Source organism: Chlorocebus sabaeus, chromosome X (genome assembly GCF_047675955.1).
Source record: "Chlorocebus sabaeus isolate Y175 chromosome X, mChlSab1.0.hap1, whole genome shotgun sequence".
Classification (NCBI taxonomy): domain Eukaryota; kingdom Metazoa; phylum Chordata; class Mammalia; order Primates; family Cercopithecidae; genus Chlorocebus; species Chlorocebus sabaeus.
Genome location: NC_132933.1, coordinates 73,819,185 through 73,891,273, shown reverse-complemented (window position 1 = coordinate 73,891,273; position 72,089 = coordinate 73,819,185). Strand labels below are relative to the sequence as shown.

Genomic DNA, 72,089 nt, shown 5'->3' with positions numbered 1-72,089 from the left:
TTTGGTAAACTTGACCACAAAGCTTGGTAGTTCTGAAAATGCTCTGTACTAGAGAGATTGAAAATTCAAAATCTATGTTTCTGAGGGTCAAAATTTTCCTCTCATCTTTCAATATGAGGATATGTTTCAATCCCAACATAAGCCCTTTGGTTGTATTGATAAATTGACTGGCTTCCCCAGCTGAAAAGAATTCCTCCTTTTGTCTTTCCAATTTGTATGTAGGATAGCACAGCCAACAGGCGTTAACACAGTCCCTTTAAAATATTTTAAACAACAACAACAGCCGATTTTATCACTATTGGTAAACATGTTGAACACACTTACTATATGCAAGGTATAGTATGAATACTTTGCAAATTGCATTTACATCATTCACTAAGGTGAGCACCCACAACAATTCTATGGGGTGAGTGAAGCAGGTCTTATCTCTATTTGACAGATGAACAAATATCCAGAGACTCTCATATATTTATTCAACTTAATAAATTAAATAAGTGGCATCTATGAGACCATTAACCATTAGGCTTAACTTTTTACACACTATCTTAAAGGAGATTTGCATTAGAACTAATTGTACCTAGCATTTCTACAGGAGCTGGAGAGACAAGACCCTAAAATACATGCTTTGCTTTAAAGGACTTGTGACTGCACAGTTTAAGGAGGAAGGTGTTGATCTGAAGGTATATATTAGGTTTTATGCCCCAGAATGTAAATCCTCAAGTGGAATGGGAGGGCCTATGAAGACTTGCAAAAGAAAAGAAAGGGAGAAGTTCACAGCTGTGGGAGAAATGCAGGGTAATGCATCAATGCTGGAATTTTGCAGCACTGAGGCCAAATTTGCTGAGTTTGTGGCCCAATGTGGGTGATGGGAGTGGAGCATGGGAAATATATACTTTAGGCTCTTTATACCACTGCAAAATTTTTTTCCCAGGTGGAACGCTCTTCTAAACAAAACCAACCCAGAGGAGCAGATGAAAAAACAATAAACAACAACAACAAAAATTTCAAAGATTTAATCTTAGACTTCAGAAATTTGTGGAGTTGGAAGTGACCTCAGAGGTCATCTAATCTAACACCTTCTTTTTATAGAGGAAGAAACAGGCCTAAATGAATGGAGGGAGGGGTAAATAGGTTCCACAATGAGTTAGTGAGAGAGCTGTTGTCCCAGCTTAGCACTCCTTTTCTGTAGTTATTTCTATTTCACCCTGTTTAAAGACAGTTATATCTTTGTAGCAAGAAAACAGCAGTCCGAGTAGAGGCACTGTACAGTTAAAGGGAAAAAGCAGTGAAAGATGCTACTGTAATTTCAGGTTTATAGGCAATCTAAAAAATATGCTTCTCCAGTTTCCCAGAAAGCCTGAAAAGTGAATGATATAGGTATGTCTGTGTGCACAGGAGATTTAACTATGGTCACAGTACAACTATGTAAGAGGAGGATAAGAGGGCTTTGGATAACAAGGGAAACAGCAAGGCATAGCTGTGGGATAATAGAAGAGTTATAAAACGTGATTGTTATTTCACAGCTTTGGGTCAAAATTTGCAAAAACTGTATTCATCCTGGGAACAGTGACCTGAGCATGGGAAACATACACCACTGTGGGTCTAGAGCTTCAAGGCAGAGAGGACTAGGGTCTTGGGTGGGGAATACCTTCTCAAAATCTAATAAACATCTGCTTCTGCAGTGTTTGCTATTTTACCAGTCAGATCCTTAAAAGCATTTATTTTTCTTGTGAATTGCTTCAAGGCAGGAAGCACAATGTTGACAATATGGAGGTCTGCAAGAAAGAGTGATTTAAAGTTTATCAAGGGATCCTGGGTGCAGGTATCTCTCAATGTCCTTTAGCGTTCCAGTGAACCCTCTCTTCCATCAATTCTTTGACACTCTATATCTTCATTTTGCCATGTCCCTAGTCACGATTTCCTTCATCAGTCATCTACTCAGGCCTGACTTCCTCTAAAAACCTCAAGATTCTGTATTTACTTCCCAGATAATAGCTATCAGCCCCCAAATGGAATTTATATTCTCTCAGAGCAGCTGATCATCCTAACTTATAACATGGTTTGGATCACTGGTCAACCCTACTATAACTGCATAGCCCTCTGAGATGTTTTTGCATCTTTAAACAATATTTATATTATTTTTGTCTCAAAATTATTAAAATTACATGAAATAAGTGTTCAAGAAGGCTTATTAAAACAAAGGAATGTCTATTTAAGGCAGGAGCAGACAAACTGTGTGTGAGGGGCCAAGGAGTAAATATTTTAAGTTTTGAATGCCTTATGATCACTGTTGCAGTTACTTGACTCTGTCATTTAGCACAAATAACACTATAGACAATACGCACATGAATGAGTATAGCTGTATTACAATAAAACTTTATTTATAAAAACAAGCAAGCAGTGTGAGGAGCTCAGCAGACCCTCTTTCCAAGAGTAACAATCATGTAGCTGATGAAAATTATTGAAAACAACCATTTAAATCCTCTGAAAATTGATCTCAGTTTCACACAGGAATCGGTGACACAATTATCACAAAGAGTCTACTGATTCTTGTCAATAAGGGTCAGTGGCATTTGAGGTATGCACTGCTCCCATTCCCTGCCTCCCTCAGCTTCATGTTACGGAAGATTTACTCTAGGTTCTCTACTTGAGCAAGTGTGTTAAGAGTTATTACCAGCACATGTGGCTGAGAGGACTGTGAGTTTTTCCTTTCACCCAACTCACACTCATAGAGCTAGGACTTTGCCTTGGCAGTGACAGATGATACTGGAGCCTGATTAGCCTTACCCCAGTTTTCTCTTGGGACAGATGTTCCATACTGGAAGAGGGAAACTGAGAAAACCTGGAGCTATCATATTTTGCCACCCCTAGCACCTACTAGTAGAGCAGTAATTTCACTTCACAAGAAACAGACTGTTGTCTCCACCCTCCCCTCAGCTCCTGCGAAATGACACAGAAGATCTGCCCATTGAAAGAGGCAGGTCATTAAAACAGCTCTGTCTAAGGAAACCCACATTTTTGGAACAGAGAGTTAAGAACTCCAGGCCTAATGACTTTGCCAAAAATGAGATTTGGTGAGCACAAATTAAGAGGCAACTGGTAGCTCTGATATAAGCAAAGCAACAGAACATCCAGGGGCTTAATATAAATAACTAGGGAAAGAGACATCCAAGGAGAGCCCTCTGAGATCACAGTAAACTATGGGAGTTGGAAACACCATGTACATGTGCTACTCATAAAGCATCTGTATTAGTCTGTTTTCACACTGGTATTAAAAACTTCCTTGAGGCTGGGTAATTTATAAAGGAAAGAGGTTTAATTGATTTATAGTTCCACATGGCTGGAGAGGCCTCTGGAAATTTACCATCATGGCAGAAAGGGAAGTGGAAGCAGAAGCAGGCACAAGGTGGCAGGTGAGAGAAAAGAGAAAGTGAATGGGGAAGATCCTCTTATAAAACCATCAGATCTCATGAAAACTAACACACTATCACAATAACAGCATGGGGGAAATGGCCCCTATGATCCAATCACCTCCCTCCCTCAACATATGGAGATTATATGTCCCTTCCTCAACAAATGGGGATTACAATTCAAGATGAGATTTGGGTGGGGACACAGAGACAAACCATTCCAACCCTGGCCCCTTCCAAATCTCATATCCTCACATTTATAAATCAATCATGCCTTCTCAACAGTCCCCCAAAGTCTTAACTCATTTCAGTATTAACTCAAAGTCCACAGTCCGAAGACTCTTCTGAGACCATAAAGTCCCATCTGCCTATAAGTCTGTAAAATCAAAAGCAAGCTGGTTACTTACAAGATACAATGGAGGTACAGACATTGGGTAAATGTTTCCATTCCAAATGGGAGAAATTGGCCAAAACTAAGGGGCCACAGCACAGGCCCAATGCAATTTGAAAACCCAGTGGGGCAGTCATTAACTCTTAAAGCTCTGACATGGTTTTCTTTGAGGCCATGTTTCACATCCAGGTCATGCTGATGCAAGAGGTGGGCTCCCATAGTCTTGGGCAGCTCGACTGCTATGGCTTTACAGGGTACAGCCCCCTGCTCCCAGCTGCCTTCACAAGCTAGCACTGTCTGGGTTTTCCAGGAGCACGGTGTAAGTTCTTGGTGTATCTAACATTCTGGGATCTGGAGGATGGTAGTCCTCATCTCACAGCTCCACTAGGCAGTTCCCCAGTAGGGAATCTGTGTGGAGGCTCCCCACATTTTCCTTCCACACTGCTCTATCAGAGGTTCTCCATGAGGACTTCACCCCTAAAGCAGATTTCTGCCTGGACATCCAGGCATTTCCATACATCCTCTGAAATCTCAGTAGAGTTTCCCAAACCTCAATTTTTGACTTCTGTGCACCCGCAGGCCCAACACCATTTGGAAGCCTCCAAGGCTTGGGGCTTGCACCCTTTGAAACTATAGCCCGAGCTGTACCTTGGCCCCTTTTAGCCATGGCTGGAACTGGAGTGGTTGAGACACAGGGCGCCAAGTGTTGAGGCTGCACCACTGAAGCAATGGCTTGAGATGTACATTAACCCCTTTTAGCCATGGCTGGTATGCAGGACACCAAGTCCCAAAACTGCATAAAGAAACAAGGCCCTGGGTCTGGTCCACCAAACCATTTCTGCCTCGAGTCTGTGATGGGAGGGGCTGCCGCCAAAATCTCTGACATGCCCTGGAGATATTTTCCCCTTTGTATTGAAGATTAATATTCGGCACTTCATTACTTCTGAACACTTCTGCAGTAGCCTTAAATTTCTCCCCAGAAAATGGGTTTTTCTTTTCTATTGCATAGTCAGGCTGCAAATTTTCCAGACTTTTATGTGTTGCTTTCCTTTCAAAAATAAGTTCCAATTTTTGTCAGACAAATGCACAAAAAGTAAAATGAATGCACTATTTTATGTTGCTTGTTAATACAGAGAAGTGAATTCATTGGAAAATATTCCAAATAATCAGAAACTAAAATGTAGAGGGGAAAAACTCAGCTACTTGTGGAATTGTGTATTTTCTCTCTCACTCATTATTTTTCCCTTTCGTTTTCAAATAGTTGTTGTCTTCTCAATGAATCTCATATTTTACTCCTGCTTTGAAAGTTAGCTTTAGACACATTCCAAAACAATTATGCACTTAGATAATCATTAAGAAATGCTACCCGAGTCTGACCTTTCTGGCCAGACAGCCACCAAAAGATAAATGTTTTATGAGGCTTCACCTTTAAAAGAGACTACATTCACCCTCAGGCACCTATACCTCTGGAACTTTTCTTTTTTGTACAAACCTGTGTCTTCCTTTGCATCTCAAAATGAAAGGATTTATGTTGATTTAAATATTTTCTAAACATTGGTGCAGCTATAGGCTTGATATAGTGATTCTCTTTTGCCCACCTCATATCTCCTAACCCTAAATCTAAAATGTTTATTTGAAATGTTTCTCCACACAGCATGATGGTGGAAAAGTACATATACTAGGAATTAGTGTTATTCGCACAAATTCCCTGGTCATGTTTTGTGATCCTCAATTATGCCAGAACTGCTTTCTTCTACTAAATTGAGCTCCTAGGGCACACAGGTCATGTTTCTTTTATTTTCTTCAGAGTATGAGTGTGTCTGCTTTGCACACATTAGATGCTCAAGAATATTTGGCTCTGATTGTCACTATAATGTATAGTGTATAATTGTAACTATAATGACATGTCAAATGTAGTACAGTTAGAAAGAAAAAGTTAAGTTTATAGTATTACTGTGACTTTATTTGGTATTTTATTATAATGTACTTTTCAAACAAATTTTGACAATATAAGGAGGGAATATGGAAAAGAAAACTTTGAGAATGCATGCATGGTTAAATCATTTCATACTAAAATCTGCATCTAATTCTTCCACAGCTACTGAGGCTAGACCATTTTCTAATGCCATTATTCTAATAATATGTAATAGAAATAAATCTTACAAGATATGTAAATAAGTATTAGTACATGACTTATTTATGGAAACTTGTATAGATTTTATATTGAACTGGCACTGCATATTTTTCATTTTAATTTCACTAACACTAGCTAAGTATTTTTAATAATCTAAACAAAACTTCTAAGCTGGGAGAGGCTGCAGTTCATTTTTTGATTCAATTCCAAAGTTCCTCTCAAAGTAATAAAAACATTTTCTAAGGAAAAAAAAGGTTACAATTTCAGATCATCTCTCTCAAGTTCAAAGTTACACAGATCTCTAGGGCAGGGGCAAAATGCCACCAGTCCCTTTACTAAAGCTTAGCAACAGTGACCTTTGCTTAAATTCCCAAGAAGTTCCTCACCCCCATCTAAGACTCCCTCAGTCTGGACTTCATTGTCCACATCATTATCAGCATTTTGGCCCAAACCATTCAACAGGTCTCCAGGAAGCTCCAAACTTTACCACGTCTCCCTGTTTTCTTCTGAACCCATCAAACTGTCCCAACCTCTACCTCTTACCGAGTTCCAAAGTTGCTTTCACATTTTCAGGTTGTCTTTATGCACTATCTCTATCTCCAAGGTACCAGTTTACTGTATTAATCCATTTTCACTTTACCGTATTAATCCATTTTCACACTGCTATAAAGAACTCCCTGAGACTGGGTAATTTATAATGAAAAGAAGTTTTATTAACTCACAGTTCCACATGGCTGGGGAGGTCTCAAGAAACTTACAATCGTGGTGGAAGGGAAAACAGAAGCAGGCACCTTCTTCACAAGGAGGCAGGATGGAGAGAAGAGAGAGCAAAGGGGGAAGAACTCCTTATAAAACCATCAGATCTCATGAGAATTAACTCACTATCATGAAAACAGCATGGGGTAAACTGCCCCTGTTATTCAATCATCTCCCTCTCTCAACACATTGGGATTACAATTTGAGATGAGATTTGGGTGGGGACACAGAGTCAAACCATATCAGCATCAGAGCAGGATATAGGCCAACTTGAAAACATTCCTCAAGCCCCACACTGAACAATCAGTAGAAAGTGAAAACTTACTGGCTCAAGGGGCTTAAGCACAACCTCTGGCCAATCACAGACTGAATAATAAACTATTCTGTGGTTACTACTGAGTCACTTCATGGTGGCTACTAAGAATCTAGGCATAAAAATAAGATCACAATAAACTCTGGTGGCCTGGAAGACTGTACATGCTCAAGATTGTAACAAGAGAGGGAATTTCTCTCAGGGGTGGTCATGGAAGTATTTTTGAAACCATTTATTCCAGAATGAAAATGAAGCAAATACAAGTCCCCTGAATAGTAGAACAATATCTAAGCCATGCATACACATTGGTATGGAGTGAAAATATAACTGGTTCAACAGGCTTAAGTCCAACCGTAAGTGGTTTCTTTTGAACCAGGGAGGAACTCAGTCTAAATGATGTAAAATGGGGAGGGCATCTGAAGAGGGACGCCAGACACCGCACAATGCAGGAAAAATAGACACCACAGAAACAGTGCAACCAAGTCACTAACAAAATAATGAGCAGCCAAACAAATAACAAAAGCAACCCACAGCAGAAATAAAAGGGCCTCGGTATCCAGAGTTACTACAAACTATTATTTTTTCTAGTTTTACACAGAAAAATCACAATACGTAGAGAAATAGGAAAATGTGATCTATACACAAGAAATAGAACAAATATTAGAAACAATCTTGGAGAGCTTCTTGGACAGCTCTTAGCCAAGATGTCAAAGCAGTTGTTATAAATATTTTAAAATATTATAAATATTTTTAAAAATTTTAAAGATGCCTGTAAACTTTACCAATGTGATAAAAACTCTAATCTTCAAATCCAAGAAATTCAGTGAATTCCAAGAATGATGAAAAGAAAGAAGTCCTCAACCAGCCACCTCATGGTCAAAATGTTGAAAGCCAAAGGTAAAAAGAAAATAATGAAAGCAGTAAGAGAAAAACAATTACTCATGTTCAAGAAGCCACAATGAAATTAAAAATGAGTTTCACATCAGGAACAATAGAAGCCATGAGGCAGTGAGATGACATACTTAAAATGCTGAAAGAGAAAAAAATGATCACTGAGAAATTATGTATCCAACAATAATATCCCTCAAATATGAAGAAAAAATTAAGAACATTGCCAGAAAAACTAAAACAGATATTTTCTTTCTGGAAGACATGTTTTGCAAAAAAAAACCAAATAAAGTTCTTCAGGCTGAAGGAAAGTAATACTAGATTATAATTCAAGTCCACATATAAAACCAAAGAACTTAAATAAAGCCAGTTTTATGGGTAAGCAAAAGTGACAGCATGATTACATATATATTTCCTTTCCTGAAATAATTTAAAAAGCAAGTGCATAAAACAATATGCATGTAATCGTATTGTAGAGATTATAAACATATATTTAACATATTGAGAATAACTGTATGACAGTAAGAAAATTATTTTACATAATAATTCAAATTACAAGAAGGATATTGATTCTTCCAATCCATGAGGATGGGCTGTTTTTCACTTGTTTGTGTCTTCTCTGGTATCTTCCATCAGGTGTTTTGTAGTTCTACTTATAGAGATCTTTCACCTCCTTGGTTAATTGTATTCCTAGGTATTTGTGTGTGTGTGTGTGTGTGTGTGTGTGTGTGTGTGTGTCTATAGTGAATGGGATTGAGTTCTTGATTTGATTATTAGCTTGAGTGCTATTGGTGTATAGAAATGCTACTGATTTTTGTATGTTAATTTTGTATTCCTGAAACTTTAATAAATGTGTTTATGAAGTCTAGGAGCATTTGGAGGTGTCTTTAGGATGTTCTATGTATATGATCATGTCATCAGGGAGCACAGATAATTTGATTCCCTCTTTTCAAATTTGGACTCCTTTTAGTTTTTTCTCTTTCCTGACTACTTTGGCTAGTACTTCCAGTACCATGTTTAACAGGAGTCTTGAGGCTGGACAACCTTGCCTTATTTCAGTTCTTAGGGAGAATGCTTGCAACTTGTCCCTATTCAGTATTGGTTTGTCATAGATGGCTCTTATTATTTTGAGATATGTTCTTTCATTGTTTAGTTTGATGAAAATTTTTGTCATGAAAAGATACTGGATTTTATTGACTGCCTCTGTATCTATTAAGATGATCACATTTTTTTTTATTTCCTTTTCAGTTCTGTTTATGAGATGAATCACATTTGTTGATTTGCAGATATTGTATCATCCTTGGATCTCTGGATTAAAACCCACTCAATTGTGATGAATTTTTTTTTTTGATGTGCTGTTGCATTCAGTTTGTATTATGTTGTATTCAGTTTGTATTATGTTGCATTCAGTGCTGTTGCATTCAGTTAGTATTATGTTGAAGATTTTTGCATTAATGTTTATCAGGGATATTGGCCCATAGTTTTCTTTTTTTGCTGTGTCCTTGTTTGATTTTGGTATCAAGGTGATACTGATTTCATAGAATGAGTTGGGCAGGAATCCTTCTCTCTTAAAAGTTTTTGGAATAGTTTCAATAGGATTGGTACTTGGCTTTCTTTGTACATCTGGTAACATTTGGCTGTGAATACTCCTGGCCCTGGGCTTTTTTTATTGTAAGGGTTCTTATTACTGATTCAATTTCATTACTCATTATTAGTCTGTTCAGGATTTCTATTTCTTTCTGGATGAATCTTGGAAGATTGTACATTTCCAGGATTTTTTTCAATTCCTCTGTGTTTTCCAGTTCGTGTGCATAGCCGTCTCTGATATTGATAGGTGTTCATAGCAGTCCTGATGATCTTTTCTTTTCCTGTGGTATCAGCTGTAATGTCCCCTTTCAAATTTCTCTTTGTTCTTATTTGAATCTTATCTTGATTTTTCTTGGTTAATATACCTAGTAACCTGTCAATTGTATTTATTCTTTCAAAAAACCAACTTTGTGTTTCATTGATGTGTTGTATCCTTCGTTGGTCTTAATTTTATTTAGTTCTGCTTTGATCTTTGTTGTTTCTTTACTTCTGCTAGCTTTGGGTTTGGATTGTTCTTGTTTTACTGTTTCCTTGAGGTTTGATGTTAGATTGTTAATTCGAGAGCTTTCCATCTTTCTGATGTGGGCATTTAATGCTATGAACTTCTCCTTTAGCACTGATTTTGCCATTTTTCAGAAGTTTTAGTATGCTGTGTCTCTATTTTCATTTTTTCAAAAAATAATTTATTTCTGCCTCGATTTAATTGTTTACCCAAAGGTCATTTGGGAGCAACTTGTTTTGCTTTCATCTACTTGTGTAGATTTGAGAGCTCCTCTTGGCATTGATTTCTAATTTTATTCCACTGTGGTCTGACAAGATACTTAATATGATTTGGATTATTTTTGCATTTATTGATACTTGTGTTATGATCAAGCAGATGATTGATTAGGCTTATTGACTGGAATAATCAATATTGTTAAAAAGGACCATTCTGCTTAAAACAATCTACAATTTAAATGCAATCCCTATCAAATAACTAATGTTATTTTTCACAGAATTAGAAAAAAGTCCCAAATTTTATATGGATACAAAAAAGACTTCACATAGTGAAAGTAAGCCTAAGCAAAATAAACATATGCAGAGGCATTACACTACCTGGCTTCAAATTATACTATAAGGCTATAGTAACTCAAATTGCATGGTACTGGTACAAAAATAAATGCATTAATCAATGGAATAAAATGAAGAGCTCAAATATAAAGCCACACACCTAAAATCAACTGATTTTTGACAAGTTGACAAATAAACAATGAGGAAAAGACTCTATTTAATAAGTGGTACTGGGAAAATTGTGTTGCTATATGCAGAATAATGAAAAATTAACTCAAGATGACTTAATGTCTTGAATGTAAGACCTGAAATACAAAAATCCTACAAGACAATCTAGGAAAAACTCTTCTGGGCATTGGCCAATGCAAATAATTTATTTTAAAGACCCCAAAAGCTAGTGCAACAGAAACAAAAATAGACAAATGAAACATAATTACACTAAAAGGCTTCTGCACATCAAAATAAATAATCAACAGAGTAAACATAAAACCAACAGAATGGGGGAAAATATTTGCAAATTATGCCTCTGACAAAAGGCTAATACCTCAAATCTACAAGGAACTCAAACAATTCAACAAGAGGAAAAAAAAAATAAAAAACAGGGCAAAAGACATGAACAGACAAATACATTTAAAAATGTTCAGTATTGCTAATTATTAGAGAAAGACAAATTAAAACAATAAGATATTATTTTATGCCAGTCAGAATGGCTATTACTAAAACATCAAAAAACAACAGACGTTGGCATGGATGCAGACAAAAGGGACCATATACATTGTCAGTGTGAATATAAATGAGTTCAACCTCCATGGAAAACAGTGTGTAAATTTCTCAAAGAACTAAAAGTAGTACTGTTTGACCCAACAATTGCACCACTGGATATCTTCCTAAAGGAAAACAAATCATTATATCAAAAAGATATTAGTACTTGTGTGTTGATGGCAACACTATTCATAACAGCAAAATCATGGAACCAACCTAAGTGCCCATCAAAGGTTGACTGGCTAAAGAAAATGTGATATATATACACTGTGAAATTATATGCACCCATAAAAAATGAAATTGTGTCCTTTGCAGCAACATGGATGCAGCTGTAGGTCATTATCCTAAGTAAACAAATTCAGACATAGAAAATTAAATACAGCATGTTCTCACTTGTAAGTGGGAGCTAAACAATAGTTACACATGGACAGAAAGAATAGACACTGGGAACTTCAAAAATGGGAAGAAAGGGAAAGGCTTGAGGGTTCAAAAATTACCTATTGGTTACAGTGCTAAGTATTTGGGTAATGGGTACATCAGAAGCCCAATCCCCACCAGTATGCAATTTACCCATGTAACAAACATGCACGTGTGCCCCTGAATCTAAAATAAAACATGTTTTTAAAAATGCACAGGAAGTAATGAAAAGAACTGAAATAATTTTAAAAAGCAGGTTAATGGGTGGGTACAGTGACTCACACCTGTAATCCCAACACTTTGGGAGGCCGAGGCAGGTAGATCATGAGGTCAAAAGATCAAGACCATTTTGATCAAAATGGTGAAACCCCGTCTCTACTAAAAATACAAAAAGTAACTGGGTATGGTGGTGTGCGCCTGTAGTCCCAGCTACTAGGTAGGCTGAGGCAGGAGAATTGCTTGAACCTGGGTAGTGGAGGTTGCAGTGAGCCGAGATCATGCCATTGCCCTCCAGCCTGCGTGACCGTGAGACTCTGTCTCAAAAAAAAAAAAAAAAAAAAAAAAAAAAAAGGCAGTTTATTATGTCTGTTTAAAAACTCCTATAACTATATTTGTGTTCTTCTTGCTTCTAATTTGTGTTCATATTGCTTTAGAAGCAATAAGATTTTATAAAGTAATCATTGTAACTGGGTATAATAGACTTGTTATATACACACGAAAAATAAAAGAAGAAATTAAGCTATATAGGAGTAATGTTTCTACGTTTTACTGGAATTGAAATGGTATAAATCTAAAGCGGACTCTGGTAAGTTAAAATATATATTCTAAGCCCTAAAACTATAAATAAGCAAATAACTTTAAAAATATAGGTAAGAATCTTAAGAATCTGTAAAATAATTAAAGTGATAAATTCAGAAATATTTCATACAAAACATAGTATTAAAAGAAAGAAGAAAGATACACAAAATACAGGAGACATGGAAAATATTAGTAAGTTACAAACAAATATCCAAATATATCAATGATAACATTAAATTTAAATGGATTAAACTAATCAAAATAAAATGATTGGCAGATTTAATTAAATAGAAAAAAATATCCCAATATATTCTGTCTACAGGAAACACACTTTAAGTTCAAAGCTACAAATAGGGTGAAAGTAAAGGAATGGAAAAACGTATACCATAGAAGTCATTAACCAAAAAAGAGCTAGGGAGCTATACTAAGATCAGACAAAACAGACATTAACATAAATATTGTCACTAAAGATAAAGAAGGACATTCATAATGATGAAAGGGGTCGATTCATCAGTAAACTATAACAATTATGAACATATTTGCAGCTAACAAGAGGACTGTAAACTACATGTCACATAAACTGAAAGAATTGAAGAGAGAAATAGGTATTTTAAGAATAATGGTTGGAGACTTTAATACTCCCCTTTCAATAACTGATAAAATAATTAGGCAAAAAAAAATAGACAAAGAAATAGAAGATGTCAGCAACATGATTATAGACATTTATAGAAAATTCCTACAAACAACAGCAGAGAACTTTTTTTTTCAGGTAGGCATGGAATATTCTCCAGGACAAAGCTATGCTTGGCCATACACCAAACCACAGTGAATTTAAAATTATTGAAACTATACAAAGTATGTACTTTGATCACAATGGAATCATTTATAAATAGACAATGAAGAACATTTTGTAAATTTAAACGTATGTATAAATTAAACAACAGACTCGTGAATAACCAGTGGGTCAGAGAGAAAAATAACATGAAAAAAATAGAAATTACTTGGAGTTGAATGAGAGATAAAACAACAACCCCACAAACATGCCAAAAATTATGACATGGAGCTAAAGTAGTGCTTGGAGGGAAATATATAGCCATAAGCTCCTATATGTAAAAACATTTTCAAATTAATAGCCTAATATTTCACCTTAAGGCAGTGAAAAAGAAGATCAAACTAAACCTAAAGCAATCAGGAGGAAGAAAACTAGAAATGTAGGAGTGGGAATCAATAAAAGAAAGAATAGGAAAACAATAGAGAAAATAAATGCAACTAAAAGTTGGTTATTTGAAAAAATAAAAATTGACAAACTTTTATGTACACTAATCAAAAAAAGACTGAAATTACTAAAATTGCAGATAAAATATGCAATCAATTATGAAAATATAATGGATTATAAAAGCATACTGTGAAGAACTCTATGGCAAATTAGAAACAAATTAGATAACTTCAATAAAATGGAAACATTCCTAGCAAGACACAAACTATAGAACTGACTTGTGAAGAAACAGAAACTCTGCATAGACCTATATAACAAAGTTAGAGTGTGAATTAATAATAATAACAATAATAAAAATAAAAATAATCAAAAACTTTTTACAAAGCAAAGTTCAGTACATCATGGCTTCACTGGCGAATTATATCAAATGTTTAAAAAATAAATGCCAGTCCTTTTCCCACTCTTCCAAATAATAGAAGAAAGCACTTCCCAACCCATTCCAAGAGGCCAACATTACCCTGCATTCAAAGCCAGATGAAGATATCACAAGAAAATAAAACAACGAACTGATATTCTTTATAAATATAGACACAGATGAATTTCAAAAAATATAACATGGATTATAAGCTATTAACAAATATAATTTATCCCAGAAAGGAAGATTGTTTTAACATCTGAAAATCAGTGTTATATATTATATCAATTGAAGGGAAAAAGACATAAACAACTCAATAGACACAAAAAAAATCATTTGACAAAATCCAATACCTTACTAAGACAAAAATGCCCAACCAAATAGAAGACATTTTCTCTACACATTAAAGAACATTAAAAAAAAACTCACAGCTAAAATTATATTCATGATGAAAGGGTGAAAGTATGAATGTCATTCCCCCAAGACTGGGAACAAGATATGGACGTCCACTCTCACCACTTATATTCAACATTATCCTGGAGGTCCTAGTCAAAGAAAATAGGAAAAAAGAAAGAAAAGTCATCCAGATTAGAAAGAAGGATGTATAAATCATTCCACCATAAAGACACATGCATGTGAATGTTCACTGCAGCACTATTCACAGTAGTAAAGAAATTAAATCAACCTAAATGCCCAAAAATGACAAATTGGAGAAAGAAAATGTGGTACATATACAACCTGAAATGCAGCCATAAAACAATAATGAGATCATGTCTTTTGCAGGAACATTGATGGATCTGGAGGCTATTACCCTTAGCAAAATAATGCAGGAACAGAAAACCAAATATCACATGTTCTCACTTATAATTGGGAGCTAAATGATAAGAACTTATGAACACAAAAAAGGAAACAAAAGACACTGTATTCTACTTGAGAGTTGGAGGAAGGAGAGGAGCAGATAATATAAGTATTAGGTACTGGGCTTACTACCTGTGTGATGAAATAATATGTACAACAAACCTCCATGACATGCGTTTATCTATGTAACAAATCTTCACATGAACCTCCAAACCCAAAATAAAAATTAAAAATTTTTAAAACCATATTCGCAATTGACAAAACCTGTACGAAGAAAAAGAATCTACTACAAAATTATTACAGGTAATAATAGTTCTAATTGTTATAAGAAACCAGTTCAGCAAGATTGCCTTATACAAGTTCATTATACATAAATTAATTATACTTCTATGCTCTAGCAATGAACAATCTAGAAATGAAATTAAGAATACAATTTCACTTATAATCATTTATATACAATTTATATAATATGAATAATTTGTAAAACATTTAAAACAATAAAGAAATTTAGGAATAAATTTAACAAAGAAGTGCAAATTTAACAAAGAAGTGCACTGAAAGCTGGAAAATATCATGAAAAAAGGTATAGGTAAATTAAATAAAGAAAAGTCATCCATGATCGTGAAAATGAAGAGTGAATTTGGAGAACTCACAATTCCAGGTTTCAAAACTTAATAGAAAGCAATAGCCATCAAGACAATGTGTCACTGGCATAGGGATAGACATATTAGTCAATGAAATAGGTTCAAGAGTTTGGACATAACCTGTACACCTATGGCCAAGACAATTTACTGCAGAAAAATAGCCCTTTTAAACAAATGGTGCTGAGAGAACTGGATGTTCACATGTAAAAGTATTAGATATAAACAAATGAAATAAAAATGGATCGTAGACCTAAACGTAATAGCTAACACTATAAAGTCTTAGCAGAAAACATAGCAATATATCATGATTTTGTTTTAGATAATATCTTCTTGGTTACAAGAGAGGAAGGTATAAATGATAAAAGAGAACACTGACAAGTTGGACTTTATCAGAATGAAAAATCTTTAAATGTCAAGGGGCACAATCAAGAAAACAAAAAGATAATTCATATACTGGGGGAACACATTTACAAATTATATACCTCCTACATTTCTTATATCCAGAATATATAAAGAATTCCTATAATTCAATAGAAAAAGACAAGCAAATGGATAAAAATTTGGCAAAGAACATTTATAGACATTTCTCTAGTGCAGATAAACAAATAACCAATACCCATATGAAATTATGCTCAGTATTACTAACCAGTGGGGAAAATGCAAATCTAGACATAAGAAGGTACCAGTTCTCCCTCACTAGGATGACTATAATGCAAAAGAGAGACAATAAGTGTTAACAAGGATCTGGAATAACTGGATCCCTTATATATTACGGGAGGGATTGTTTAACAGTGCAGTTACTTTGGCAAAGAGTCTGCCAACTCTTCAAGAGGTTAAAGGTTTAACACATAGGATCCAGCAATTCCACCTTTTTATATACAATCATGAACCACATAATAATATTTCAGTCAACAATAGACAACATATGTGAATGTATTCTCATAAGATTATAACAGAGCTGAAAATTCCTGTCACGTGGTGACATTATAGGCACCCTAACATCATAGTGCAATGCATTACTCATACGTTTTCAGTGATGCTAGTGTAAACAAAGCTACTGCTCTGCCAGTCATATAAAAGTATAGCACATACAATTATGTAAATTATATAATATTTAATAATTATAAGATGACTGTTTTATGATTAATATATATATTCTACTCATTTTGGGATGTATATACTGTCTTTATTTTAGCATATACTTCTACTTAGAAAAATGATTAACTGTAAGACAGCTTCAGGCAGGTACTTTCAGAGGTATTCCAGAAGAAGGCATTGTTATCATAGGAGATGACAGCTCCATGCATGTTACTGTCCCTAAAGACCTTCCAGTGGGACAAAAGGTGGAGATGGAAGACAAAAATACTGATGATCTTGACCTTTTTGAGGTCCAAGCTAATGTGCATGTTTTGTGACTTTCGTTTTTAACAAAATTTTGAAAAGTAAAAAAAAAAATAACAAGAATAGAAAAAAAGCCTATAGACAAAGGACATAAAGAAAGAAAATAATTTTGTATAGCTGTACAATGTGTTCATATTTTAAGCTAAGTGTTATTACAAAACAGTCAAAGTGTTTAAAAATTAAAAAGTCTGTAAAGTAAAAAAGTTACAGTAAGTTAAGGTTAACTTATTGAAGAAAAAATATTTTGAATAAATTTAGTGTAGACTAAATATACAGTTCATATAAACTACAGTAGTGTATGATAATATCCTAGGCCTTCACATTCACTTACCACTAACTGACTCACCCAGAGCAACTTCTACGCCTCCAAGTTCTATGAATGGTAAGTGCCCTATAGAGGTGTGACATCTTTTATACCATATTTTTACTGTACGTTTTCTGTGTTTAGATACACAGATACTCTCCATTTCATTACAATTGCCTACAGTATTGAGCACAGTAACATGCTGTACAGGTTTATAGCCTAAAAGCAATAGATTATACCATATAACCTAGTTGTGTAGTAGGATATTGTCTGGACGGGGGGAGAGGACAAAGACAACTAAGATGGCACATTTCTGGGTTCCTCATCACCAACTTACCTGAGCACGGAAAATGCAGCCCGTGCCTGGGGGAAAATACAGACCAACTGCGCAGGCGCAACATGGCGTCCAATCAAGGAAACCGAAACTTACCTGGCCACACCTACAGAATGCCCCCGAAATGCCCGTGTCCCGCCTATTGCCCTCCCACTCCCAAGCCTTAGACAGAAAAGCTGCTCCCCGCAGGTGCCCAGCACGAACTTCCTCGGCCCCTCCTCATATGCGGACCTAGGAACCTCACCTGAGAATGCCGGAGTGACTTCCTCGGCCTCCACCGCCAGAGACCGGTGAACCTCGCCCTTTCTTCCTTCACATTGGCTAGCTAATAAAGTTTCTTTTTACCTTGCCTACTTGCCTTTTCTCTGGCGCCTGCTCTGGTGGTCGCATAAAACAAATCAGATATACCATCTAGGTTTGTGTAAGTATACTTCATGAGTTTTGCACAATGATGAAATCGCCTAAGGACATATTTCTGAGAACATTTTCCCATCATTAAGTGAGTGAAAACATAGTCATGTAAAATCTCATACACAAATAAATGTTTATAGAAGCTGATATGGTTTGGATATTTGTCCCTTAAAAACCTCATGTTAAAATTTAATTTCCAGTGTTGGAGGTGGGACCTAGTGGAAGGTGTTTGAACCATGGGGCTGTATCCCTTACAAATGGTGTAGTGTCATCCCCTTGATGATGAGTGAGTTCACTCAAGGTCTGGTTGTTTAAAAGTGTGTGGTACCTCCCCACTCTCTCTCTTGGTCCTGCTCTCATCATATGAGATGACTCCTCCGCCTTTGCCTTCCCCCAAGCTTGTAAGCTTCCTGAAGCCCTCACCAGAAGCAGATACTGGCACCACACTTCTTTTATTATCTGTAGAACCATGAGCAAATGAAACCTCTTTTCTGTAGTATCTCTTTATTGCAACACAAAAATGGCCCAGCACAGAAAATTTGTACCAGGCATGGAATGTTGTTATGAGGATAACTGAAAATGTGGAAGTGGCTTTGGAACTGGGTAAAGGGCTGCAGTTGGAAAAGTTTGGAGGGCTGAGAAGAATACAAGAAGTTGAGGGAAAGTTTGGGACATCTTAGAGACTGGTCAAATGATTGTGAGCAAAATGCTGACAGTCAATCGACAGTGAAGTCCAAGCTGATGAGGTCTCAGATGGAAATGAGAAACTTATTAGGAAGTGGAGCAAAGATCACCTTTATTATGCCTTAGCAAAGATTTTGGCTCCACTGTTGTCCATACCCTAGGGATCTGTGGAAATTTGAACTTAAGAGTGATGAGTTAGGGTGTCTGGTGGAATAAATTTCTAAGCAGTAAAATTTTCAAAATGTGGTCTAACTTCTTGTAACAGTCTAAGTTCAGATGTGGGAGCAAAAAACGACTTAAATTTGGAGCTTCTATTTAATAGGGAAGCAGAGCATAAAAGTTTGGAAAATTTGCAGCCTAGTCATGTGGTAGGGGAAAAAAAAAAAAGCCTGTTTTCAGGAGAAAAGTCTAAGTAGATTGTGGAGCAACCACTTGCTAGATAGATTAGCATGACGAAAACAGAGCCAAGTACTGATAGCCAAAACAATGGGATAAGGGTCTCAAATGCATTTCAGAGATCTATCAGGCAACTCCTCCCATCACAGACTCAGAGGCCTAGGAGAAAAGAATGGTTTTGTTGAACAGTCCTGGGGCACCACCACAGGAGGCTGCACCCTGTATCCCTGCTGCTTCAGCTCCAGCCATAGCTCAAAATACCTGAGGTACAACTCAGGACACTGCTTTAGAGGGCACAAGCCATAAGCGTTAGTGGCTTCCACATAGTGTTAAGTGTGCAGATGCTCAGAATGCCAAGTATGAAGGAACCGTGGTGGCTTCCACCTATATTTGAGAGAATGTATCAGAAAGCCTGGGTGCTCAGGCAGAAGCTTGTCACAGAGGTGGAGCAATGACAGAAATACTAAACCCAGCATGACAGCCATTAAATCTTAAAGCTCCAACATAATCCTTGACTCCATGTCTCACATCTAGGACACACTAGTGCAACCGGTAGGCTCCCAAGTCCTTGGGCAGCTTCTCCTCTGTAGCTTTGCAGGCTGCAGCCCTTGTTGTGCTCTCATAGGTTGGAGATAAATTTGAGGCTGGAGCCCCCACAGAGACTACCCACTAGGGCACTGCCTAGTGGAGTTGTGGGAAGGGAGTCACTGTACTGCAGACCCCAGAATGGTAGATTCACCAGCAGCTTGCACCCTCTGCCTCTAAAAGCCACAGACACTTAACTCTAACAAGGGATGCAGTCTGGAGTCAAGGATTATGTTGGAGCTTTAAGATTTAATGACTGTCTTGCTGGGTTTAGGACTTGCATGGGGCCTACTGCCCCTTTCTTAGGCTGATTTCTCCCTTTTGACATGGAAATGTTTATCCAATGCCAGTATCACCATTGTATCTTGGAAGTAAAAATATTGTATTGATTTTACAGGCTCATAGGTGGAAGGGGCTGATTCTCAGATGAGACGTAGGCTTTATGCTTGACGTTGGAACAAGTTAGGACTTTGGGGGCACTATTGGTAAAGGATTGTTGTAGTTTGCAATGTGAGAAGAACATGAGATTTGGGAGGCCAGGGGTAGAATTACATGGTTTGAATATTTGCCCCCTCCAAATCTCATGTTGAGATACAATCCCCAGTGTTGGAAGTAGCGCGTGGTGTGAAGTGTTTGGATAATGGGGGTGTATCCCTCATGAGTGGCTTAGCACCATCCCCTAGGTGATAAATGAGTTCACTTGAGATTTGCTTGTTTAAAAGTGTGTGGCACCTCCCTGACCCTTGCTCTTATTCTTTCTATGTGAGAAACCTGCTCCTCCTTCACCTTCTGCCATGATTATAAACTTCCTGAGGCCCTCACAAGAAGCAGATGCTGGCACCATGCTTCTTGTACTGTCTGAGGAACCATGATCTGAAGAAATCTCTTTTCTTTGTAAATAACCCAACCTCAGGTATTTATTTATAGCAATGCAAAAATGGCTTAACACAGCAGCTTTATTCATAATAATTCAGAAGTGAAAACAATGCAAACATCCATGTACTGATAAATGATGTAATGAAATATGGTTTATCCATAAAATGGAATATTATTAGGCAACAAACATATCGAAGTACTGATACATGATACAATGTGGATGAACCTTGAAAACGTTACAAAGGTGAAATAATTCAGTCACAGAAAGGCAACATATAGTATGATTCCATTTACATGGAATGTTCAGAATGGAAAAACAAATCTATAAAGACAGAGAGTATATTAGTTGTTGTCCAGGAGTGGGGAGGGGAGGGGAATACGGAATGACTGCTTGTGGTTTACTTTTAGCCTTCTGTGCATGTTCCAAAATTTCATTATTATGATAGTTGCATCACTTTGTAAATATCGTAAACATAATTGAATTGTATACTCTAAACAGATTATTTATGGTATATAAAGGCAAGATATGGTCTGTATGTCATACTTTACCAGTTCCTGACCTAAGTAATAGAATTCCAATTAGTGGGACAGGAAAGAATAATAATAGGCAGGGACAGGAAAATGGTTTGGAGAAGGGAATTCTTTAGTACTTTCTAAGACACATCACATTGGTGAATATATACAAATACAGAAAGTGAAGCAAAGTAGATTTTCTTACTTTTCCCCAATAAAGATATATCCAGCATTAGAATTACTATTTTAGTTCCTCCACAGTCATGTGCTACTGAAATACATGTCTTGTCCTTTTCAGAAGGAAGGTGATGAGATCCCTGTATATGGTAGCAAAGAGATTATATTAGTGATGGGTACCTGAAGAATGAGAAACTATGTAATCACAGAGTGAATTTGTAAATTCCTATACACTAACATTGTAGCTTTTCACATAATAATGTTAATAATAACTAACATGTATTAAAAGTTTGCTAAGTGCTTTCTTTATATTAACTTGCTTATACCTCATGACATCACCTTAAAGTAGATTCTATATTATCTACATTTTACAAATGAGGAAAATAAGGCATTGAGGTGTTAAATTGCCTGTCCAAGATCAAAGAGCTAATGAGTAACAGAATCAAGTTTGGAATACAAGTAGAACTCCAGACACTTTAATTTTAGCCACAGTGCTATATGACCATATGATTTCAAGTTTGGAAAGGATAAAAAAATTTAATAAATTCAACTATTTTTTCAAATAGTTTAAGATTATTCAAAATATTTATTCAAATAAAATATTACATAAAAATTATCTATGTAAAACATTTTAACATGGAACCCAGTGAGTTGATGGCCTGGAGTCCTGCCTTTGTGGATCCCCCAGAGATTTTACAAACATTTTGAGAATGTGATGTAGCCTAAATTTTCTTCCTTTACTTAAATCTCTTCTATAATATTTCTATTTTAGTCTGCTCAGGCTCCTGTAGCAAAATACCACAGGCTGGGTGGCTTAAACAACAGAAATTGATTCTCTCAAAGTTCTGGAGGCCAGAAAGTCCAATATCGATGTCCCAGAAGGGTTCATTTTCTGATGAGGGCTTTCTTCCTGGCTTGCAGATGGTTGCCTTCTTACCATGTCATCACAAGGAAGAGAGAGAGAGAAAGCGAATGAGAGAGAGCAGGCAAGCAAGCTCTGGTGCCTCTTCCTTTTATTACAAGGCCACCAGCTGTTTCACATTAGGACCCCACCCTTATGATCTCATTTAACTTTTATCACATCCTGTAAGGCCCCACCTCCAAATACAGTCACATTGAGGGTTAGTGTTTCAACATAATGAATTTGGGGGAGGGACACACAATTCAGTCCATAGCAATCCCAATCATAAATACTCTAGCTTCTGTTTTCATATGTTCATGAGAAGGACAAGTATTTGCTTGCCTATTCTGTCCTTGTTATTAATAGCTTTTGACAAAAATAATAATTTGAATGGTCTTTCTTACATTCAGCAAGTATATGTCTTTTGGGAGTTTGTATACACAGCTTCTAATTCTTCCCTTTAGGATTGTGTTGATAAATCTGTTCACATTAAGGGACTTGGCTCTGTAACTGGTGTATAGTATTTACTCAATAAGGTATTATTATTATTTTGTCTAACAACACTGAATTATTTATAGGTAATTATGATATGCTCCATTCAAAACTCCCATATTCTTCTCTTCTACACACTAAACATCCTCAGTTTTTTCAACTATTTTATCTTGTCAAGACTTTTTTTTTAAACCATTTTTGATGCTTTCTTATTGTATTCTCTCCTGAAGTGTAGCTGCCTGAACTTCATAAGCTATTTTAGGAGTGGTCTGATTATATCAGAATAGGATAGAACTATTACCTCCACTGTTCTAGACAGTTTGCTTTCATTAATGCACACTAAGGTAATATTTAGTTTTTTGTGGGTTTTGGTGGCTACTGATCATTTTTCACTGAGTTTGAGCTAAGAGTCAGCTGTAATTTATCAATCTGTTCTACATGTGATACTGCTTACCCACATCTCTCCTGTTTTGTTTTTAAGTGATCGTTCACTTTTTTTTTTTTTTTTTTTTTTGATATGAGACTCAAGTAAGACACTTTTCTTATTTAAAGTCGATTTTACTGTAGCCAGGCCTTGTTAAGATCCTGCTGGATTTGCAATGATACAACTTACCAAACTCCATCACAGTTCCAAGTTTGCTGATAGGCATTTCTTGTAGCACAAAGAAATACGGAGGCAAAAAATGAGACCCATGGTATAATTGAGACACAGTGTTGTCAGCTTATATCTGTGTGCAGCTGGTTGCTCCATAATAAAATGTAGGTCTGAAAAGATGGGAAGTATCTAATACATACCTTACTTAGCTATCACCTTGAAGAGTCCTCTAAGCGTTTAAATGCTTTGTGCTTAATTTTCCTCATGTATAAAGAGAGTATAGTAATATGCTCTGTCTTGTAGGGTTATTGGACAGAGGAAATAAGAGACAAGATATGACAAGAAACATATTTCAGTTTTCATTGTTTGAGCACCTGAATCCAGCAATGCTTGAAGTCCTGAAATTCTTAGGTAGATGAGCCAACATATTTTTGTTTGGTAAATGCAATTTGAATTGGATTTCAGTCACTTGCATATGAAAGAGTCCTAACTGAAATCTGGGATAGGTCAAAGGATGACTGGGTCAATGTAATAATAATCCCTGTGAATTAGAGTGCCTACTATTTTTTTTCTCTCACAGAAAACATACAGAAAACAGAACAAAAAGAACAGTGATGAGATGGATACATGGGGAGGCTCCATAAATTGGCAAATGGTTTGGAGCTCCCCTATTGAATAGCTGATTAATAACTTGACAGAAAGTATGGCCTTTTGGGATGGGAAACCATGGACTCAGCTATTTCCTACATGGGGTAAGGGGAGCATCTTAGTTACTGCTGTGGGACTAGCATCTTGTTGGGCTAACAGAAAAGAACTGAGTTTGTGCTCTATCTGGGTCTCTAGACATGACCTTTGTTTATTAGGTGACGGGAAACAAAAATAAAATGGTAAATGCTAATAAATGTTGATAAATGGTTTCAAGTAGCTTTGATCTAATAAAAATTAGAAAGCAGGTCAACATCAAATATATCATCTCTTGCTGAGTATAATTTCCAAAGCAAAAACACTGGGAAAATGTGCTCAAAACATGTAGGTGCATTCCAGATTTTAAAGATGGAGACTGGTGATGTGCAAAAAAGACTTGAAATATAAACAGCTGTTTTGGGTGAGATTATTTTACTCTAATCGAAAGTTTCAAATTAGTTTCCTTTTTCCCCCAAAAAAGGAGCTTCAGCAAACCATTGAGATTAGAAGGGAGCAATAGAACCAACTTAGCCCAGTTCTCTAACCCAAGGAAGAATTGCTTATTCTTGATCATTCTTGATTTTCTACTGTATTTAACTAATATACGGAGACTATACCTGTAAAATACTTCACCTCCATATGTCCCAAAAAAAAGCATCTTTAAAATCTACTGATCTCTGACCCTTTAAGTCAGAGCTAGGGTACAAGGTGGAAAAATCAATACACTGTAGCCTACGGTCAGCTCTACCTCTCTGGTCATCCAAGAATATCTGTCCCTTTTCAGAGTTCTGCACAGATACAGAGAATGTTGCCTATGAACCTCTCTTATTCTTCACTCTGGCTAAAATGGATCTGTTCACCATCTCCACCATTAATTCATCTTTTCTTCTTTCTTTTTCCTCAATTCTCAGTCTTTTTGTATTCCCTTCATACATAGCCCCCAATTATCTATCCCCATTCTATTTCTTCTGTTAATTTATTTTTACCTCACTGTACTTTTGAAACAGGACCAGGCAAGCATTCGTGAGTTGGTGGGGTTTTGCCTCTTTCATCTCTTACATTCCTGACATAGCCAATTCTGGTTTTATTGTTGTTGTTGTTTTGTTTTAGTTTGTTTGTTTGTTTGTTTTGAGATGGAGTCTTGCTCTGTCACCAGGCTGGAGTTTAGTGGTGTCTCTGTCACCAGGCTGGAGTTTAGTGGTGTGATCTTGGCTCACTGCAACCTCTGCCTCCGCCTCCTGGGTTCAGGTGATTCTCCTGCCTCAGCCTTCTGAATAGCTAGGTCTACAGGCACGCCTCACCACGCTGAGCTAATTTTTGTATTGTTAATAGAGAAGGAGTTTCACCATGTTGGCCAGGATGGTCTCTATATCTTGACCTCGTGATCCGCCCACCTCGGCGTCCCAAAATGCTGGGATTACAGGCGTGAGCCACCGCACCCAGTTGACATAATCAATTCTTTGTGGGCACATGCAGAAGTACAGACAATTATTTAAAAAACAGATATTCCAATTTAAGGACTGCAGACATGGCTTTAAGTTAATTTATCTTTTTGAATATTTATTTTATTAATCCTATTAAGCTAAAATTCCAAAAAGTTTTCTATCAGACCAATTCACTATGAAGGCAGATGGTTGAGGAGTTCCCTAAGGTTCTCAACAAGTCAATTTTGATTTTAAATTCTTTCTCGAAAGATTTTCTTATTCTCCCACTAATCCCAGCCCCTGTTACATGCTGCAGTGTAAAATAGAGTTGACCAATCTTAGCTCTCATGGAAAACATTCTATACTGGGTCCCCAACACTCATTTCAACACCTTTCTAGGTTGGCTTCTTGTACTATTAAGTCAGAAAAACTAAAATCTACATTACATGGATACAAAATACATATATATATATGCATCTGCCATATAATCAAGTTACACAGGTTTGGTCAAGTGAAGAAATATTTATGATACCTGGAGATGGAAGAAAGCAATATGAGGCTGGAGCCATTATGGGAAGATTGAATATTCTGGAAATAATTATGAGTGAGTCATTTCATTCCTTTAGAGAATCTGGAAAAACTATTACATGCATTCCCAAATGTCATAAGTATTGAATGGTGGATATTGACTATACTAGTGTTTTTGCTAGAATACTCTCATGGTATGACTGGGCATTGATCTTGGCTAAGTTGTTTCTGTCTGAGTGACATTTAAGCTTGGTTCTTTGTCTCTCCTAGAGATTTGGGGATTTATCTAATCATCTTTAATTAATCACTTTCTGTCTAAATTAAATAGAGTTCATTTTAGAGTGTCTATAATTAAAAACCTAACCTGTGTAGCTTAAACCTTTTACCCCAGCAATAGTGGTTAGAGTTATTTGAAAATATATTAGTGGAATGATTTAGAGCTCAGAAGACTTCCCTGCCCAGAAAGGGCTAGAGACACCATAGACTAAATACAGAAAAGACTTTTAAAATAAGCCCTTTAAAACTATTCCTCATTTTAAAATTCTTTATTATTTAAAAACTCCTTTCTGTATTTTGTCAATGATGTCCCTAGTCTTAAGGACATCTGATCAGATCCTTTCCCAAATATTAAATAGGAGAAAGGCCAAAATGTATACTATTTAGAGAGATATGGTAGTGAAGAAAGAGACTGTCTGGGAAACGTAAATACAACCAAAGCAAATTTGAGAGATTGGGTTCTAGTCTTGACTTTTCCACTTCCAAGCTATAGAAAATGAGTGGGTCTCTTCTCTCTGGGCCTTAGTTATCTTAAAATAAGGTCAGTAATTTCTAACTTTTTTTGGATCATGTACTATAAAGAAGATTATGGTAGCAATAGAATCTTTTTTAGTAAAATACATACACGGAGTTTCTGTTTCACACACACATGCACACACACACTCATTTTTGTACAATTTGAGATTTTTAAGCTTAAAATTACATTAAATTGTTGGGAGCAAATCCCCCAAAATCTGGCCATAAACTGGCCCCAAAACTGGCCATAAAAAAAAATCTCTGCAGCACTGTGGCATGTTCATAATGGCTCTAACGCCCAAGGGGGAAGGTTGTGGGTTTGTGGGAATGAGGGCAAGGAACACCTGGCACCCCCAGGGCAGAAAACTGCTTATAGGCATTCTTAAGCCACAAACAACAGCATGAGTGATCTGTGTCTTTAAGGGCATGTTCCTACTGCAGTTAACTAGCTCAACCTATTCATTTAATTTGGCCCATCCCTTCGTTTCCCATAAGGGATACTTTTAGTTAATTTAATATCTATAGAAACAATGCTAATGACTGGTTTGCTGTTAATAAATATGTGGGTAAATCTCTGTTCAGGGCTCTCAGCTCTGAAGGCTGTGAGACCTCTGATTTCCCACTTCACATCCCTATATTTCTGTGTGTGTGTCTTTAATTCCTCTAGCGCTGCTGGGTTAGGGTCTCCCCGACCGATCTAGTCTCGGCATTAAATATCATGGATATAGCCAATGCAGTCAATATTTTCTTTCCTTTTTTATCACCCATCCTTTCCTGACTTTACTCAGATCTGAAAGTACCATCATAAGCCTGCATCTAAAATAAGAAGTACTCACTTTAGCACCGACGGTGACTCTCAGAAGAAATATCAAGGCAATAAGAAAGATGTACATATGAGAGATCATCTCTCAAAATAATTAACGCTGAACTAACTCTGATTATGCCATATTTGGACAAAGTTTGTAACTGTCTGGGCTTCAATTTCATCACCTGTAAAATGAGGAAGTTGGACAGATCAGCGGTTTGTAACTATTCGGGGGGTTACTATCTGAAAACCCTTATGCTAGGCCCTTCCTGCCAGGTTGCACTTCCTGATAGCAGAGACTCTGAGGTGGCAATGTTCATTAGTCCAGTGACGCTTAACATGTTTTTGATCCCAGACTCCTTTAAGAATCTGATTAAAACTATGAACTTTCTCTTAAGAAAAATGCACGTAAGAGTGCACACAGATTTCATAAATGCTTTCAGGGATTCAAGGACCGTCTGAAATGTACGCAAGGCTCACCAGTAAAAACCTATGCCCAGTAAGATGTCTAAGAATCCTTTTACTTCCAATATTCCACAAGTCTCTAATGTGGTCAGCATGTTTGGCTTAAGACAAAATTGTGTGGTAAATACTTCTCCATACTCTTCTCATTTCTCTTTAGTATTCCTTTCTTGTTAATTGTACTGAAATTGTCGGGGTCTCTACTGAGAGTGGATTTACCTGATAAAGTTACACTAACTACTAATAAAATAAAATCTTAATAAGGAATTTGAGGCTACACATTTACCCTTCCCAACAGAGTTTACTTCTGCAAGAAGGGCACAGAAGGGGAATAGTCAAAAAGAACACACTTGAAATATTAGCTTTTCAAACCAGTGGCAGGTATGTGAGTGGGTTTTTGTGGGTTATAACACTTGCATTGAGTATTTTATTGTGTGTGACAGATGACCTTCCACTCTGTCTATTCATAACAGTGTTTCTTTCTCTGTAGGGCCTTGTCCACGTGTGCATACAGGAATGCAGGCTGTATAAAGTGACTTTTGTGGGTTCTAGCTGAATCTCTTATCACCAAGTTCTGCTTATTGCTAATTGTAAGGACTTAAAATCAATAAAAATAAAACCATTCCTGGCTTGGATTTTTGTCTTAGTATGTATATCCAAACAACACTCCTTTGCTCTATTCCCCTGAGTATTACTTTTGATTGGAAAATCCAGTGTTCATTCGCACCTAAACTGTAATTTTTAGTATAATATATTCTGGACATTTTTCCAATAATATATTAGGTTCCTTTCAGGCTGCAAACTTGCCCTAACATACAGTCACATCATTAATTTTTATTTTGGGCACTGTATTTTGAATCATTTATTTCTTCCTTTATCTTTTGCAAAAAAATAGAAATTCAATTAGCAAGTTAAAATTTACTACATTGGTTTTGCAAAGAATCATGATCTTGAGTAAAGTGGCGTTTTGCGTTTGGACACTGGAGCATTTATCTGGTATAGAAACAACTTTCCACTTATTCCCCTTCACTTTGCTCCTAGACTCAGTGTATTTCTGCAAAATAAATTCTGTTTCCCACCATCTTCTGTAATCAATTCAGAGACTATCCCTTAAGGAAAAACAAAACATACTGGTAGCAGATAGAACTGAAAACTTTGGCAAGGTAGGAAGGAGTTTACCAGGTGGTCTACCCTGTAACTGCTTGAAATTGTGGTACTGAGTAATACAGGATCTCTCTAATGCTGCCATAACCCCATCATCCCAATCCTGGAGATTTTTCTCTTAGCCCTGTGGTTTCGCTGAATCTATGTTAATAAGTTCCTCCTTTATTTTCTGATTTTTAAAAAAATAATGATTAATAAAATTCTGTTGTAATATTGCACTTTACCAAAGGTATCACTGTAACCTGAGTATCGGCAGTGACATTTTTGGCTTGAAATCTCCTTAATTTCAAAACTCCAAATCCATACTGAGTATTTTTTTTTTTTTTTTTTTTTTTTTTTTTTTTTTTTTTTTTTACTACCAAAGTTGTGTAATTTGGGGAAAGTTACTTAACATCTCTGAGCCTATTTTTTCAACTATAAAATGGGGTCAGAACTAAACCTAAAATATAGCATTGTTTTGATTAATAAATAAAATGATTGTAAAACACATTCATATCAAACACAATGCCTGGCACATTGCCAACTCTCAGGCCATAAAATACCTTTGTCATTCACAAAAAAATATTTTACTTAAACAAGGAAAGAATACAATTAGTACTTTAACTCATAACTCCCACCCAAAATAATTTGAATAACTGATCTTTAAAATGTTTTTTAATTCTTTAATTGTAGCACTCTTATATTTTATTGATGTTGATGAGTTAATTCTACGTAATTGCATGGCCAGACATAAAGCACTTTGCATATTACAGAATGCTAAATAAATTTTAGTCATGATTAAATCATAACTATTAAAAATATTAAAAATTCTTGGAATCGGAAGATCCCTTGTATTTAAAATTGTAGGCCTGATGGTATGAATTTGTTTAGAAAAATTACATTAATCATAATCTATGCTGTACCATGTAATCTTTTATTTACAGTGTAACAAAGAAGTCAACTTGAGACCTAGTAATTTTAGAATCACAAGGTAAACATTAAATAATAATGAAACACTCATTATAAAGGAAATTATTTCCTCAAACCAATATTAAGAGCTGAAATTTTACTTTGCTTCCACTTTAATATATTTTATATGTCGGAGTTGCTCTACAGGGAAAGAATAAAATAATTATCTGGGTCTCTATTCTTAATTAAGAAGACTTAACCTTTTTCTTCTTTTTCTTTTTCTAGATCTTTCAAGAAGATCTAAATGAGTCAAAACATCTCCTTCATATTTATATACACACACACATATATATACACATATATATACACATATATATACACATATATACGCAAAGACATGAAGTATAGTTTTTGAGTCCACTTAATATTTGACCTTGCCTCCGTAACTAAAGAAAAACCCTTGCCACAGATAATGTAACTACAAATAAGTCACCTGTTTCATAGATGCCATGAGACATTGACCAGATGGAAATGATTTTGGTAAAAACATTCTCTTGAGAGTCAAAAAATCCTGCTTCAGATCCCAACTTTATCATTAATTAACTATAAGACTTGAACTGGGTTCCTTCTTTCTTACTTTCTTCATCTTTAAAATGAGAGCTTAGACTATAACATCACTCATATCCCCTTCAGCTCTGATATGTTATAACTGAATAAATTTGGAGTGAAAGTTCAGAAGTTCCTGTAGGATTATTTCCTTTGGTTCTAGTCAGGCTCAAGTTTCCTGATGTAAATAGAGAAGATAAGAGAGTATCACTCAGGGAATTTGACTACTGGGTGTTTTATTTCAAAACACAAGAAGTTTGGCTCCTGTGAGTTCTATCTGAGGCTGAAAATTCAAAAGATGTGTTGCACAAAAGGAGAAAGACATGCCTGCATCCAAAGCTTATTTGGTGGAAGCAAGCAGGAGGAAAATGAGGATACCAAGAGGTGAGCCAGTAAAACACGTCAAGAGCTATGGGTTTTAAGAAATACAAATAATATTTCTGTTCTTTACTTACTAAAATCTTGTGGTTCTTAATAGGCGCAGCCCAAACCCTTCTTCTCCTGGAAGACTTGCCTAACTTCTATAATAAAATTGTACCCATTACTGTAGTTCTCTGAGATCCTTGACTTCTCTGAAATCTTACAACACTAGATATGACGTTCTTAGGCCCTTATTATATTCATGTTGCCTTATATTTGGGGCAATTGCATAGATAGATAGATAGATAGATAGATAGATAGATAGATAGATAGAGATATAGATATATATCTTATCTACTTAATTGGATTCTAAAGAGTTGCTGGAACATGGTATCCTAAGTGCCATCAGCCCTCTGCCACTCTGTCCTTTATTCTCACCTCCCCAGTTGAATTTGATCCACTGCTCTACACTTAAGAGTTATTCAATATATGTTTGCTGAATGGAGCTAAGGCTGTGTGAGGAAAGAGCACATCACAATAAACTCTAGACACACTAAAGGAGGTCGAAAAAATATTTCTATAAACAAACAAACATAGTATTACCCACATCATCTGCCAGACCCCAAAACACAGAATCAGAAGACAATGCCAGGGCAATATATTTCTGTCTGTTGTAAATGTGTCTGGCCCAATACACATTTAGATTAATTTACTCTTTGACCGGACTCAGTGGCTCATGCTTATAATCCCAGCACTTTGGGAGGCTGAAGCAGGTGGACCACTTGAGGCCAGGAGTTCAACACCAGCCTGGTCAACATGGTGAAAACCCATCTCTACTAAAAATACAAAAATTAGCCAGGAGTAGTGGCACATGCCTGTAATCCCAAGCTACTCAGATGGCTGAGGGATGAGAATTGCTTGAACCCAGGAGGCAGAGGTTGCAGTGAGCCAAGATCGGGCCATTTCACCTCAGTCTGGGTGAAAGAGCAAGAAGCTGTCCTAAAACAACAACAAAACAAAACAAAACAAAACAAACAAACCCTTTTTCCCCTTATATTTTTCTCCAGTTGCTCAAGACAATTCTCACTAAAGCTAGCCTATGACAAAATCGTTATTTTGCTTTTGGTAGTTCAGTTTTCCTATCCTTGGATCTCTTCAGTTTACCTTTATAACTTGTTCTCAACATGTACTCCTACCTTTACAGTTCTAAACTCATTCATACCAAGATTTTCAAGTAAGTGTATTTCTAGGAGAATGAGAATTTTAAAATCAAGACCTAAGGAAGAAAGAAATTATTGCCTCTAGAATATTGGTGTTTCAGGCAAAGTGGAGGTGATATTTTGAGGTGGAGAGCCCTCCAGGTATTCCCTATAATGTACCACACAGGTATGTCCTGGCATGAGACTGGACCTGCAATAACATATTTTCTTCTTCCATGGCCTATGTGAGAAGTCCCTTTACTCTGATCTAGAGATATTACCCAAGTCATGGGTATTACCTCAAGTTGCTTCCTGTTCATCTACCTTTGGGAGTGGGGAAGGGGGGTGTTAAGTGCCTAATACAGTGTGGCTCTCAGGGGTCTGGAACTCTGTGACTTCTTGGAATACCATCTTCAAGAGCCTGTGGCAATGGGTCTGGGCTGCAGAAAACCAACCTCTTTTCATTGGATCCTGCCTAACTACTAAGAAGAAATGGGGATTTACCTGCACTTCTTGGTAACAGGGACCGTGAGGGCAATGGGAAGTGGGTGGACAGGAAGTGGAAGGTGGATTATAGCTCCAGATTCCTCTTAAGGAGTGCGGTATTTAATTCAATGTGAGAATTTTAGAGGTTTGTGTATTCAAGAATGCCCTAGGCAGGCCGGGCGCGGTGGCTCACGCCTGTAATCCCAGCACTTTGGGAGGCCGAGGCGGGCGGATCACAAGGTCAGGAGATCGAGACCATGGTGAAACCCCGTCTCTACTAAAAATAGAAAAAATTAGCCGGGCGCGGTGGCGGGCGCCTGTAGTCCCAACTACTTGGGGAGGCTGAGGCAGGAGAATGGCGTGAACCCGGGAGGCGGAGCTTGCAGTGAGCCGAGATTGCGCCACTGCACTCCAGCTTGGGCGACAGAGCGAGACTCCGTCTCAAAAAAAAAAAAAGAATGCCCTAGGCAGAGATCATGCTCACCTTTACCTCTTCTATTGGCAGCTTTCTAGGGAACATTCTTGAGAATTTTCGCTTTGGTAACTGAATGCAAGTGAGAGGCTGTGAGAAAGGATCACCCTAAGACTGCGGTGGTCCACTATCTATGGAAGCAACTCGAGGGCTCCTAGTTTCAGCAAAGGACTCCATAGGCAAATAGGCTGTGTGTTATCATGAGCTCAAAGCTGAGTGCAACCACAGAAGACAATGAACTGTGGCCCTAGAAATAGAAAGAAGAATTTCTTTTCCTAAGTGTGAAGCTTTGCAGGCTCTACATGCAGCCTGTAGTGTAGCCCTGCATCATTAACGGGGGTGGGCGGGGGCGGAGAGAATGAAAGCAAAAGAGCACGCTGGCTGCCCCCTGGAAAACGGAAATGTTCAGTGTACACAGAGAGTGGCTTGCATATTTCACTCTGACATCTTACCTCTATGTTCAACATGATAGTGGTTAGATATTCCTGATAATTTTATTTTATTTTTTCCTTTTGCTTTCATAATTTTTCTTTTGGCTTTCTTTTATTTTGTATTATTTTTACTTTTATTTATTTTCTTCCCTCCCTCCTTCTCTCCCGTATTCACTCCTTCCTTCCTTCCTTCCTTCCTTCCTTCCTTCCTTCCTTCCTTCCTTCCTTCCTTCCTTCCTTCCTTCCTCTCCTTTCCTTTTCTTTCTTTCTCTTTTTCTTCCTCTTTCTTCTTTCTTTCTTTCTCTTTCTTTCTTTCTTTCTTTCTTTCTTTCTTTCTTTCTTTCTTTCTTTCTTTCTTTCTTTGGCTAGTGAAGGAGAATTGGATTGGTCATTTTCAGAACAGGGAGCTTAAATTGATGCACAGATCAGTAGCATCCTTGTTGGAGTGGGCGTCACATGAATTCTTTGGAGATCTCTGAAGAAAACAGAAAGAAACTGAAATGGTAGGTTCTAATTATTTATGCATAATTAGCTCTCATCTGTGCATTTTTCCCTTAATATCTAGAACTGGACTCTTCACACAAAGATCTGTATAACTTGTCAAGTCCAAGGATGGTTATGGATATAATGAACTTGGACCATCCTTAAATGTCATTTCCTTGGTATTTGAAGAAACAAAAACAAGTGTATGATGGGCTGCCAGAGGAGGGAGGCAACTTTAAACTTGGGAAAATTTAAGTTTGACATGCAGATATTTTTAATAATGTGTTTAGCTCAATTGATATTGAATAAAATAGTCCTATGAACATTTGTGATTTAACCCATTTGTATTAAGTAGAGTTGCTTACATAAAGGTGCAGGATAATTTTTATCTACTCTTCGCTATAACTCTTTGGAGGTGCTATTTTTATCTGCTGCATAATTAAACTGGTTAACTTTGTGTCCTTTTCAAAATGAATGATTATTTGAAAAATGAGAGATATAATATTTCAGGACCTTAGCTAATATAAATGCATGTTCCTATCAGCTTGTGTAAGTTACTTATTTTCACTGTAAAAGTTAATTGTTGTAATTAATGATAGATATAAAGATTCTGCTTTCAAACACGTTTAAGAAAACGTGTTTATAATGAGAGAAAGGGGAAATAAGAAAGATAACAGGCACAGTTGCTCTGTTTTTCAAAGATAAGCTCTATCTACGAAAGTAAGTAATCAGCACATTAAAAAATCAACAACGGTTAAAATGATTTTGAATTTAATTTACATTTCTAGATACTCAAAATTGACTTTGACAAAATGTAAGTGAAATTATTTCCTTGTTTGCATGTTGTCTCCTTTTTGTGCTCCAAGAGGAAATGTTTAGGACGGTGCCTTTGGACTTTAAACCATATGATGACACTATAAATGGTGTGTAACTGCTAGGAGCTGCATTCAGAGACTAAAAGAAAAAAGTCATGAATTCCTATGTGAGAGAGAGATAGAAATGAGGACGGATGTGTTACAACATGACCCATGATTAAATCTCAAATAACTTTCCTGCTCCTTCCTCTCCTGTCAACAGTAATGTACATGGACTTTATTTTATACTGCTCAAAATTTTTCATAAAAGAAAAAGTTATAATTTTATTCAATAAGCAGAGCTATATGCTTTAGAGAGCTTTGGATCATTCAGCAAAGAGTATTTCATTTTTCCTTTAGCTTCTGTAAATATCAGATATAAACACAAAAACATTAAACTTATAGAGAGGATTAAAGTTCTTCCACCCAGGGCAAGATTATACCAGTCACACTAGCAAACATTTGGGTATGCCGAGAAGTTTGTGTTCAAGGAGGATATACTTTTAATTACAGATAATGTGCTTTGCACTTGTGAACACGTGTACTGCTCTACTTTGCTATATGTTTGTAATAATATGTGTATGAGACAGGAACTATCTAGTGTATCTATTTTGTTGGGGCCAGATTAATATGACGCTGAATAATGTAAAGATGAATAAACACAAAGTGAGTCATAGACTGCTCCCAATATCTCACTGAATTTCACCCAAAGACCCCTAGGAATGAATGCACTTCATTATGGCCCTTTGTACTAGGTAACTGAAAGGAAGAGGACAAAGAAACACACCTGCATTCTGCTCATAGATACTTTGGCACCAATCAGCTACCCAGAACCAAAAAAGGAAGTAAACTCCTTTTCCTGATTTCCACCCAATCTTGATAAAAGTGGGGCACAGTAGGTGCCTCTTCCCTTGCCCATTAAAGTGACTCCCCACCCAAAACCTTCTTTTTATGCTATAGGTCTCAAGAATCAGTCTCCAGATCCCTAGTCAGAGAATAAGAAATTGTCAGAAACAGATTCAGCTCTTGTCACTTTCAGAGCAATGGCAAACATCTGAGACTTTTATGCTTTGGGAAGTAAAGTAGGTTCATAGTGTACATCGTGCAGTTGGAAAAAATGAGACTGATAGAGGTGAAGTGACTGGGTCAAGTACCACTGTGTGTCTGTGACAGAGACAAAGGTAGAATCCAGGTCTCTTCATACCTCGTCCAGTGCTCTGTTCATTTCTCCTTGCTGACTATCAAGGTTTATGGATTAAGAGACATGCATTATTCATTGGGAAATATTAAAAGATTTCATTTTGAGAGCATTCAAGAATCTCTCAGTATCAGGCACACTTCAGGTTTCCCCCAAAGACCCTAATATTGTAACAGACCTTGAGTTGCTGGGCTTTACCACTGTTTCCTTCCAATAATAGGAAAGAGTTTTTCCTACTGTGCTCATAGAAAACAAAACAAAACAAAACAAAACAAAAACAAACAAACAAAAATCAAAGTGCAAATTGATGCTAGATGCTGTAATACAAGATTAAGAAAGACCTGGCCATATACTAGAAGTGTATGTGCTGTATTGAGTGTCAGAGCAACAATGCAGCCAGTTCATTAGACAAGAGAGAGTATCCAGGAGGTCCTGTGGTGTAGGAGATTCCAGATTTGAGAAAGGAGTGAAGATTTTAGGGTATCTTGTCTGACAGAAACAGGCATATGCGGTTGATCAACTAAGGTGAGAGCATGAGGAAGATAAATACATACAGTATGTTATAGTATGTGAATCCTGAAAAAGAATGCAGTAATTAGTGGCTTGAATATTACTAATGTTTGTCGTATAACAAAAGGCTATCTGAGATCTGAAAATTAAAGTGGGTTCTTCCGGTATAGTCTTGGAAAGATTAACAAAGAGTGTGTTCCAGAGGCATCACTTTACTTTGCAGCAACAGCTGCATTAGCAGCAGCCAGAGATCAAGATGCAGACAGAGCTCCTGACAAATAATCAGATATGCAAGATATTAGCCAAAATCAAGTCTGTATAGACTCTGGAAACTTGGTTATGGGTCAAGAAGTTCACTAAATTTAGTTATCTAGTGAGGAAACTAAAATTTAACCATTATCAGGTTCAATTATGTGGGTCATGCAAAAGCATGACTTGTTCCCACCGTGGGAGCCAGGGTTGCCAATTCAGACTCAGTTGTGTCTTGGATAGCATAAATACTACCTCACTGGAAACCTAAAATATATGCAAATGTCTCACCAAGTCAAAAATGCCCATCAACTCCTTTCCTACTTCCTGACATAGTATTTGTTTCTTTAAAAAGCTTTTATAAAATGTCACGCTACTTAGGGCAGAAAATAAGATTTTATCTACATTCTCAGCAATGATGAAAGGCTTTAATATTGTTATTATTATTTAGTTAAAATTTTTTTCAGCTTTACTTGGCAGATGAGATTCAAGTATTTCTTATAAGTCAATCACATGTTACTAGATATTTCTTATAAATAAATGACTTTTTTTGGAGACAGGGTCTCACCCTACTACCTTGGCTGAAATGCAGTGGTGAGATCACAGCTCACTGCAGACTTGATCCCCTTGGGCTCAGATGACTCTCCTACCTCAGCCTCCCAAGGAGCTGGGACTATAGATACGCACCACCATGCAAGGCTACTTTTTGTACTTTCTTTGTGGAGACAGGGTTTTGACTTGTCTGGAACTCCTGGCCTTGAGCAATCTCCCAATCTTGGCCTCCCAAAGTTCTGGGGTTACAAGTATGAGCCCTTGCACTTGGCCCCAGTGACGTATTTCTGTGTGATAAAATAATTCTAACAACTTAAATAAAGGATGACGGTGATGAAATCCTTTACTGTTCAAAGTATTTAATCTATTTTAGGTAATGCTGATGACCTACAAGTTACTTCTTCTTTAAAACTAAAAGTGTGTTATTTTAGGTGTCTACTCTATTTGAAGTGTCAGGCCAAATGGTGTGCTGAAAAATGAATAACATGTAGAAGATAGACTGATTTATTATTTCTCAGATACGTTTTTACAATTAAATATTATAAGCAAAATATATTCTGAGACGAAAAAGCCCACAGAGTCTATTTTTTTAAATTTGCATTTTATTTTAATCTATAGTTTCATTATTTTAATCTATAGTTTCATGGCCCCTATTAATTTTCATACTGAAGGACTTACTCATTTAATTTTCTAAAGAAATATTTCTTTAACTTTTTTTTCCCACATCCTTATGACAATAGCATTCTGCTTCTGTGTTCTTTGGTCCAGTTTTTATTGGGATCTGTTTTTATTTTTACCTTTTTTTCCCTTTTTATGTTTATACCTTCTAATTATAAATTACCTGCTAACTTCTCTCTCTTCTAAGAAAGTTAGGGCTAAAACTACGTAGTTCTGATTTTGTAATACTTCATAAAACTAACTCAATTTAACAAAGGAAAGTTCAGTGATTTGACCTAGCATTAGTCTCTCTGAAGAAGAACTACTGACCGTAGAAATAGAGTTTTGTATCAAAAGCAGTCGCAGTGCATATGAAGACATCTGGTATAGTAATACCTTTCTCTCTGAAATGCTATGACTTTTAAAAGTTTATTAGGGTTAAAAAAATAATTCTACTTAGCTGAAGCAGAGTATGAATGTAACAGACTAGACTGTGAACTGGTTGGTCTAGATAATCCATCCGGTTTATTTAGGGAAGGCAGATTTGTGGCCCAAGTTATCCTGAGTGAGTGATCATATATTGGATTTGGGGATACCCAGTTTTGCTCTGACATCTTGCTGAAAGGCTTTTTTGATTATAGAGAATAGATTAAACCTCCCTCAGTTTTTTTTTTTTTTTTTTTTTTTTTTTCCAGGAAGTTTGGTTAAGCAAACCCTATGAGGGCATTCTGTAACCTACGGAGAGAAAAGGGCTGTTTTTCAGAATAGAGACTATAACCTGGATTATATTCGATGTATAATTACTTGTTAATTACTGCTTTAGTTCTAAGTTACAGTTTTAAGAATTTTACATTAAGAAATATTATCTTTGTGTCTGTTTGGGTCTTTTCCAGGGGAAAATTTACTCAGAAACTTTAAAACCAACTGATCTCTGGGAATCATTAAATTTGAAAATATCTGTGACATAGTCCAATAGAGAAAAATTATTAAAGTTGATCACCCCAGGTTATAAGTTATTCCTTGACTGGTACTTGGGCCAAACATGAATGGCCAGAGTAAAACTATAGGCTAAATCAATATCTGAAGAATATGGGCATGGTGGTTAATCAGGCTGGCTCCTCCTCAAATGCTGTGGAACCTCTGTTGTATGGGCTTCTTGAACACAATACATAGAGATGCAATCTTCTCTTCATAATTTTCATTTAGTGACACGCTTGGACACTCATTGGAAAAAATTTGGACACACAATAGAAATGAAAATCAATAGTAAATCACCCAAATATAGACCCTCTAAAGACTGTATGATGTTGCTTTGAAAATTTTAAATTTAATCTATTTAACATTTGCATGCTTTAACCCACTTGTCATATTGGGTCAAATAATACGAAATACTTCTAAGAAGTGGTGATCAGTTCTTTATATTTTCCTGCAAAATTTCAGCACATTAATTAAAAAGAATTGATTTGGTTTCGTATCTAAAAATTTATTTTAAAAATAAAAATTTAATTTCATACAACCCTTTCCTGAGTGAGGAATTACATTTAGATTGTAATAATTTATTGTAGAATGAAAATTAGATTTGGTTTGCTCAGTCTCACTCATAAGCGTAATGACTTTATTTTCTTCATGGGGAATTCTGAGTCTTTGGCCTTTTTCTATTCCCGTATCTCTGGGAGTTCAGTCTAGTTTCTTTAGCAAAGGGAAAATAATAGTTTTCAAATATGATTTTGGATTTTGGATGTACATGTATGAGTTCCCAGAGCCTTCTCACAGCTCCATACATGAGTTTCAAGGCAGGTCCAAAGTCTCATCATGAACTAAGGGTCAGCATCAGATTCAAACCATCCTTGATACAGATTTTTTTTCCTGTAGAGCTTATACTCTATTCTAAATCAGGTATATTTTTAGTAATAACTCTAGAAAAAGCTATAAAATATCTAAGCAGCTACTCAGAAACTAAGATTTAGCAGGTTTTTTGAGCTTATCTACTACTGGCTCTTTTATTTTTAGTGTCCTATCATCAAAAGTAATATATATTTTTAAAATTGTACACTTATGATATGCTAAGCATTGGGCAAGATGCCTTACATCATTTTGACAACAACTATATTTATTTTCTCCATTTTACAGATTAAGAAACTAATGTTCAAGAAATTACATAATTTGTCCAATGATACGCAACTGTTTTTTCAACACCACTTTATTGAGGTATGATTAGCATACAAGAAGTTGTGTATATTTAATATATATAACTTGGTAAGTTTGGAGATAAATATATACCTGGGAAACCACCACCACAATCTATGCAATAAACATACCTATCTTGGTTGAGTTTCAAACCCAATTCTGTTGATTGTCAAAGCTCTTTCTTTATATTATGCTGTCTCTATATGATAAAGCTATAACTCACTATCTTGTCCCTTTCCACTTGAGAATCAAGAGAGGTGGTAATAGAAGAATTCAAGATGTACCCATTTCGAAACAGGCTGTCATTTTATTGAATTTAGGCTAGGTGAACAAGGAAAAGGAGGCAGGGAATAGGGAATGAAATGAATAAAATTGAGAATTGTAAAAAGCAAAAATTAAATGTTTTATTTGTCTTCAACCATTCTTTATGATGTGTTTTCTATTTTTACGAGATATAACCACTGCCTCTTATAACTTATTTACTTGAGGAGGATAAGCTAACACAAATTAATTCTGATTATACAAAAGAGATTTAGGAAGAAGGTGTGTGACTTCATGGAACTTTTTGCCTTAAACAAAATCACCATTCATCTACACTTAAGCTGACATAATGGAAAAAGAAAATCATATTAGAATTTTTGCTTTATTCTGTGTAATCTAATTTATGGCATGCTAAGGTTTAAGAGCAAAGGTTCTGAACTCCAGATATAAGCCTGTGTTAGAAATTAGAACACAATGTGTGGTTTTAGATGCAAGTTAGTATCAACAAAAGGAAAGGGCTCAAAAAATTGTACACAGAGGATCTCCTAAACAGGTCTGCAGCAATAGATTAATTTATGTGTTTTCTTGTTTGCTGGCTTCCTAGTGCATTCTATATTGGCTATAAGGAATTCGAATTTGGGGGAAAACACGGGATCCTTCATATGCAAATCAAGTTTACACATCAACCATCAGAAAGAGGATAGAACTATTTTTATATTTGTGAGTAAGCTTTTTCCTTATGATCAAGGACTTGGAGTTATACGACACCTGTTCTTGTTTCAGAGCATACTCTGTGTCTATGTTACAGAGAGAATTAACTGGAATCTAATCGCATACTTAAGTTTAGGAGCTCAGTGTGGTAACCATCTGATCCAGTGAGTTATCGAATCTTGAGTTAAAAGAACAAAAACACAATAACAAAGTTTTAAGTTTGTCTGTCTCCTGATAATGCTAATTATTTCCCAGCATATTCTCTTGCTCTCTACACACTCGCCTCCTCTGTCTGTGCTCCCTATCCAAGAGGAAATAGAGGAAGAACCTTGGGACATCAATTTCTAAACTCTCTTCTAAATTATGCTTTCAGCAGGCACCAATCACAAGCTTGAACTCATGCTCCTTTGGTACTGATTAGAGGTATATCCTGAACAAGGCACTAAGCTCCCTCATTTTTCAGTTTCTCTATCTGTGAAAATGGTGAAATTGAGGACACTTCTCTCTTAAGGGTATGGATCACCATGTAGATACTGAACAGGGACTTTGTATTTCTTTTGCCAGAGCTCCTCTGTGCAATTTGCAAAATACCTTGTGCTAATGGATTGAAATCACTCTAGGAACATTGAGTTGTACTTGCCTTTCACCTGACAAATTTCCCTTTGCACATGTCAGCATTATGCCTGGTTAAGCTTGCAGATTGAAGTGCTTATGAGGAGCAAAATAGTTCTAAGGCTTACAGCTGAATAAATGAGAAATAGAGGCATAACTTTTATGGATCAGTGAATTGCTGTTTTTAGAAATGCTGTTTTTAGAAATCCACTTTAAGGTCTGTTGTATGTTTCTACTCTAAATATATGGCAGTTTTCTACAAGCTTAACATTTGACCTGCCCAATCTAGCAATTGATCTTACACATCTCTCTTTTTTTCTGTTGTGTTACTTCTGCCAGATTTTCCAGGGCGGGGGCCATGTCTCATTTCTTGTTATCTTCTGTGATATATAGCATGATTACTTGATTTACAGCAAGGTATTGTTCATCTCATCACTCCATTCTTTTGTCCTAGCTTGATAGTTTAGCAAACTGCAGCAGCAGGAAATGGGCCAAAGAGTAAAAATAACATTTGTCTTATTTTAGTCACTGTCTTCCAGTCTTGAATGCCAACAGAAATGAATGAACTCAATGTAAAGAGAATATCTTTGTTTCTGCATGGGGTAAGGTAGAATTAGAGAAAGGGAGATGGGGAACGGACAGGAATAGGTTGTGGTCTCTTCTGCATACAGTTAAGAATATTGGTTTCTATACCATTGTAGAAAAAAAACAAAGGGACACTTGTTGCTGGTGATTTGTACACTGGTATTTGATGTAAAAAATTGACAGTCTTTAACAACATAAAGGTTACATTTAGATAGTCTGACCATATGAAGGAAAGAGAAATAGCTACACACATAGTATAGAATGTGTAGTAGGGAGGAAGTATGATGTGAGGAAATGAACAAAAGCCTTTTGAATTAAAACTTAGGTTTTAGTTCTGATTGTGCCATTAACTTGTTATATAACTCAGGATGAGTTTTACTTTCTTTGGGCCTCAGCTGCCTTGTTTGTATAAAGCAGAGCATTCATAGAACTTAATACAAAATTAGTGAAGGTTTAATCAAGATTAATAAAGTCTAATTTTTATTTAAAATGCTGAATCAGTTCTTCTAGAAAATGAGAAAATAATATAAGGCTCATTAATTGTTATCTACATCACCATTGAACTTATCAATGGATACGACATGCTACCCAAGGTGCTCATTAAATATGCTCTGACTGAACTTGTTTAATTACTCCATATATAGGCTGTTGAAAAGGCTCCAGTGTATGATATAAGGGATTCAAGCTGACTATAACCTCTCCCCTACTCTCCTTTCATGCTACTGTGCTCCATTTGGTCTAGAACTGCAATGGTACCTATGTTTTTATTTAAGAAAGGCTGCTAGGAAAATTCCTACACACTCCCTGTGAATGTCCTGGATACTATTTTCTAGTTCTGTCTCATTAATGTATTAGCTTAAATCCACTTATCACATCTCAATAGTTTTAAGCATAAAAGTAGAAACACTGACTATAAGGGATATTTTGATGGGGAGTAGTCCGTGAGAGGAACAAATCTGTGCCAACTAGAAAAGCCTGCTTACGACTATGGGTCTTGGATTGGATATAGAGCCCAGGCAGTTAAAGTTGTGGTGTGATGATTCAGTCAGGCCTGAAGGATAATGCACTGGGGAGGAAGAACACAGGGTTTCTTTGCATCTTCCCCAATACTTATCAAGAATTGGGTCCATCTGTCTAATCAACCTTTCTACTAGACTTAGACTATAAAAGTGCAAAGTAACCTAAGGGATAATCTAGTAGCTCCCTCATTCCACAGATGAAATACCGAGATCAAGAGATAGAAGGGACATTCCCAAGGTCACACCACTAATTAGTGATAAGATCAAGACTAAAAGGTAGGTGTCATATGTCTCTGATTAGTGCTCTTTTCCATACACCCTGTTTCTCTCAGCCTAAATCACCTATCTTGGGATTTGTAAAAGCTTGCAAGTAAAGCAGATTAGTTTTAAAGCATATGGCTATCCTGGAAAAAAAAATAATGAAGTGACTCTCTAAAACAAAATCCATTCTTTGATATCTTAACTGACTCCTGTTCATAAAGTATAACAAATCAAATGATTAAAAATTTAAAAGTACCTAAGAATATTCGCTATTTCAATAAAATCTGCTTCTAGCCAGCTACGTTTGTCTGGTGTTTATGATTAATCTATGATCCTGCTCAGTCACTAAACTCTGTCCCTGCAGACTATTACTCTAGTTTGATCTCAAATATCTGACACGCTAAAGTAGTGCTTGAGCTGTTCTGGTTCTGTCTTCACAAACAACAAACTATCAGCAAGGAATATAACTTTGTCACTTTAACTTACGGCCTAGGTTTTCTTTCCTAGTCCCCATGATAAGCTGCTTTGGATTCTTGGGCCTCTGGACCTGCCTTTTAGTTTCCCGTCTTCTACTTGGTCTGTTTCTCCTACTCTGTTACCCTCTCTCAAAGACAAAAATAATTTAAAATTAACTTTACTGTGTGTTAAATCCTGACCACTATTTTTTCCTCCTCTATCTTTAAAAAAAGATTTATTAAGGTGTTTAATGTGTCTAGTACTCTACTTACTAGGTGCTAGAGGAAAGAAGAAAAGGATACATAGTATTTATTGGGCGCTTGTTATGTGCCAAATCCGGACTTATTGGTTTTTACTTACGATATCTCTTGTAATCTTAACAATGTTCCCCAGGAGTAGGCATTATTATTTTGTTCATTTTACATGAGGAAGAAACAGAAAGAGAGAGAGAGAGAAAAACAGAACGACTGGTTGAAGATTACTCAAATGAAGCTGGGATTAGAACACAAGTCTCTTTCAAAGGATTCCTTCAAAAGTTATCATTCTAAATAAAAATCATCGTGTTAAAAGGATTAACTTGAAGCAAATTTGTGTAGGTGGAAAATATTGCATTGGATGCCTTCCCTCTGTCTTTCCTGCTTTCTTCTTCTCCTTCCCTTTGCAGGATCCTTTGCTAACCCTTATGATCTGGCATCTCAAGTAATCCTACTATGTCACTCACCTAAAACTGTCCCACTCTATGTTCCTTTAATGCATTCTACCAAGTAAAATGTATTCTTTGTATTTCATTTCTTCCACTTTCTAAGGGAAAATCTAGCTTAGCTGATTGATTACAGTTAATAGTCGAATACATAATCCCTTCTTGTAGTATTTTTTATCAGTAGATTTCTGGACACATAGTTTCTTAAAGGATTGAATCTATAATGGGACATTTCTGGCAAGATGACAAGCTTCAGCAAGTGATCATTAGGTAAAGCAGAGCAGAAGAAGCTGGGGTATGGTTTTTGGTGTCCCTAAATCACTGTACACAAGAAACTATCTACAAGCATTTTAAGGGTACATGTAAGACAGCTTTGTGTAGAAATTAATTTGTCTCCTAGCATCAGCTGTGCTGACAACCACTGGCCAGCTGGATCTCCCTCCATATGTACTTAATAATCAATGAAACAGTTGTGGTCATGCCAACTATTTAGAAAAGATCACTAACTGAGAAAAAGACAGCTTTTACACTTCAACTTTATTATGAGTTTAACAAGAGGCTGTGTGATTTTTCTAACATAGTTCACCATAGTTAAGGGCTCCTTGTGACCAGGAAGTGACACATGAACCCTTCCACCGACATTCCTACCTTCGCTCACTCTTTCCAAAAGCTGCCATGTCAAAAAAAGATGCCAACTGCTAAAGGGATTCTCACTCACTCTACTTCACTACCACTAATGACTAAGTGTAACTCAATATACTCTCCTTTTCCTGTGGTAATTGATTTTTGAGATCTCAGCGTCCACTTGCTGAAATTTCCCAGCCCTCTCTGAGCGTCTTCTCCATGCTGCACCTGACCATTGCTTTTCTATGTCTTTTAAGGCATGAATGAATTAATCGAGCCAGATTCTCCAGTGCTTCATCAGGAGACCCTACTGCTCTGATTAAGAAGTTCCATCAGCACCGAAGGAAACAGCAGGTAGTCAAATATGATCTTGCCTTCTATTTCGGCATCTTTCCTAAAAATAATACTGTTTTACCCTGTGGGTCCTGGACAGATAATTAGAGCCTTTGCTAGCCACATGTTGCACATTTGCTGGTCTACTTGATAGATTACCATTACCAGGCAATATCCTGGTTCTAGCAATCAAGATGTACACTCTTACAGAACATGAAAAGCTGTAGTTTCTGAAGTATTTGATAAAATGTGGCATTCTTTTCAATAGTGCTCTGCTGAGTCTTTTTTGCCTGAGACAAAGAAAAAATACTCAGTCATACTGATCCTGTCTTTATTTACTATCTTGACATTTTGTTTACTGTGAATATTTCTATCCATTTCAATTTAAAAAATACTGCATTGAAATACTATTTCTCTTCATTACTGAGTTGTTTTTCAACGCCTTAAATTTTGTGTCCAAGGAAAGTGCCTCACTCATCTAACACTAGTCCTGGCGCTGATTTTTATGGGCTGTTTGACCTACTTTTTAGCTTCAAAAGGTGATTTGGGAAAGTAGGGTACACAGTGTTTATTCCCATTTTGAAAGTAAGTCTATGCACAGATTAAATACATGCTTTCAATGTTAAACTTATATAATATAATCTCACTCAGCACACACTGGCCACTCTACATGTATACAATATTATAATATGTGTGTATGTTGAGAAAACTGATGCTGTTTGTGGACAAGAAAAATTACAGTAGCCATAGGTGAATCACTTGAATGTTTGGCAAATTTCTATTCATTGATTGGTAAGTATTAGGTTAGGGGCAGATTTGGAAGATGCAGATTTCAGTGCAGCAAGTGTTTATGCTGTTTGCTTTTTAGTTCTTTGTCTGGAATCTCTTTTTAGAAGAAGTGTATTGCCCAAGCACAAACCTTTATATCTAATCATTGTAAAGGAACATGTCTAATGCTTGAGCCTAGTTTGAAAAATCATGAACAAATGACTGTACAGTTCACCTAAACATGGGAATAAAAACACCCCAATCATTGTAGCATTATGTTATAGTTCAAACCAGGAGGTAAGAGTTCTAACAGCTAATAAAACTCCTGTAGTGAACATATCCACTTCATGATTTACACAAGTATTTAACATTAGTTTGATGTAAAAATAATTGTAGTTTTTGCAGTTAATATAGGTAACGGCAAAAATCGCAATTACTTTTGCACCAAACTAATATATGGGTTTATGGGTATCTGGAAGCCAAATTAAAGCGGCCCCATTTTTTTCCTTTTCTTTTTTTTTTTTTCTTTTTTTTGTTTTTTCGTTTAGGCCACCCCATTATTTCTTTCTAGTGAGACTTTCTCATGAAAGGGAAATGAACCTCTGTTCAAGACCAATTGAGCCCTTTCCCCTGATGTAATCAGGATGAGTACAGTTGAAAGCTCAGTGAGACAGGGATAAAAAAGTAGGCACCTGTCTGAAGCATATTGTTTGTAACATTCATATATTAATATATTAGTGATTCATGTTAGGTAGGGTAGCCTACACAGACAGTGACGTATTTCGTTTCTTTTTTTTTTTTTTTTTTTTTTTTTTGAGATAGAGTCTCGCTCTGTCGCCAGGCTGGCCAGGCTGGAGTGCAGTGGCACAATCTCGGCTCACTGCAACCTCCACCTCCTGGATTCAAACGATTCTCCTGCCTCAGCTTCCTGAGTAGCTGGGACTACAGGCATGTGCCACCAAGACCAGCAAATTTTTGTATTTTAAGTAGAGACGGGGTTTCACCATGTTGGCCAGGATGGTCTCGATCTCTCGACCTCGTGATCCGCCCACCTCAGACTCCCCAAGTGCTGAGATTACAGGCATGAGCCACTGCTCCCAGCCGACAGTGGCATATTTCTATTGTTAAAAGTTAATGAGTACCAAAAAAAAAAAAAAGTTAGAGTGAATAAGACCTACTATTTGATAGCACAGCAGGGTGATTATGATCAATTGTACATTATAAAGTAATGTAAAGACTGCAACTAGATTGTTTGTAACTCCAAGGATAAGTGCTCAAGGGGATGAAAACTCCATTCTCCATGGTGTGCTTATTTCATATTGCATACCTGTATCAAAATATCTCATGTATCCCACAAATATGTATGCCTACTATGTACCCAGAAAAATGTTTAAAGATTAAACATAGGAAAAAGTAATAATCTATTGGCTAAAATGAAGTACTATACCTCTGTTGGAGGTATTAACAGGAGAAATTGCCGGTTCATCTTTGCAATCCTGTTATGATACAAAATTCAAATTAACTGGGGGAAATTCAAGTGCATTTCCATTTATTAATAGACATGAAAATCCCTAATCAAGGTATGATGTCTAGTTACAGAAAGAGAGAGTAAAAGAGAGAGACCCAACCACTACTACTACCAAACAAAAAACAAAACAAACCAAAACAGCAAAACATTTATTCATAGATGTATAAAGATATTCATGAAAATTTATTAAATTATTTTTTCCTAGATACCTTAGATAGCATTCAACCTTTGGCCACAACATTTGTGTATGCACACAGTTATCTTCCACTGCATAAAATGCTAAGAATTTGCTTACTTTATATATTTATATAGTACTTACTATAGAGCTTTATAAATATTAACTCATTAAATATTCATAGAGGTAGGTACTATTATCATCTCACTTAACAGATGAGGCAACTGAGGCACAGAAATATTTAAATAACCTGCCCAAAGCCTCACAGCTAAGAAGTGGCAGAGACAAGGTTTGAATCCAGTAAGACTGGCTCCAGAGTCCATGCTCTTCTTGCCTACTGTAAATCATGCCTTATTATTTATCAAATATTTGGATATTATATAATATTATATACCCATACATATGAATAAATGTATATGGCATGGAGAACCAAGGCTATTTAAAACCCAGAAGTAAAATGACAAAATATTAGAGCTAAAATTCCCTTTAAAAGTTATCTGGTTTAACATGCTTATTTTAGAGAAGAAATGGGGACCCAGAGAAATTAAGTTAGTCTCTCAGGGTCACACAGGCATTCAATTGCAGAGGTAGAATAAGAATTCAAGACTTCTCGTCCTCAGTCTATGACTAATTTAAGTAAAGACCACAACTTATATTTTCAAATAAATGTCATCATTTTGAAGGTGACTTCACAAGGCTGTATGCTTATCTTAATGATGCTGTATTTCACCAAATATTCTCATACTCTTTGAAATTGTCTTTGGAATTAGTTTTATCTAATCAAGAAAAAATGAGTCTTTAAACAATGTCGTCATATCATGCTTTTGAACAAAAATGACATTTTTTCTACTTGATCTCTAACTTCACTGTTCAGACTGGCTATTAATGGCTTTTGATTGTTTCCCAATAATTTACCTACCCTTAAAAATCAAAGATTTATCACCCATTAAAAAAAAAAAAAGAATATGATGCATGTTCTGAGTGTAATTCTAAAAGAGAATTCCAAAAATTGAAATACACATATAGACCTTCACAGTGACAGGTTTGGAGAGACAAACTCATTTGGATTCCTGATGTTTAATCAATTTATTATTTAAAGAAAACATTATCACTGTGGGGAATCCCATGTCCTAAAAGTTTCAACTCACTTATGAAGTATAGAAAGTACTAAGTGTGTGTGGTGTGTAGGATGTGTTTCTTAGGTAACTTTTCTCAGATTTAGAGGTTCCAAATGAAGATTACTACTCATCCTCTCAGGCAAAAGATATTTCATGAAGATATATACCTTGGTGTGATATATAGAATGTGATGATAGCATACCTACAGAGGTTTTGAGAGTTAAATAATTCAGGTAAGTAGAGCAAGAAAATAGGCAAAGCACAAGTTAAATCAGACTAATATTACAGAAAAGGTCAGACAAACTCAGTAGAAGTCTAAATAGAAGGCATTCAAGGGAGAAGGGAGGAATTAAAGAATACTTCAGAGTTGAAACATTGAGCTATTGGTGGTATCAGTGATGTTCCTAATGTTGGGAAGGGCAGGGAAATAGAAGTGTCCCAGTTTTAGATAAATTTCCACTTAAGATTGCTAGCTATTTGTTTTAACCTTCCTTGATCCTATCTGGAAAAGCTTGTCTAAATGACAGATAGATAGCTAAGTAGGTAAGTAGACTAGAGGCCTATCACAGAACAAATGATGAAAGTATATAACCACTTGATGGTTATTTTAAAATAAAAATAACCAGAAAGTGTATATTTGTAATTAAACTGTTACTGATACAATCACTGAAAGAAACAATTGGGTTTCTGAACGTCAGAGTTATGTTTCTAATCTCTTTGCACCTGACAAATACTCATGTTGGTAGGTACCCCAAAGGGATATCTGAACTCAGGCTCTTTGCCATAGCTTAGAGGTAAACATCATTCCCCTAAAACTTGTTTAAATTTTACAAAAGAAACAGGCAAAAAAAAAAACATTGAACTTGATTTAAATCAATTTCAAGAATTGGCTAGTTGCTTAGTTTTCACTCAAATAAAATCATTAAAAAGCAACCAAATATTGCAAATAACATCATTAACAATTATTTTATTTATGGTCATAAGTTATGGTTTAGAAATACTTTCTTTGTTTAGATTTTCACACCATATATTTAAGGGAAGGAAGTTAGATATGAGTAAATAGTAAGCCAATGCTTAACTTACATATAAAGTCACCCTAGCCCAAATTAATTCCATAGGGCCACTGGTGTTCAGGAATCTAGCCTTGTTCTCTGAGTGAATAATGATGTAGGCGATAAACAATTAGCTCGTGGCACAAATATAAGGGAGCAAACCAGCAGGTACATTTAATTTTAAAAATATTATTTTTTTCTAAACTGCAGGTTTTGGAGGCCAGTGTCTGTTTAACATTTTTTTGGGGTACTTGCCAAGTCCTTTAGCTATGGTGGGCAGGGACTTGTCATTTCCTGCCATATGAAGGCAGCAAGCTATGACAGGGAAAATAAAAATAGCACTACATTGCCACAAAGAAGTGTGGTCTACTCCATTTTGGTGCATGTGTGTGGAGAGGAGGTGATGCTTTTTTTTTTTTTTTTTTTTTTTTTTTTTTTTTTTTTTTTTTTTAACTGACTTGCTTTCGTTTTTACTTTCTTTGATTGTAATCCAATGTGGCTGCATAAATGTATCTCCACAAGAGTTGAGATTTTTAAATGAGGCAATGACTGTGTTTTGAGTTGTGTACTCTGCCTTAGCTCATGGATTGCAGATAAAGATGGTAATTTTCTAGCTGGAAGATTTTTTTAAAGGTTAAATGGACGTGAAGCTAGAGGGGTCATTGTTGCTGCAAAGGAGGTGGTTTATTTTGCTTGTTACTAAAGTTATTTCAGTTTGCTTCACAACCACTTAAGTGAACACATTGTGATTATTTGGGGGAAACCATGCAGGAAATCCTAATCAGTTCAATGGGCAGTGTTCAAAGCAGTTATTTTTATCCATTGGCAGGTGACCAGTAGGAAGAGCAAATTTCCCAGCAGATAAGCTTGAGAGGAGAGGAGAGACAAGCGTGTAAAGAAAAAAAATCTGAATGCAATTATCAGTTTTAAAAAAAGTTTTTAAAAAAGTGACTTTGGGATTTTCAAATGTAAATGTTTTTCAGTGGCCAATATCATTAAATAAAACAATAGCCAACAATTACTAAATATACCTTTAGATTTTATAACTTGAATGGTGTTTAAGTGCTCTACTGCAAAGATGATACAGAACTGGACAATTTAAAATAATGATTCTTTAAACATGCAGATGTAGTATCTGTTTAACAGGTGTTTCTTAAAGATCTACTAATGGGCATTAATAAGGATCTATTCTAATTGTTACAAGGAATGCATAAATTAATAGGACAGTGTTCCTACTCTCAAAGAGGTTACAATCTAGTGGTTGTGTAGACAATTATCTACATCATTAAAGAGATTGAACCATATCAGGCTATGGCACAGGTACATGCAAGATGCTATGGAAATTTAAAGGAAGAAGGTCCAATTCCAATGTAAATGATTCAAGGAAGATTTATGGGAAGAAGTTAGATAATCAAAATATCTCCTATTAGATAATCAAAATTTTCCCACCCATCAAAGTGATAAAGTGTTGCTGGGAAGCTGGAAAATAAGGATGTTCAAGTTAAAGTCAGACAGTCAGACAGAGACATTGAGGTACATGCTGTATGCTAGAACAGTGTGGCATGGTGGAAGCCTAGGGCATTTGAAAAGGTGTAATAATAAATCAGGCTATAAGGCAGAACAAGGCTTAGAATGTTAGATTTTTTAGGCCATTGTAGTGTGGACACTTGAAAGATTTTACACAACTTAATAAGATAGTTTAACCTGTATCTGATAAAGGCAATTGCAGAAATATATGTTAGTCTAAAATAAGAAAGTCTTGCTATTTAACGTATTAAAAAGTAAGTAGGGCGATTGCTCTTGTCAAAATTTTATAAACGTCTTTGGGAGGCCGAGACGGGCGGATCACGAGGTGAGGAGATCGAGACCATCCTGGCTAACAAGGTGAAACTCCGTCTCTACTAAAAAAATACAAAAATTAGCCGGGCGCGGTGGCGGGCGCCTGTAGTCCCAGCTACTCAGGAGGCTGAGGCAGGAGAATGGCGTGAACCCGGGAGGCAGAGCTTGCAGTGAGTTGAGATCCGGCCACTGCACTCCAGCCTGGGGGACAGAGTGAGACTCCGTCTCAAAAAAAAAAAAAAAAAAAAATAGAGAAAACGTGAATTTGTTTTTGCCTTCTGAAATACTGCTGAGTGTTACTGATATTATGCTAAAAAGGTACAGAAAGTTTACTTTTGCCAGCAGGATATTTACTAGTCTATTACTTTTAGGTAGAAGACAACACTGTGTCCTTTGAGTTAATCCAGAATGGAGGTCCATTGTCTTTCTGCAAGAACATCTGGAAAGATTGGGAAGAAGGGATTTTTCTCAGTTTCCTAGATACTTTTTTAACTAAAACTGTAGACTACAAGAAAAGAAGAGATAATATATTTCTGTTTTTAAAGCCAAAAAACAAAAGCAGACAACATTGACCTGCCAGTCCTCCTTCATTAGATCCCAACATCAAATTGTATTACTTTTTATCCTATGAAATAAGGAGTCTCCAAAAATGAACCAAATATTGCAAATAATGTAAATTACTGAAAATATATTTAGTAACAGAATATTGTGCAGCGGACACAAATATGTACCATTCCATTCAAATATTGTCCATACATTAAGCTCTAGGGCCCCACATGATCTCAGGCAAGACTAGGGATGAAGTCTGCTATCATTTAGGACACTTTGTACATCTTGTACAGGAGAGCAAAATGTGTGGGCCTTTGTGAATCTAGTACCTAAAAGATTATTGTGGGAAGAACAGAGGGAGTCATATGAAATAGTCCCATATGAATGGTTCTCACCACTCCCTTCCAATCAATATATATGATGCTATCTGAGAAAAATGTGACAACAGTTCTAATGAGGACCTACATTATTATTTGATTTTGATATTTCATACTTGGAGCATCCTTATTATAGACTTGTAGTAGAGTGAGCTCCAAATGAATATGTTATTACCTGGGTACTTGGATCATGGGTACAATAGATTTACCACAAGTCTTTAAGGTTAATCTAGGAATCTCTCCCCGCCCCCACCACACCCCTATACCTTCCTTTGGAGATAGTTCCAGGGTACCTCCTACTACTCTAATATTTTACAATTATAGCTCTGTTCTCAACTGTGGTAGCTTACAAAAGAAAAAGACCATGTAGGAGATGCATTAGAAATTATGTGTCACCTTCTGCTTCCACCAAAGCCAGGTGGCTTGTGCGAGACAGAGTTGTCATCACTGGTGGAAGATTACTTAAAGACTCCAGACATCTTTATTTTTAATGACACTCCAGTGTTACTAATCAGAAGAATAGTTCTGAGAGCCACAAGTTGCCAAAATGTTTGGTTTGTTTCTACTAATCAGGAGGGTTATGACACGGGAAGGAGAAATATAGGCCCACAATACTGGTTCCTTGCATGTCGTTACCGCTCAATGACAATGGAGGCTTATTTTCTGAATTGAGGGATAAAGTGAATTCTTCCAAAGTCTTGCCTAATTGATGATAGGAAAAATCAATTTTTTGATTTTTCAATCAAAAGTATAGGAAAAATGGTAGAAAATTGAGAAACAACGAACCAGAATCCTGTTTAGTAGGAGTAGCAGAGGAAACATGCTACCAAGATCCAGAAAATTAATACAAGTCTAGCAAAAGATAAAACTGTGCCGCTAAGGGAGGCTTATTTTCAATCATCTGTAATAATAGTGGTCAATGTTTTGCACCTCTCATCCATACCTTTCTCAAAACTTAATCTAAGGACAGAATCTAGTGTCTGTCATTTAAAATGTAAGAATGAGATACCCGTATTTTAAATTAATTGTGTAGTTATTGATACACAAAATGTTTCATGGGCATATATTTGTGTGTATTTTCTGAAAGCTCCGTGTGCACTTTATAGAGTAATTACTGAGAGGCCAACAATTCATTTTTGTCACTTGTATTTTAATATTTAAATTTTTAAATTTTAAATCATTTTAATTAGGATTATTTCTAAAAGTTTCTGAAAACCCTAATGTCTGCTTAGAGACTTCTGTATTTTTTTGTTGTTCTTTAAAATGAAATTTTAAATAATATTTTGGATAATATATTGTGAAGAAAATGACTCCCAAATATAAGTAAAGAACGAGTAAATGTGGAGGAATAAAACTAAGCACTAAGACAAAAAGAAAAAAAAGGCTGATAGAGTAACTGAGCACAAAGGCCAAGGATGCAAAAGCTCTGGGATCTACTGGGATATATTGTACATGCTCCAGAAATTCTTAGTTTGTGTGAAGCACTGACATTTCCAGGGAAAGCTTGCCAGGTTTAAGTTCCTGGGCCCCATCTTTAAAGCTGTGAGTCTGGCATTTGCAGCCTAAACTCTCTAGGACAAAAGGCTTATCCTCAAGCAAAAAGGAAATTGGGCCCAAACCAAGTAGGAAAGAATGTTTACCCTCCTTCTTCTTAAAATAAGGATTTTCAGTCCCTTAAAATCACACCATATGGGGTAGCTACCTATACCAACAATTCTGGCCAGAGCCTGGAGTGAGACCTTGATAACTGGTTTCATTTTCCATTCCATGCTTGGTCTTTCTACCAGACCCCATAAGGCTGGTTTACTCCTCCCTTTTCACAGGCTATTAATTGTGTGGAATAGTGGATAGGGCACACTCTCAAGGAGAAAATTGCAAGAGGACTGCAAAAAAGTGAAAGGGGCCAGAAGAATCTGATTATCTTGGACCTTAGTTTATTTTATGTAAGCTTGGAAGCCCATAACTTTCCTTTAAAAATCCTGTTTCTTGTCCAAATGTTCATGTTTTCTCTGAGACACAAGGTGAACATTCAGAAAAGTTGGAGGAAAATCCCCACAGCCCTGTCAGCACCGAGAACAGGAAACATACAGCTTTCCCACTGTAACATATTAACTTGTGATCTTCTCATCACTTCAACTAAGTGGAAATATTTGAAATTTAATGTGTAAAATGGAACTTTGTAAAATTGTGACTTGTCTCTTAAGAGCTGGAGTATACACACCTGGAGTACTAAAAACAGAAGACGCTGATAGCCAGCCAGATATTTGGCTACATGTAATCCTAAACTGTCTGCTCAGTGTTTCATAGTATCCATCATAAGTGATTTAATATTTTCACTAGTCTTTTAACCGTGTATAGATAAACAAGGTTTGCGAACCACTATGAATCACAAGTTAAACAGTAGTCAACAAAATGGGGCTGTATAATATTGTTTGCAAAAGACCATAGTATGTATAGACTTAAAGGGATCTTTTTCTTTCTTTCTTTCTTTTCTTTTCTTTTCTTTTTTTTTTTTTTTTTTTTTTTTTTTTTTTTGAGATTAGTCTCGCTCTGTTGCCAGGCTGGAGTGCAGTGGCTCGATCTCAGCTCATTGAAATCTATGCCTCCCGGGTTCAAGCGATTCTCCTGCCTCAGTGTCCCAAGTAGCTGGGATTACAGGCACGCGCCACCACACCCAGTTAATTTTTGTATTTTTAGTAGAGACGGGGTTTCACCACGTTGGCCAGGATGGTCTCTATCCTGATCCTGTGATCTGCCAGATGCGGCCTCCCAAAGTGCTGGGATTACAGGTGTGAGCCACTGTGCCCGGCCCAAAGGGTTTTTCTTATTACATTAGGCTCTGGTTTAGATCTAAACTTAGACCTAAATTTAGTTGAATCTAATTGAGTTTCTTCTACATGTAAAGTAGCTGTGCACTTTGGAGGTGAAAGATTATAATGGTCATGAAAACACTGTCCTTGCTGGCAAGCTGCTCACAATTTTGTGGAATGAATAAGAAAGGGACATATTTCTGATACAAAGTGCTTTGGGAGTTCACAGGTAGATATGATCACAACTAGGCAAGATATCACAAAAGTCTCATGAAGAAGGCAGCATTTTAAGATAGTGGCCTTGGAGGACAGACAGGATTTCAACAGGTAAAGATGGTATAGAGCAATTTAAGCAGAGAGAAAGTCAAAAACACAGGCAATGAAGATAGGAAAACAGTGAATTCCCGCAAAAACTTCAGTTTGGTTATGTAGCTTAACAAAATAACTGAACTGGTTTTGGTATTGTCCTTTATCACTCAATGAAGATTCTCGGATTTTAAGGCTGTCCAATTTGGTTATCTGTGACGCTTGTTAAAATGTAGATCCTTTGCTCTACTCTTTGACAAATAAGATTCAGTCGTCCATCTGGGAATGCACATCTTTAATAAGCACTGCGGTTAGCCTAGGTGCCAAATGTTGAGAAACCCTGCCTAAGTAAAAGGGGAAGAATAAAAATAGACCCTGAGAGGTAAAAGCAGTGTAAGAATACACAGCCTAACTTTTTTTTTTTTTTTTCCCCAATGGATGGTAGGGGCAGGGAAGCGAATAGTAGCTAAAGGTCTTGTTAATTTTCGTACAGGTTGAATAGCCTGTGGGGTCCTCAATACCAGTTGGTTTCCCTATTCTCCAGAATATGAAATGATCACAAATTAAGATATATGAGAAAAGGCAATATGACTGGTGATGTAAGGCTCAGTGACAACCTTCTTGCTGTCTCCAAGTAATTAAAAGAGTACTTCTCAGAGCAGAGACACAGAATGCAGTCTGATTAAGAGGAAATGGCTTTCAGATCTCAGCAGAGAAATTTAGACTTAGCTAAGTAAAATAACTTCCTGGCAAAAAGGCAATGTTCACAATAACTGTATTGTCTGTCTACACATATGTGTTTCCTCTCTTCATGAAATTGACCTGGGGGAACTTGTTGATGTTGAAGCTAAGATAAATTGGGAGCCTGGTTTGAAGTGACATCCAGGAGCACCTCTCTTTAAAACTGATTTTTTTAAAAAAGTGATAGAATACTCAGCAGGGCAAAACTGGTGAATTTCCTAGGAGAACTAACTAGGCAAATACTTTTCAAAGCATTTTATTACTTTGAAGATTTTCAAAAATAAAATGAAGCCCTGAGATTTGCCTGTGTGCTGGTCAGAATTAGGAGGAAATTGTTCTGTTCTCTTCTGTCCAGAACTTGTGATTACTCATGTGTCATAATGGTACAATTTCCTCTGATATACATGCACAGAGCTATTCAGTTTCACATCATTTGCAGTCACTTGCAGCACACTAGGTCTGCTTTTTCTGGGCTTAATAAAGTGTGCACCTAACCAGACTGTAATATAAAGTTGAATTTTGAGCAAGTGGTTGCTTGTTACCTGTGATGAGATGGTTTCTGGACAGGGCTTCACAACCTAAAATGTAAACAAAATGTGCTGTTTCACTTACCATGAAATTGAAGTAAAATAACAATAATAATTTGTTCGGGGGCTCAATGAAGCACACTTCAAACCACATGGATTTGATCATTCAAAGCAGGATGTTTCATAATTCCCATTTCATTTTTGTTCTTCCCACACATATCTTTAAAGTTAGTTAAGTCCTCCTAGATTTCAGTAGCCTTGAGGCAACTATCCAGTCACCCAAGCTAAAATTTATTTACCTCAGAACAAGGGTCATAGACCCAACTGAGTCAACTTTCTATGGATTTTGATTCTCTGTTCTGGGGCTACATCTGCTGTCTCAGGTAATTAAGAGGTGACTAAATGACTCCAGTAAATGGGATTATTTAAAGAGAAGCTGGTTGTCCACTTATTTTTAGACATATAGGAATGATTTTGATCAAATGATGCTTCAAGGACAAATGCTGGGCTCGCTATATCAAAACCAAATGGAGAGCTTTGAAAAGATACAAATGGCATACTGTACCCCACGAGTACTCATTCAGAATCTCTGGAGGAAACACCCAGAAGCTTTTATTTTATTTTTTAACCTTCCCCAGATGATTCAGATAATCAGTAAGGTTAGTAAAGCAGTAATCCAAATCATAGTTTCTCAAATGTTAACATGCAGAAGAATCATCTGAGTTCATTGTTAAAACACAGATCTTGAGGCATCAGGTCCAGGGTGACGCCTGAGATTTTGAATTTGTAACAAGCTCCCAAGTGTCATTCGTTCATGTATTTTGATTTATATTACTAATATAAATTAATTTATATTTATATAAATTATATATATATATATTTATATAAAACAAGGGGCTAGATTACTTCTCATGTTCTTTCAAGCTATATTTTTGTGTGGTTATAAAGTGCCTTGTAGAAACTGCACCATATACCCTTCCCTTACATAAGAATTTTTCATTCAAACTAGAATATTTTTCTGAACATAGGCTTTTCTTTTTTTCCAAAGCTGGGCCAGGAAATAATTGACTTATTTTATTTTGCTTGCAGCTCTGCCTTTGTTTCCTACTTTTTAGATTTTGACATATAGCTGAAAAAGTCCCAGAAAGCTGATCTTTCCAAGTTAATCATCCCTGAAGAGTGGCGGACTCATTGTGCATTAAAGCAATCCTTTCTTCTATGTGAGCCAAAAAAAGAAAAACGGCCTGCCAGACACCTGTAAAGAGAAGGCTATCATCATATAGGAATTTGAGGAACTGCTATATGGTACATTCCTTTTCCAAATGGGAGAGAATCAGCTCTCATGATGTCCCAGAGGGCCTTAAAATAAACAAGAGGGAAATTGTAACAGCTTGTCATCTGTGCTTGTACACTAGGCTTTCATGTAGTTACTCTAGAGAAATCTAAATAAAAAATGCAGATAGTTCTTTGAAAAATCCTTGAATAATATGTAGAGACTCAGGCTGACGTGGTAAAAAAAAAAAGGAAGGTTATTTTATACTTGGTATCTCCAACCCACTGGCAAGCAATCTTTTGGAAGGAACAGCAGTTGATTGTGAATTTAGGTTTTGAACCACCATTAGGCAAAGATAGTTTCTCTAGAGAGAATCATGCCTGCTAATTACACATGTACCGGGCCAGATGGAGACAATACAGATTTTCGTTACTTTATTTATGCAGTGACATACACTGTCATTCTTGTGCCAGGTCTCATAGGGAATATATTAGCCCTGTGGGTATTCTATGGTTATATGAAAGAAACAAAACGAGCTGTGATATTTATGATAAACTTAGCCATTGCTGACTTACTACAAGTTCTTTCCTTGCCACTGAGGATCTTTTACTACTTGAATCATGACTGGCCATTTGGGCCTGGTCTCTGCATGTTCTGTTTCTACCTGAAGTATGTCAACATGTATGCAAGCATCTACTTCTTGGTCTGCATCAGTGTGCGACGATTTTGGTTTCTCATGTATCCGTTTCGCTTCCATGACTGCAAACAGAAATATGACCTGTACATCAGCATTGCTGGCTGGCTGATCATCTGCTTTGCATGTGTACTCTTCCCACTCCTCAGAACCAGCGATGATACCCCTGGCAATAGGACCAAATGCTTTGTGGATCTTCCTACCAGGAATGTCAACCTGGCCCAGTCCGTTGTTATGATGACCATTGGCGAGTTGATTGGGTTTGTAACTCCGCTTCTGATTGTCCTGTATTGTACCTGGAAGACGGTTTTATCACTGCAAGATAAATATCCCATGGCCCAGGATCTTGGAGAGAAACAGAAAGCCTTGAAGATGATTCTAACCTGTGCGGGGGTATTCCTAATTTGCTTTGCACCTTATCATTTCAGTTTTCCTTTAGATTTCCTGGTGAAGTCCAATGAAATTAAAAGCTGCCTAGCCAGAAGGGTGATTCTAATATTTCATTCTGTGGCATTGTGTCTTGCTAGTCTGAATTCGTGTCTTGACCCAGTCATATACTACTTTTCCACTAATGAGTTCCGAAGACGGCTTTCAAGACAAGATTTGCATGACAGCATCCAACTCCATGCAAAATCCTTTGTGAGTAACCATACAGCTTCCACTGTGACAACTGAATTATGCTAAAAGAAAAACCAAGCTGAATATGACCTGAAATGCAAGTACCTCAGAGCATATCTGCAATACCCAAGGCACAGGGAAGAACTCGCAAAAAAACACAGCTTTTCAGTTCTGCTCTATCTTACTGCTGTGGGGAATTCACTTCTTCAAAGCAGGACCTATTTGGAGCGTTATGATCCACCATTATTGATGTTGACATATCCATGTAGTAATTTTTCATCAAGTCTGTAAATCTTAAAATATCAAATTTCTGTGACATCCTACAAACATATGCTCTCAACTCTAGTCAGTACTTTTACCTGTGACCCTCAGGCACAAAAAGAGTATTAGCTTGGAGCCACCATAAGCATTTAGTTTTGTTACAGCAGATACTGAGTCTTTATATTCAGAGGAGATGTAGGTGTCTTTTTATATTAGTAATCACAGTTTACATGCCATTTTCGTATGTTTGGTTATATTTTAGTGGGATGGATGATATATTACCCTGTGTAAAGAAAATGTTGTAAACATAAGATCATTTTTATCTCTCAAGTGTGATTACGTTTCAGAGTTTGAAGACTAAAATAGCTATTTTCTTCATTTTTGTGTCAACGTGAAACATTAGTTGTCACACCTGTTCACAGAATGAAAATCTGAACTCAGGCCTCTGGCATATTTAAACTAAGAACAATATACATATTTACCTATGATAACTCTCTGTGACTATAAAAGATGCCGTGTTGCATCTACCTAGGACAGGTAGTTTGTCAAAGTCCACACAAGGTGACTCAAATGGCCTCTAAGCCCAGGAGAAAGCAGAAAGTTGACAATCACAGTTCTGGCTCTCTTACACTTTTTCTAAAGAACATTTCTGGAGATGTATGGACCTGCCTAGTAGAGGAAGTTTTTAATCATGCTTCTAGAGATACATTGAGGTAATGTTGACAGGTTCCTGCACTTTCTGAGCCTATGGAAGAAGTAGTGCACTAATGAATCATTAAACCTAGGTCAGAATGAAAAGATGAAGCAAAGTTGGCTAATCTTTTTAAAATTCTCATCACATTTTATTTCTTACTCTAATATAAGGACACTTAGCTTAGACTGCCAAGTTACTTACCCAAGCCAGAGTAAGTCTCTCTGCCCCATCATTGCATACATATTGCGGTCAGTCACATGGACCCTAGAATCCACATTGATTTTTTTTGGTCTAGCTTTGCCCCAGACATACCATTCTAAAGCCTCCAAAGTCTAGCTCTTAGCAGCTAGGGAAGGCAATTATTTTACCTTTTGAAAAATGTATAGAAGATTAATTTGGTCAGCCTTGGGCAACCAGTGGCCAATGACTTGCCTACTACCTGTTTGGTACTGTTTTGTGGGAAACAGACCCAGGATATTAGTCATAATTAAATCTTAGGTTGTAAGTATGATAATATTTTGAAACATGTTTTAGCAAAAAGCTGTAACTTTAAGAAAGTTCTACTTAAAATCTGTGTGCTATATAATGAAGATAACTTCTATGTCTCACAGAAGGAATGTAGAACCCAATCAAAGGCTTTATCATATTTAGAGGAAAGGGGTTGTTTCAGGCATACAGTTATGATACTAATACATCAGGGGAAAACTGGTGACATCAAAATGAATTCTAATATCTAGACTGATGGAAGGTTTTCTAAAGTTTTCTTTGGACAAGTGTTGATTTTACACATATGTTGTTATTAAGATAATACCCTATTAGAAAACTGACTTTGTGCTGCTAGCAAGTGTATCTATGTGTCTTCTAACAATTCATTGTAAGGTATATGTTTTGATGTGTTAAATAAGTTTTCAGTAAGTGTTAAATTGTATTTTAAATAGCGTAACTATAACTGTGTCTTGTCTCTTTGCTTTAAAGTGTCTTTTTTTTTAGTATAATTTAGTGTTGTAATAGGATTGCAAGTAACAATTTTGTGGAATTGTGAAATAACTGGGTACTTGTAATGTGAGAGTCTCATCTACACCATTTGTGCTTACTATTATCTCGATTAGCATGAATTACACTTCTTAAGGTCACTTTGGAAGATGATTGATTTGATTTGACTAACATATTGATTTCACTTTGATTACATATTTTTAAAGAGGAAGGGAAATATTTTCAGGGGATGATTGACTTTCTTAGAAGAATGGTTGAGGGTAGGACCCATTTGTTAGGCAGCCCATTTACATTATTCCAAAAAAGAACAAGTATTCAGTGTTCTTATGCTGCTGAGCTGAGGACACCCTTTTTCCCCAGGTCTGCTCATCTAAGTTTGTATTCAGTGCTCTGATTTACTTTATTCACCCCCTATCCCATCAATATGTTTTGTCTTCTGCTTGATTCCCTTGCTCTCCCAGGCAGCAACCTGATCAATTCATTCACACCATGGTGCTAATAGCTAATGTTAGCTTAATATTAATTTACCCAGAAATATCTGAATTCCAGGCTTTAGGACTACACATTAAACCAAAGTGGTGACTTTCAATGGAGGGCTAATACCTACTGAAGCAGACTGACTGGAGGGAAAGATATTTTGAAGAAAGTGGGTCCTACAGCACTGCCTTTCATATTGTATATAGTAAGCAAACACCTACTATGCTTGCCATAATGAGAATGCTGACTTTTAAAAAATTAAGAAATGTATCCATGAACATGGCTATCAGTTTCTCAGATGTCTGTTCATCTTCTTTTCATTTTGCCACTCTCCTTTCCTATACTGGGCCTGACTTTCAGGGGAAAGTCTAAACTAGTAGCTTACTAATTTAGGAGTACTGCTGCAGCTACGATCCAGACAGCAGCCTCTTCTCTGAGCTTCTCCATTCCATGGCTTATCTTTCCTCCAGACTTCTCATTTATCACTCTCTGGGTTCCATGAAATTGTGGTGCAAAGAGAAAACACCCTCAACCATAGTAACGTATACTTCAAGATAAATAATTCCACATTTCCTATATAAAGTTGTTGAATTTTGATTCAAAAATGCATAAGTATTCCAATAAGAAAAACTTTGAATATGTAGTGATTTCTATGTAAAAATATTGTCATTATTATTATTATTATTATTGAATTCAAATGGTTTATATGTTTTCATTGTCACTCAGTTAAGCAGCCAATTCTATTAACTGATAATTCCACAAAGAGAAGCCATCTGCCCCAGGATCAACAGAACAAGCTGCCTTGGGCTGAGAGGGTGCATCTGTGGAACTCTTGCGCAACTTACATTTTATGTCCCATTTTGATTTTATTCCCAAGATACTGTGAAAATGTTGCACTTGGAATTTATTTATGGCTATAACTTATAATATTCATTTTAATAATAAAGATTGTCTTTGTAATTACATAGAAATTTTCTGCATCCAGAAGTCAATGTGTACTTAGTCACTTCTTTCAACACACTGATAGACTTGATGATCTTTGTTAGTGTTCTCACATGCATGGATAAAAGTCCCCTAAGACTCTATTCTCGCTTTTTCTCTCTTTTAGAGGTTCAGTCTATTCTTGAAAGGAAAGATAAGCCACATCCCCAACTTTATCCCACTCTTGCCACTCACTCCGTCCATAGATAGACGTTTTATATTCATATTCTGCTAAAAATTATTCCCCATCTTCACGGTGGACCAAGTTTTTGAGAACTTCTTAAAGCGCTACATTTGTAATGATGGAACAGAGAGAATATTTTCTTCTTAGTCTTAAGGGTTGTTAAGATGTGGCAGTCTGAGTTTTTCTCTGGATTGTCAGGGGAAAATAAAATCTCATCCTCTACTGTCCCCCTGTGCTCTTCTCAAAACAAATCTACTTAAACCAAAAAAAAAAAAAAAAAAAAAAAAAAAAAATGTGTGAAGTCAGGAAAATTGTCTCTGACCCTTTCCTCAGCCTGGCTCTCTTTCTTCTACTTCAGTAACTCCCTCATCATCTCGCCTATATCCCTAGCACTTCCAAGACCCCAAATATCTTCTATAATAACCAAATTTTTAGGAATTACACATTTTGGCTGTTGCAAAAATATTTTCCTAGGAAGTGGTGAAGGGTTTCCCAAGGAAGAATTTTTGATGCTTTGGTAAACCTGAATAAAATAATGGGATATAAATACCAGACATGCCCCATGCTTCAAATGCCCTCACATTTTATAGAGACCTCTTCTGTGCCCTCCTGAAGTCTGTCCAGAAACAACTTCACTGTCTTTGACACCATATTTTGATGGAGTGGTGGAGGTAGGGGAGGAAGGCGTATGAGATAAACTCTCAAGTAAATGTGGCTGTTTTCACTTGCTTATTTCTTAGTTATTAAAGGATGTGGTATGGGGATGGGGAGAGCGAATTGTAATTTTACTGAACTTCACAGACCATTTCCTCTTCTTCAGAACTTCTTCAGCCTTAACCACTACTTGATTTTGCCAAATAATTCAAGTAATATAAATATGCCAATACTATTATCGTTTCTATTGTTTGTTGAATAATTATCTTCATCCTACTTACTGCAATGCATATCTTCTGATTCAACTACAGGCATAGCCCTATTCAACGCCTTCCACTTGCCTTCTTGTATCTCTTCAAAGAATAATAGAACATCTGCTCCATAGGGAGGGCTGTCATTAGGCCTCCCCTTCTGACTCCAGCATTTACTTTTATTGCAAGAGTTCTTGAAGTTTGATTCTGGCCCATAATAGTGAGATTTTTCAGACATTTCTAAGCAATGTTGAGTATCTACAACTTGTAAGAAGACTTGTAGCATTCATTATCTTTTAAAATGCTACTCTAATAAAAGGACAAAAATAAACAAAAAGAGTTTGAAGAAATGATGGTTCAAGTTATGACACTGGCGTGGAAGCATAGAGGAAGCAGTCATACTATAAATTACCCACACCATCTTTGCATAAAGTAAAACCCATAATAACAGCTTAAAAATGTTCTGAAATCACATTACTGCCCTCTGTCATTAAACGAGTTTAACTTTTTTACTAAAATGTATATAAGGAGATAATACTATGAAAAAAGTAATTCGGTAAACTTTTTACTATGAGAAACTTCAAACATCTTCATAAGAAGAACAATAAATACAATGAACACCTATTATTGAAATTCAAGCAATATCAACACATGGCCCAGTCTTCTTTCTTCTATGTCTGCATCCAATCCCCTACTCCAGATTATATTAAAGTGCATTTCCCTTATATAGTTTAATCTATGAATACTGTAGTAAGTCATAGTATAATTTAAATGAACTGTTTAATGTATGATCAAAAGGTGCCGAGGAATAAAACTGATTTTAGATGTGTTCAGTAATTACATCAAACACTAAATTCTGAAAAGTAGAAGAATTTCCCTTTGATTAATCTGATCAAGTTTAAACTCAGAAAATATCATTTATTAACCTGAGTCTTTTTTTTTTTTTTTTTTTTTAATATTTTAGGTAGGTGTTTCTTCTACTGCAGAAATGTAATGAAGACTAATGTTGAATTCAGTTCAGGGTCTCCTTGGTCCAAATTATGGCTCCCATGAGAAGGAGTCCAGTAGACTTAGCTCCACTGAATATAAAAATACCAACGTTAACAGACTACATTTCCACATTGTAGTAAAAATGGTCCACTAAACAATACTCATAGAGTAGTATTAGAATGCATCTAAGTAAATGTACACTCTGCAATGTTTCTGAAGCTTATGCGATAGTTATTTGTACTCTGTGAATACTGCTCATAGATAGGTGGGTAGACTTCTATAAAGTTTCCCTCAAGTATTACACATTTTCTACCTTTCAATTTCTTCTGACAAGAATGGATTAGTTAGGCTATGGGTTCAACTGTGGTTAACAGAAATGTAGCTTAAACTACATACAAATATATTTCTCTTTCATGGAAAAGTATTAGCCAGCATGGTGGCTTTTCTTTGCAAGATGTTTTGGACATAGACTTCTGTACTGTAACACCAACATTTCTTGGGTATTCTTCTAATCTAAATGGTGCAAGATACTGTTTAAAAAATTAATTGGGGGATCACATCAAGTTAAAATATTTCTGCACAGCAAAGAATATAATCATCAAAGTGAAGAGACAACACGCAGAATGAGAGAAAATATTTGCAAACTACCCATTTGACAACGGATTAATAACCATAATATATAAGGAGCTCAAACAACCGTATAGTAAAAAATCTAATAATCTGATTCAAAAATGGGCAAAAATTTTGAATAGACATTTCTCAAAAGAAGACATACAAGTGACAAACAGTCATATGAAAATGTCCTCAACATCACTGATCATCAGAGAAATGTAAATCAAAACTATGAGGAGATATTATCTCACCCCACTTAAAATGAGGTTTTTTTTTCCTTAAAGAGTGGCAATAACAAATGCTAGCAAGGATGTGGATAAAAGGCAACCCTCATACACTGTTGGTGGGAATGTACATAGTGGTGTTAGTACAACCACTACGGAGAAGAGTTTGGAGGTTCCTCAAAAAAGCAAAACTTGAGCTACCATAAAATCCAGCAATCCCACTGCTGGGTATATATTTTCTTTCACTGAAAGAAAGGTCATCAATTTATCAAACAGATATCTGCACTCCTATGTTTGTTGCAGCACACTGTTTACAAATAGCTAAGACTTGGAAACAACCTAAGTGTCCATCGATAGATGGATGGATAATGAAAATGTGGTACATAAACACAGTGGAGTAAAATTCAGCATAAAAAGAATGTGGTTCTGCCATTTGCAACAACATAGATAAAAACGGAGATCATTATAGTGAAATAAGCCAGGCACATAAAGACAGACATCACATATTCTCACTTATTTGTGGGATCTAAAAATCAAAACAGTTGAGCACATAGACATTGAGAGTAGAAGAATGGTTACCAGAGGCAGGGAAGTGTGATGGGGGTGGTGTTGGGGAGGGTGGGGATAGTTAATGGGTACAAAAAAAAAAAAAAAAAAACCAGAATGAATAAGACCTACTATCCGATTGCACAACAGTGTGACTATAGTCAACAATAACTTAATTATAGATTTTTAAATTACTTATATAGTGTAATTGGATTGTTTGTAACTCAAAGGATAAATGCCTGGGGGGATAGAAACCCCATTCTCCATGATGTGCTTATTTCACATACCATGCCTGTATCAAAACATCTCATGTACCACATAAAAATATACACCTGCTGTGTACCTACAAACATATATATGTATATTTTTTGAGATGAAGTTTTGCTCTGTCACCAGGCTGGAGTGCAGTGGCACGATCTCAGCTCACTGCAAGCTGTGTCTCACAGGTTCAAGCGATTTTCCTGCCTCAGCCTCCTGAGCAGCTGGGACTACAGGGGCATGCCACCACACCCAGCTAATTTTTGTATTTTTAGTAGATATGGGATTTCACCATGTTGGTCAGGATAGTATCGATCTCTTGACCTCATGATCCACCTGCCTTGACCTCCCAAAGTGCTGGGATTACAGGCGTGAGCCACCACGACTGGCCACCTACAAATATTTTTGAAAATTAAAATAAATAAATAAATAAATGAGAGATCCTTATGCAGAAATGGCTCTAGTGTCTTGGGCTCCTACATAAGCAAAGTGAAGCTCAATGTAACAGCAAAATGAAGCTTAAACTTAACCAATCAGAAACTGCCAAAACCCTATAACTAGGGACTTTCAACCTCAAATAAAGCAAATTCCTATCTGTAGCCAATCAAGTGATTTCTTTACCTTGCTTCCACATTCAACCTATAAAAGCTTGCTACTCACACTACTAAAGCAAAACTCCCTAAACATCTTCTGTTTCTGAGTGCTGCCCAATTCACAAATTGCTCTTTGCTCAAACTCTGATAAATTTAATTTGTGTAAAGTTTTCTTTTAATCATATCTTATCACATGGACATTGTAGCTAGTATGACTGAGAAATGGGGAAAAGGAGGCATGCCTCTTCCCTTTAAGTGGATGACAAGAAATTGTGAATATTCTTTCTGCTTGCAAACTACTAGCTAAAAATCAGCTATGTAGCCCTGCCAAACTGCAAGGGAGGTTAGAAATTATAGTCATTATTCAGGTGGCCATATGCTATTAGATATTACTTTATTATGGAAGAAATGAAGAACAAATATGGGGACAGAGTGTGTCCCTATCATTCTAGGGATGTCAAAGGCACCAGCAATGTCATTTGCCCTAAAGATGCCATCTAAACTGCAAACTCCAGTAGACCTTAGTATGTTCATTCCATTTTTTAAAACCACCACTTTGCTCTAATAAAGCCACACCTTTTCTCCCCTGTTTGGTTATCCAAACCATCCAATATTACCTATACTTACAGCAAAAAGAGTAGTAGCCTCTAGAAAATATGATGATAGTGGTGACCTGGCAGTGTATGAACAAGGTTTAATATCAGCAAGCTGGGAGATCAAAGACGAGGACATATGGAATGATTGCATTGGTCGGTGTCGCACCTACGCTTTCTTCGCTCTGTCCCCAGAGAAGAGGCAACACTCCCTTTCTAACCTCCTATGGATGAGTCAACTCAGATATACAGCATAGCACTGCCCCCAAACTTAATTGCTCAAAGGAATTAAAATCACTTCAAAAGTGTTTTACAGTAACTGCTCCCTCTGCCTAGAATGTTCTTCCAATAGCTGTCTTGTCTCTTCCTTCAGTTTTAAAAGTCCTTCAGTTCTCAAAGTCGACACCCTAGCTAAAGAGTTCCCCACCCCTAGAGACACAAGTTTACTTCTAATACATTACCTTGAATTTTTCCCTCATGACTCTTCATTTGTAATTATTTTTAAAATTTGTTTATTGTATGTCTGCCCCACTTGAATATTAGATTTGTTCATTTTGTGTCTGCAATGCCTAGCCCACTACCTGCAACATACTAAACATGCAAAAAATGTATGTTGAATGCATACATAGATAATAAATCTAAACAAGCAGAAATCTGTTATCCAGCACTCCTTTTATGAAATGCTACATCAATTGATAGTTTATGGTTCATAGCATACAATAACAGTTCAGATTCATGGTGCTAACCTAAGGTCTTACAAAATTTTCAGGTGCCATTCAAATCATATCTAAGAGGAAATATGTTCAACTTTTTTTGTGTCATATGTACCTCCTTGTGTTTGTGTGGCATAATAAAGAATATGTCTGGTCTTTGCTCATAGTTCTCTGCATAGAATTTAAAAAACCCTTTGAATTTCCTGAGTGATAACAGTGTATTTGTTATGCTAAAGAAGTAACTCAAGGGAAAGAGGGCAGCTAGATAGCTTCCGGATGGGGGCTAGTCACCAGAAAGTCCAACCATGTGATTAGCAAATTTGTCCAGGCTGGAGATTGAGTTCAATCACATGTCCAGTCATTTAATCAATCATGCCTACATAATAAAACCCAGATAAAATCTTGGACCTCAAGGCTCAGAGGAGCTTCCTGGTTGGTGAACATATTAATATACCAGGAGATTGGCACACCATGTCTCCACTGAGACAGAGGCTCCTGCACTAAGGATACTTCCTGGCCTTGCCCTATATAGCTGTTCATTTTTATTACTTATAACAAAATGGTAATCACAGTGTGGCACTTTCAAGAGTTCTGTGAGTAATTTTAGTGAATTATTTAACCCAAGGAGGTTACAGAAAGCCCTAAATTTGTAGACTACCAAGGAGAAGCGTAATTGGCTTGGGCACATCTGAAACTTGCAGCTGGCATCTGAGGTGGTAGTGGTCTTGTGAAGGACTTGCTCCTGTGGGCTCCGCATTAAATCTGGGTAGTTAGTGTCAGAATCCAACTGAATTATAGGGCACACAGTTGGTGTCAGAGAATTGGTGTCACAGCAGGCTAATCTCAGTATTACTATATATTTGACTCTCAATTAAGTAGGACTTAAGAATAGCAAGACCATCCCCATTTATCTGTCGGTTAAAGCCAGCAGAGAGGTTGTTGTAAATAAACTTCTATATTTTTTCTTAGGTAAACAGTCTTTCTAACACAGGGAGCAAAAATTAAAAGAGTTAATTTATTTGATCGTTGCCATTGCCAGTAGATTACTGAAGTCAATGGATGAAACAAATATGATGAAACTGGTAGTTTAACCAGTAACTAGTAGTCTAAGTAAATTCTACCAGTTGATTCAGTGCTAAGAAACAAAATTTGATTTTCTTTGCAAAAGGCACAGCTCTGGATGAAAATACTAGTCTTTCAAAAGAGAAGCATACTTGACTTTTGTGTACCTTAAAAATGTATTATCCCCTTAATGAAAATGAGTCATTTGTCTTGGTCTTAAGCTGTCACATGTGTTTGTATTTTAAAACTGTCTAAGCATGATTTCATTAAAGCCCATACCTGAGCCAAAATTGTGTTCTGGGGAATCAGCTTAGGAAAATCATCATGATTTACCTGCCAATATTACACAGAAACCCAAACAGAAAGAGAAAATTGGTTTTCTCGAAGGTATTGCCCAGGAGAGAAATTTATTACTTCCTTACCAATCCTTCCAGCCTGGTTATTGTTCCAATGGGACCTAGCCAAAAGCATGTAAAAATCATTACAAAAAAATCCAGTCAATGCTGGACTTATGGTAGAAATTAAATGACAGTCTAGGTTGTTCTTTACCAACTATAATTCTAACCCCTTATTTCTGAGTGAGTACAAAATACTTCAGTTTTTCTCCTGTTACCAACCGTATTACAGGGTTTGAGGCCTGAACCTGACCTGGTGGGGACAAGGAAATTCTCACCACTACCAATGCCACTGCCCAGTTCAGCCTCTGAGTTAAACATGGTGATCATTTGCTAACAAATCATCTAATGAGATAGTTAACCCCAAATCAGTAGCTTGTATGTAACAGCTCTGAAAAGATAATTTGAATTTTACTTAGCAGTATGATAAGGAGTTCACACCTAAAGAGAAGTTTGGGAAAGCAAATATAGTCAGAATAGGATGAGATTGAGGCTTAAGCCCTTTTCAGTTTCCTTGTCTGCTGGTTAACCTCATCACAACCTGTGTCGCTGGCTGTATTTTAGATTTTCAGTTAGAGAGACCTCTGGGAATGACTAAGCTGATTCCTCTAAAATGGGTGTGTGAAAAAGATGGGTGCAAAAATGCATGTTTGGGTGACTAGAGAGAGAGAGAGGATCATTAAAACTGCTAGAGAAATACAAATATTTAGAAAAGGAATGCCTAGTAATATAATATATCTAATGTACATCATTTGCAGAGCTGTACTTTTTTCTCTTTCTGGCTGTGAAAATGCAGTCATATGCCATATAACAAAATTTTGATCAATGATTTGTTTAAGTATGTTTAGATACACAAATACTATTGTGTTACAATTGCCCACGATATTAAGTATTGTGAATCACACACTATACAGATTTATAGCCTAGCAACAATAGGCAATACCATATAACCTAGATGCATCTAGGTTTGTGTAAGTACACTCTATGATGTTCTCACAAAGATGAAATTTCCAAAGGATGTATTTCTCAGAATGTATCACTATTGTTAAGTGGCACTTAAATATAAAACTAAGCAATAGACTTCATATTTATGATAAACTACATTATGTTCTATTTTCAACATTAACTATGATAGAAAAAGTTGTTGATGTCCACTCTTCTTATTAGTTAATTACTCAAATAGCTAAATACTAATAAGTACCATGTAACATGGTTTGTGTTAGGCAACAGGATGTAAAGATAATAACTACAGAACTTGCTTAATAAGGCTGTCTCTGCTTCTTTACGTCGCATTTACTTCTCAGCACATGTTAATCTGGCCTTTCTGTCACGGTTTCATGTATTTTTCATTCATCCATAAACAAATATTTTT

At 36.4% G+C, this 72,089-nt stretch overlaps 1 protein-coding gene across 2 annotated transcripts; it reads left to right on the top strand.

Moving 5' to 3' along the window:
• The first annotated feature begins 33,593 nt into the window (after window positions 1-33,593).
• On the top strand, window positions 33,594-67,149 carry GPR174 (G protein-coupled receptor 174). 2 transcript variants are annotated; one of them, XM_037989501.2, is made up of 4 exons: window positions 33,594-34,112; window positions 40,243-40,320; window positions 45,786-45,882; window positions 58,741-67,149. In XM_037989501.2, exon 4 carries the CDS (start codon window positions 59,301-59,303, stop codon window positions 60,300-60,302), a length of 1,002 nt encoding a protein of 333 aa, XP_037845429.1. In that variant the 5' UTR covers window positions 33,594-34,112; window positions 40,243-40,320; window positions 45,786-45,882; window positions 58,741-59,300; the 3' UTR covers window positions 60,303-67,149. The 2 variants fall into 2 exon arrangements, with proteins under 2 accessions (XP_037845429.1, XP_007990343.1); XM_007992152.3 differs by lacking the exon at window positions 40,243-40,320.
• Window positions 67,150-72,089: the final 4,940 nt, after the last annotated feature.

Coding starts and splice junctions, on each gene's coding strand:
- GPR174 (XM_007992152.3), top strand. CDS start 59,301: ATGCCTGCTAATTACACATGTACCGGGCCAGATGGAGACAATACAGAT.